At 37.0% G+C, this 72,089-nt stretch overlaps 1 protein-coding gene, 1 long non-coding RNA gene and 1 pseudogene across 2 annotated transcripts; 2 read left to right on the plus strand and 1 right to left on the minus strand.

Moving 5' to 3' along the window:
- Window positions 1-28,557: 28,557 nt before the first annotated feature.
- Window positions 28,558-34,030, plus strand: LOC109173963 (annotated as a pseudogene).
- A 9,954-nt stretch (window positions 34,031-43,984) lies between these two features.
- LOC109173948 (subtilisin-like protease SBT4.10) lies at window positions 43,985-48,583 on the plus strand. The gene is made up of 11 exons (XM_019323271.1): window positions 43,985-44,251; window positions 44,890-44,981; window positions 45,091-45,188; window positions 45,286-45,438; window positions 45,516-45,627; window positions 45,792-46,329; window positions 46,411-46,505; window positions 46,788-47,027; window positions 47,119-47,233; window positions 47,663-47,867; window positions 47,954-48,583. The coding sequence occupies exons 1-11, from the start codon at window positions 44,153-44,155 to the stop codon at window positions 48,499-48,501; spliced, it is 2,295 nt and encodes a 764-aa protein (XP_019178816.1). The 5' UTR covers window positions 43,985-44,152; the 3' UTR covers window positions 48,502-48,583.
- LOC109173949 lies at window positions 45,000-45,954 on the minus strand. Its single transcript, XR_002052986.1, has 3 exons — window positions 45,867-45,954; window positions 45,514-45,618; window positions 45,000-45,405 (listed from the first exon to the last, which is right to left on the minus strand). It is a non-coding gene; the product is annotated as an uncharacterized LOC109173949 (long non-coding RNA).
- Window positions 48,584-72,089: the final 23,506 nt, after the last annotated feature.

A 72,089-nucleotide genomic window follows, 5' to 3' on the forward strand; every position in this document is an offset into this window, starting at 1 on the left:
GCTATTTTATTTTTTAAATGTTGTGTTTTTTTTTTTTATATATATAATAAAGGATGTTGTGACATTAATTGTAACATTAATTATTTTTCAAACCATATAGCTTTATTATATAAAGGATATATATATATATATATATATATATATATATATATGTGGATCTCAACCACTCAAATATCTAAGATATTTAATTCATTTGGGGTAAGATATTTAATTCATATTTAATCAAGATTCATAATCCCTTATCGAATATGTTCAATCCAATTATTTGAGGAATTTATAATTTAAATAAAAATAATAATAAATATTGACTTGAATTTTATGAGGAAATTCATGATATTAATTAATAGATAAATGATTAAATATTTGTGGGTTTAGCTAGGTTGTCTACTTGCATTGTCTTTAGTTTACGTTTTGCAAATACTCTGCACTTTAAAAATGAGTTTTACTTCCAAATTATTAAATTTGTAATTTTTTCACTATTTTTTTTACATTCATCTAATACTTTCTCACTCTGAAATGTGATCCCGCTTTCACATCACAACATAATATAATAACTCAATAATAATAAAATAAATAAATAAAGTACAAAAAATACTTTCTCACTCTGAAATGTGATCCCGCTTTCACATCACAACATAATATAATAACTCAATAATAATAAAATAAATAAATAAAGTACAAAAAGGTTGTTGCATGCTGCCCCCCCCCCCCGCCCCCCCCCCCCCCCCACACACACATATATTGCAAGCAAGCAACTAATAATAATATATTTTTCACATAATATGCGACATCACTTTGCAAGCCCCATCCTTTTAGAGAATATACATTATTGTATGAGCTCTATTTTGTAGTTTTATTTTTCACACACATTTGTTTAATTATAATAAGGCTAAAGTATTGTTTTAATTACACTCCACGTTTATTTGACAATATATGTTATTGTATGGTTCTGAATTTTAGATTCATTTTCCACACACACTAGTTTCTGTTTAACAACATTAAAGTATCATTTTAATTATACTATAGTTTCATTTGACAATATACGTTATTAAATGAGCTCTGTTTTTTAGTTTCATTTCTCACACACACTAGTTTCATTTTAACATACAACATTAAAGTATCATTTTAATTTTACTACAATTTCATTTGACAATCATAGTTCACATAGCACTATAGACCATGATCCACGGTATAAAAATCACTTATTCATCCCTGCACATCCGATTCTCACATCGGATGGGCATGAGAAGAGAAACCTCAGGCTTCATTACTAAAGAAGCCTGAGGCTTCCCTTGAAACAATGATTTAAAAAAAAAAAAATATATATATATATATATATATATATAGCACTCAGGTGTGAATGCTTCGTCCAGGCGCGAAATAGGAATGGATTCTGTCCGTCCACGTGTCCAGATCTAATGGATGAGAAACACTGATTTTTTAAAAAAACGTGGTGGCATTTTTGTAAATAATTGAACATCGAAGTGCAAGTAAAATGTATTACAAGTGCATGTAAAATGTATTATCGGTGCAAGTAAAAATTTACACTGAGCATCAATACTTAGTTGCACCTATAGTTATAAGTAGTTGCACCTATAGTTCTAAGTAGTTGCACACATAGTTATAAGTAGTTGCACCTAGGTGTATGAATGTTTGCGAGTGGTTTTCAGGGGTATTACTACCCGCTGAACTCAGATCAATGAATGTTAACAAGGCAAATTTACATGCACTTATAGGTGAAAGTAGGTGCACCTATAGTTATAAGTAGTTGCACCTATAGTTATAAATAGTTGCACATATAGTTATAAGCACACCCAGGTGTATGAATGTTTGCGGAAAGTGAATGCTAACAAGACAAAATTACATGCACTTATAGGTGAAAGTAGGTGCACCTATAGTTATAAGTAGTTGCACCTATAGTTATAAATAGTTGCACATATAGTTATAAGCACACCCAGGTGCATGAATGTTTGCAGAAAGTGAATGCTAACATGGCAAAATTACATGCACTTATAGGTGAAAGTATGTGCACTTGTAAGTGATTTTACTTGCACTTCGATGTTCAATTATTTACGAAAATGCCACCGCGTTTTTTTTAAGTTATTAGGTCTGGACACGTGTCGCGCGCTGATTCGTTCGCATTTTCCTCCTGAGCACTTATTCGCACCTGAGTGCATCCCTCTATATATATATATATATATATATATATATATATATATATATATATATATATATATATATATAAAGTATTAAGGGCATTTTGAGCAAATGCCCAAAACGTCAAGGAGAAACACTGCAAAATGCAGTGTTTCTAAAATCAGCGGTTTAGAGTCAAATCTCTGATTATCAAATCGCTTCTCGAAGTCAAACCGCTAAAGATGATCTAATCCGTCAAAAATTGGCAGATAAGCTGTTACCTAAACAAGTGTATATTCTACTCATGTGTAATTATCTACAGATTACACATGCCAACGAATCAGACATGAGAATAAACTGCATTAAGAAAATCTTATACGGCAAGTTAGACCAATAGAATTCTTTATATCATAATGTGTATACTAAATCTAAGAGGAAAAATGAAAACGCTCTACTTCTCTTTTTTTTTTGAAAATTGAAAACGCTCTACTCAAACACTATAAAACCACAGAGAAAATTTCATATTGTTATTTAAAAATTAATTATACGTCATATTAATATTTAATAAAAGCTTTTATTAATCAAACTTTATCCATATAAAGTTGTAATTATTTAGAGAGAGAAAATTGTGTCCGAATCTTCACACATTAGTGACAATACACAAAAAGAATAGAAGGGAAGGCGAAAAAGCATCTTTCTCGTTTCTCCACACTGAAATGGAGCGTCATTGCTTCCGCTACGTCGTCGTATTATTTGCGATTGTGATCTCCGTTGATAATCTCCGCCACGCAGACGGCGGCAGAGAGCTCCGGCCTTCGGACCACGGCCTGGCGTACCAGGACTCCTCGAAGCCGGCCAAAAAGCAGGACGTGCGGGACATGCTCTCGTTCTTCGGGAGAACGCCGCCGCCGCCGCCGATGGAGCTGCCGGAGGGGAAGAACGTGACGGACTCGTGGTGGAGCGTCACGGCAGAAGCGTCGCCGTCGCGTGACGGTGAGAAGCATCATCTAGTGAAGGAGGTGCTGTTGGTGGCCAGCTTGGTGTGCGGCGTAACCGGCGCGGGTTTGCTCGCCGCCGCCGCGTTTCTCGTTGCTTCCCGTCGCCGGGATCGGAGAAGAGAGACGGAGATGTCGACGTTAGCACCTAACGTCGTCGTTCACAAATAAACGGGAGTTATTCACAGTCCATGTTTAGAGTACAGTGAAATTTTAGTTTATCCAAACAGTGCTTTATTTTCGTTCAACTTCAAATCAATCTTTGGATGTACTTCCTCTAGGCATCTAGTAAAAATTGTACGAATTTATGAGATTATAATTTGGAGAATAATGCATTGATTAAATTGTATACTTTTTGTATTATTGTCATTAATAAAAATATATAATGTATAAATAATTTTAAGGAATTTGTATGAATGGATGATCTGAGTTCACTTTTTTGGTGCCTAACAATTGATTGTTATACGATGGACCATGGTGCACATATCTATGAGGATAATAGTCTAAAAGCACTATCGTTTTTTTAAGTAAAAGAACTGATATATTTCAGAACAAAATGAAACTACAGTATATTACAAATGAAGTTGAATAATTTGTCCTATATTTATGTTTATATTATCAAATAAAATTGTACTCCTAATTGAATTGAAATGATACTTTAATTATATTCAAATAAATTACAGTATGTATAAAATGAAACTCAATAACATGTCTCACGTATTGAGTGTATATTGTCAAGTGAAACTGTAGTTGAATTGAAATGATACTTTAACGGTTAAGGTCTGTCATTCGGATCCTACTTGTTACACTCAGACAGTTAAATATTCAAAATGACGTGAAGCTATGGATCAAGAATTTAATGCCCTTATACAAAATCAGACATGGCACATTGTGCCATCTCAGCCAGGTATGAACATTATTGAGTGTAAGTGGGTTTTCGTACAAAGCAAAAAGCAGATGGCTCCATTGAGAGGCATAAAGCAAGACTTGTAGCAAAATGATTTAATCAGATACCATGTCAGGACTTCTTTGATACTCTTAGTCCAGTAGTCAAACCAACCACAGTCAAGTTACTTTTTTATCTGGCTTTATCATCTGGGTGGACTATTAAGCAATTGGATGTCCATAATGCTTTCTTAAATGGAAATCTCTCTGAATCTATGTATATGAAACAACCACCTGGCCTGGGGATATTGATGCTTACTACTCAAATCATGTATGCTTATTAAAAAGATCACTTTATGGATTAAAATAGACACCTCGAGCTTGGTTTAATCATTTGCACACCTTTCTACTATCTATTGGTTTTTAGGCATAAAAAACGGATGTGTCCTTATTTTACTACTCACAGGGATCTGATTGTGTATATCTGTTAGTTTATGTGGATGATTTACTTATGATGGGAAACAATACGAATCTAGTTGTTCAGCTAGTTTCGAAACTCTCTACTGTCTTTAAAATTAGAGATCTTGGTGAACCATATTTTTTTTCTTGAAATTGAGGCAGTCAAATGCAGTTATGAAATTTTACTTTCACAACAGAGATACATGCATGACATTCTAAAGCGTGCTGGAATGGCAGAATGCAAACCTTTGCCTACCCCTATTCCCGCGTCAAAAGATGTGCCCATTACTGCAGTTTTACATGATGATCCTACACAGTAGAGGAGTTTAGCTGGTGCATTACAGTATTTAACTATTACTCGTTCTGATCTTTCCTTTGCAGTCAATCAATCATGTCAACACATGCACGCGCCTACAGTTGTTCACTGGGAACAACTAAAGAGAGTTTTAAGGTGTGTTAAAGGAACTGTTACTTTTGGTCTACGAGTCAGATAGTCATCTTCAAGAGAAATTCATGCATTCTCTAATTCTGACTGGGCTGGCTGTTCGGAAGATAGAAAATCCACAAGTGGCTTTGCTGTTTTTCTTGGGTTTAATTTTGTGTCAAGGGTCTGCAAGAAGCAAAGAACTATTGCTAGATCTTCTACTGAGACTGAATATAAAGCTCTAGCAGATTTTTGTGTTGAGATAATTTGGATCATGTCTCTTCTACGAGAAATCCATGTCCCAGGTATTTTAGTTCCTAAATTATGGTGTGATAATCTTGGAGCTACGTATATGTGTGCCAACAATACTACAGAAATCACTTACAACATCGGAGATATAACGTCGGTTAAATGAAAAATCGACGTTAAATATTTTTCTAAATTTAAAAATTTTTTAAAAGACTTATAGCGTCGGTTTAATCATAAAATCGACGCTATAAGTCCATAAAATAAATAAAAAAATAATTTACAAAGTATACGACGTTGGTTTTTCATCTAACCGATGTCGTAACACATTAACTAAAAAAATAAAGAAATAAATATACTAAACGACGTCGATTATTCAAAATAACAGACGTCGTAACCTTTGTATTTAAAAAAAAAAATTAGATTAGATTGAAATTACAAACGCCGCTCACACTTCAAACAAAAAAATTAAACCTACCGCCGCTCCACCTCGTCTCCACGCCACACCTCCATCCTCGTCTCCACGTCACATCGCCGCTCCACCGCCGCGTCGTGTCGCCCCAACAGCCCTCGCCGGACGCTGTCGGACACCGCCGCACCACCGCACCGCCCCAGTTACGACAACAGTAGTAAGAAGCAGAAGGTAGAAGCCCTAGCCAGCAAAGGAGCGAAGAATTTGTTTGATCAATGGTGAGTAAGGAGGTCTCAGACCACATGGTGATGTCAAGCGAATTCGATCGCCTTCTCTTCTTTGAGCACGCTCGCAAGACTGCCGAAGCCGCATACGAGAAGAATCCCTTTGACGCCGATGTCTGTACTTTCTTTCTCTCCCTCTATATCATTATCCTATATATAAATCAATTTTCCTAAATTTTAATTTCTTTTTACACTGAAAGAATGAATGTATCATTTCGCTCATTAATTAGGTGCAGACAAGCTTGTTTTGGGTGTTGCTCACTAATTTTGCAATGTTAAAACATGTGCTCACCAGCACACACCCGTGTGCTCACCAGCACACACCCGTGTGCATACCAGCACACACTCGTGTGCAGTATTGTATTTCAAATCAATAAACACACTTGATGGAGACTTATAGAGCGTATATTGTAACCTGGAGGGTGTGGTTGAGTGCGGAAGAGACTTATCTTTAACTAAAGATCAAAGGTTCGATCCTTAGCTTTGGGAATAGAGCAGCCTTAAATCTCCAAATCAGCTGTCCCACCCAAAAGAGGTGCCTACAATTCAGGGAGGGGATTAGTCACTTTGTAAAAAAGCGTACGTGCCACAAAAGATCTTAATTCTTTTTATTATTATAAAGAAAGGGATACCCTACATATACACACTACTTACCTCAAGTAAGGTTCAAACCTTTCACCTCTCACTTAAAGGAGCAACCAAGTATCAGCGAACCACAAGGTCCTGGGTAAAAGATCTTAATTCTTAATTAGTACATTTCTCGACTTGAGTAGAAGCTTCTTATCCCATATATGCTTGTAACTGAATTATGTTCTAATTAAGCTTCTTCATTTATAATTGTCACTCAAACTTATATAGTTATATATTGTCTTGCATACTCTCATAGCATATATAATCTTAGAAAATTTACTCTACCATACAATTTCTTTTAATTTTTTTTTTTCAAAACAATTTCTTTTAAATTTTATATCATAGCATTTACACAATATTTTTTCTTACATCCTTCAATGGTAAGTTTGAATTCATTTAGATTTTATTAAATATTACCGTAATTATATTTAATAATTTATCATTTCTATAATTCTTACCTCAATAATATTAATATGAATTATACAATTATATAAGTATATATACACACACTATTATTTAAAAAAAATTAATATAACTAAGATTTTAATATTTAATATTAATATTGAGCATATATTTTTTACGCATCGCTCATATAAAATACTAGTTATATATAATTGTTATGGATTTTTTGTTTCATGTTTTGTTATGATTTTTTTTTTTTAAAACTATGTTTTGATTTCTAGCCCTCTGAATATATATATATATATATATATATATATATATATATATATATATATATATATATATATATATATATATATATGTGTGTGTGTGTGTGTGTATGTGTGTGTGTGTGTGTGTGTGTGTGTGTGTGTGTACACACACACACACACACACACACACACACACACACACATATATATATATATATATGGTTCCATTCACATACAAACACTCTTAAAATACAAACATGTGGACAAATATGTGTCATAAAATTTGAGTAGATTGATGGATTAGATTAAAGGGGATAAAAATAATTCAGGATCCTATTTAATGATTAAAAGGACAGTTAATACAATTTCAAATTAGGATAATTACGGTAAAAATTAGGAGTTAATATTTAACCAAAATTAAAGAAGACTAATTAGGGTAGGATTAAACAAAATAAAAGATGTCGCCTCCCACCAACGGCAATCCAATCTGCGGCAAACACCGCCCCCCCCCCCCCCCCCCCCCACAAACGACACTCAAGCATAGCAACGCGGCGAGAACTCATGGATGTAAGTGTAGAGTATATATCGCCTTCACTCCCAGGTAAACAAACCAAATTGATTATGATAGTTTAAGGACACAGTGTGTGTAATTTTGCATTTTCTCAATTTGAGAATATTAATAGGATTAAACGACTGATGAATTAGTCTGACAGATTCAGCGATGATATCAGTCAGATAGTTGAATCACCAATTAGTTTGCAGAAAGAGTAAATTAAGGCAAACAGCGAAAGAACAACACACAAGATGTTTACCCAGTTAGATACAGTGTGTATCTACATCTGGGGGACGATCACATAGGCGTTCAATCCACTAACAAATAATCCAATGTACAAAGGTAGAGAACAATAGTTTCACCCGAGTGCCCCACACAAGGTACGTACCCAGTCTACACTGATTTAGTGGATTGTTGAAGATGGAGAGCCGTACATACAGAAGTCTAATGAAGTCCCTTCACTTGGAGAGCTAACTCTGATGCAGTCCACTTCAATGACGCAGTCCAGTGTTGTTCCCACAACTGTGTGATCTTAGCGTCCTTTTCGTTTTAGCAACGATATGTCTTCTCAAGTTCTTCATCATAATCAACAAGAACAAATTGTCTTGAGAAGAGGCATGATAATCAAAGATGTGGTCTCTTAGTATATGTCGGAGTACTTATAGTTCCATAATAAGAACACTCTCCATAGATATCTCTGATTGTAGATGGTAGGACGATATAAGAAGAATGTAATCTTAAAGATCCGGTCTATACCTTTCCAAGACAGATACCCTGATCTTCTTTCCAAAACTAATTTCTTAAACCGCGTTCTGCAAAAAGGAAACATCTTCATAAAACAGATCTTCAGTGTCAGTACGTCTGGTGCTATATCTGATCAATCAGTCTTCTGTAACACAAACCGACACCAAGCTAACCCTATCTTAGATTGCCATAATAATAATGCCAATTATATGTTGGGGTTTTTTGAGCAATTAAAACACTAATAAACTCCCCATTTGGCTATTATTTGGCAAAAAAGCTCGACTAAGATAAAAGACAAACTAGATAGGACAAAGATAACAAATGCATAAAAGTCAAGGATCTGAATTACAAAACATAACAAAAAGACAGCATACAAACTATGCTGAACCAAAACAACATTCTTCATACGAGTGGTGCCATCACAATCAGACGCCCAGACAGGGCCAGAAGGTACAAAAATATCAAAATACTCCCCCTGAGTTCCACACTCCCCCTTTTTGCCAAAGATAGTCATAGCACGGTCAAACATTGGAGGGGTTCTCACTGTCAGACTTAGCATCATCAGTAGCATCAGATTCAGTCAAGCTCAAGCGGAGAAGGACGGTAGCCAATTCAGTACGGGCCGCAGTCAGCTGCTTCGCAATAATTCCATGAATAGTTTCAAGTTCAGATACCCGGGCCTTCAGACGAAGAGAGAGTTGAACATCCTGCGCATGTGGAGAGTCAGCATCCACATTGCCAGTATCAGATGAGGGAGGAGGATTCACCGGCGTAACATCCCGAATATGTTTTCCAGTCAGAAGGCGAGGATCAATAGTATACAGAAGAGTCGGACTGATAACCTCACTAGGCATTGGCACAAGGCCCTGCATTGTCAGAACCCCAAATATAAGGTTAGGAAAAGGTAACCTTACCTTCTGTTCTCGCGGATATATCAATGTGAGGATATGATAAAAGATCCATGACCCTAGGTCAATCGACATTTTAGTCCCAATCCGAAACAGAAGAGATGCCAATTGCTTGCTAACCGTATGAAAATGAGCAGATGGTAGCCAGTTGTGAAGAGCAATACGGTGCAGAATGACATATTTGGAGGTGAGTTTTGAGCTAGACAGAGTATCAATGTCACCCGTAGGCCATTCAGGGGTTTGTCCACCTGTTACAGTCCTTGCCACTAAATCCCAGCCCGTGATTTCTTCTTCATCAACACTCTTCAACCCATAATATTCATTTATCACATCTGGACATACCATTTTCCCCGAATGAAGATTTACATGCACCGCGTCCCTGTCAAGTTATCAATCTCCTCATTGAGATTACAATAGAACTCGTAAGTCAGTAGCTTCGAGTAGGGACAGATGGAGGTTACAGTCTTCAAGAGGCCCACTTCACTCAGCAAGGGCAAGATGTCGCAAACAGAGTTCAACTGGTTTTCATCGACAGACCTCTGAATAATAAGATATCTCCGGATAATCGTGGACCATTTCCCTTGAGCAGAAGAGGAGACAAATTGAGGTCTATAGATAGATGTGTCAGGATTCTCAGCAGTAGGTTGAACCTCAGGCGTAATACTTCGTCCTCGTGAGCGAGTAGTTGGCTTTCCCTTCCGGGTAGAGGTAGTAGGAACCACAGCAGGTGCCTTGTTCTTGACAGAGGACCGCAGGGTCTTGAACACTTGTTGCACAGGAGGATCAACTTCAGTTTTTACTGATTCAGCAGACTTTCTTCTCTTCTCAGGTTGAGCCACATCAAGATTGTCATCACCCGATTCAACAGCAACTTTTACAGGAACACTCTTGTGTTTAGATTTTCTAGTTTCCTTGGATGGGGAAGGCTCAGAAGGACTTGGAGATACTGAGTGACTTGTGTCTGATACTAGGGCAGATGAGGTTCCCAGAAGATTTGTAATCTCTCGAATCTTGAAGGTGGTTGAGTCCGGATGCGCTGTAGCTTCAACAGTAGGAGGTCTAGACACGGGGCTTTGGGCCCATACACTTCAGCAAGAATCTTCTCATCTTCACTACAGGACTCAGTAGGATGAATAACTTGATATGGTTCTGGAATGGAGGCAGAAGGTAAACTTGCAAAATGCCGGACGTGTTCCAGGCTCTCAGCCAAAGATGAAGAAGTATAGACAGGCACCCCATCTAATTGCTCAGATGCATGAGGACTTGAAATACTGGCAGCCTCAATCTCAGTGGGCAAATTGGAAGGATTATCAGATGGACAGATCTCAATAGGGGACACAACAATTTCAGCAGAAGGCAGAGAAGATTTCACAGTATCAGCAGAATACACAACCAAACTTATATTGTTCCCCAATTCAGAGGTTTTATTTTTCTCATCAGACACAACATCAACAACATCTTTTGTAGGTTCAGACTTTTCATAAAGGATACACGGAGGATCAACAGATATAGAAGTGTTCTCAGAAATTAACGCCTTCGTATTATCAGATTGAACAATAGGAATAACAGACTTAATAGCATCAGAATTTAAATCATCAGGCTTGTCAGGAGAGATTTCAATAGGAGATTTAGAGGTATTGGACCTGTTACGAAGAAACTCAATCCGGCGTGTGGCTTCTACCTGGGCAGCCTGTAGGTAGAGGGGTTGAGCTGCTGCTCGAAGACGTGAGACCTCGTCCGATTCAAGAGCCCTTTGAGCAAAGTATTGAAGGAATGCCCCGGCACGATTTCCATCTGCAGGCTCTGGAATAGATGCTGGGCTAACCTCATCACTCACTTCGGAGGCCAGCAACAAGAGCTCACTGGTGTCATCCTCGGACCAGTCTGCATAGAACTCCGGATAATCGGAAAGCACTGTGACCATGATTTCATCCCGTAGAATAGGATCAAGCTTCAACTTCTTCTTCATAGCTAACTGGAGCAGCGTTTTTACATGCTTAGTGGTTGTTTCTGGTGAATGGACCTTTCTCCCAAGCTTGATGATGATATTTCGTATAGCGTCCGCCATTGATATGCAATTTGGGTATGCAAGAAAGTAAACCCTAGGTAGAAGAGTAGAGAGAAAATAATCAATGAGTAGAGATTTTTTTTTTGAACTCTTCTTCCTTTCAAGCTTGACCCGATAATCATATATAATCCCAAGGGAGAAGAACCCTATTCAATGCGGCTTGTCAGATTACATGAAGAGCTGATGTGATTGACGCAACGGTATACCTCCTTTTTAGGAATGAAACGGAAGAGTTGAAGATTTGAAATTCGAAAAAGGCTAATTACTTTATGGTAACTTAGGTTAAGATATTCTCTTAACAAAACAGAAGGGAGTTTTAAAAGGAAGTCAAAGGCTGAAATTTGACCCGTAAATATAACACCATGTACTCTCCTTCTGTGTAACTTACTGCCTTATTAGTCAATCCTGCAGATTCCCAGAGCGGATCTGAGAATCTCAAATCGATTTGCATCCAGGGGCTTAGTCAGAATTTCAGCCAATTACTTATCTGTTTGAATGTATTCCAACTCTATCTCCTTGGACTCTACCAAGTCTATGATGTAGTGATGCCTTATATCAATATGCTTCGTTCTAGAATGTTGAATTGGATTCTTCGAGATATTGATTGCATTGACATTATCACAGTAGAGTGTCATAATTCTTTGAGTAAGCCCATAGTCCAGAAGCATCTGTTTCATCCAAACCAACTGAATGCAACATCCGCCAGCAGCTATATATTCTGCCTCTGCAGTACTTAAGGAAATTGAATTATGTTTCTTGCTCAGCCACGATACCAAGTTCTTACCAACAAAGAAGCACCCACCCGAAGTACTCTTTCTGTCATCAATATTTCCTGCCCAATCAGCATCACAGTATGCAACCAGACTAAGTTCACTGTCCTTGGAGTACCATGGCCCATATTGAATTGTTCCTTTTATATACTTCAGAATCTGTTTAGCAGCTATCAGGTGAGACTTTTTCGGATCAGATTGGTATCTTGCATAGATTCCAACACTGAACATAATATCTCGTCCACTAGCGGTTAAGTAAAGCAGACTTCCTATCAGACTCCGATATACTGTGTTATCAACTGATGCACCAGTGCCGTCTTTGGATACTTTTGTGGAGGTAGAAATAGGTGTCCTGGATGGTTTACATGATTCCAGATCAAACTTCTTGACCAAATTCTTAGCATACTTTTCTTGTGAGATAAAGTACCCTTCAGGACTCTGTTTCACTTGCAGCCCTAGAAAGTATGTCAATTGGCCAACCATGGACATTTCAAATTCTTCTTTCATGACCTTTACTAGATCATCAGTATACTTTTGTAAAGTAGAATCAAAGACAATGTCATCCACATAAATCTGAGCAATGGTAACATGACTTCCAGTGGTTTTTATGAACAGGGTTTTGTCAACACTTCCTCGCTTATACCCATGGTGTAGCAGATACTGTGTCAGTCGTTCGTACCATGCCCTTGGAGCTTGTTTGAGACCATAGAGGGCTTTTCTGAGCTTGTAGACATGAGATGGATGGTCTGGATCTTCAAATCATTTCGGTTGAGCGACATAGATATCTTCATGCAGATACCCATTCAAAAATGCTGTCTTAACATCTATCTGAAACAGTGTGAATCCCAGTATGCATGCGATTGCCAACAAAATTCTGATCGACCCTAACCTTGCCACAGGAGCAAATGTTTCATCATAGTCAATTCCCTCTATCTGAGTGTATCCTTGAGCAACTAACCGAGCTTTGTTCCTTGCAATATTTTCAGCTTCATCAGTTTTATTTTTGAAGATCCACTTTGTTCCGATTATGTTGACACGATCAGGTCTTGGAACCAGATCCTAGACATGATTCTGGTCAAATTGGTGCAGCTCCTCTTGCATAGCCTTGATCCACAGATCATCCTGTAAAGCTTCTTTTACACTTTTTGGTTCTATTTTTGAGGTATAGCAGGCTGATCCGTATATTTCTATCAGATTGTTTCTCATCTGGCTTCTGGTATTCATCCCATCTGTTGGATCACCAATAATGTTGTCTGAAGGATGATTTTTCTGAGTTCTGGTGGGCTTGTTCTTACCCACATTATCAACGAGGGACGTCTCCTATTCAGAACTTTCTTGATCTTCATCTGATGAATCTTGAGTTTTGGATCTGGTGTCCTCAGCTGTGTCTAACTCACTAAGACGAGGTTCCGTCTCTGGTTCAGTTACTGATGCTTCTACAGATTCGTCAGGATAGTCATCTATAACAACATTTACTGATTCCATTACAGATTGAGTTCTTTTGTTGTAGACTCGATAGGCTCGACTGTTTGGAGAGTACCCAAGGAAGATGCCCTCATCACTCTTAGGTTCAAACTTTCCCCTTTGTTCCCTATCGATCAGCACATAACACTATGTCCCAAACACATGAAAATACTTCAAGTTTGACTTCTTCTCCTTCCAGATCTCAGGTAGACTCTATTTACTGTATGGCATGCAGTGTGTACTGCTTCAGCCCAGAAACGTTGTGGTAGATGAGATGCATGTAGCATAACTCTAGCCATTTCCTGCAAGGTTCGATTCTTTATTTCCAGCACACCATTCTGTTGAGCTGTTCTGGGAGCTGAGAATTCATGGGCTATACCATTCTCGGAGCAGAAATCTGAATATAAAGAGTTTTCAAACACTTTACCATGATCACTTCTTAGTCTTTGAATTTTTATTATAGGCTTGTTCTTTACTTTTTGAACCCTTATGCACAAAGCATTGAAGGCTTCAGATTTTTCTCTTAGGAAATATACCCAGCTGAACCGAGAGAAGTCATCTACACACACAAATATGTATTTCTTTCCACCAATGCTTTCATTTTGTGTTGGTCCCATAAGGTCTATATGAACCAGTTCTAGGCATCTCTCGGTAGTAATAACTTTTACTGCTTTGTGAGGAGTTCTTATTTGTTTCCCAATGGCACATACACCACAAACCCCTTCTTGTTCTATTCTGATCTTAGGTATCCCTCGCACAGCATCCAATTTGATCATTTGATCCATGTCTCTGTAGTTTATGTGACCCAGTCGTCTATGCCAAAGTTTTGATTCATCTGATTTTGATCGGCGACAAGCATTTTTATTAGTCAGTACATAACAGTTGTCAGAGGATCGTGTTCCTTCCATTACCAGTTGATCTGCTTTATCCCTGACTCTGCAACAGTTACGATTGAAGCATACATTCCAGTTTTGATCACACAACTGACTGATGCTAATAAGATTTGCTTTCAGACCACTGACTAATAGAACTTCTTCTAGATGAGGTAAACCTGGTACATTTAGGGTACCTTTTCCAACTATTTTCCCTTTTTGTCCATCTCCATATGTAACTGATCCACTGCTAGGTTGAACAACCATAAGACACTTGACATTTCCTGTCATATGTCTGGAGCACCCACTGTCAAAATACCATCTTGCTTCGGTTATAGAGGCGGTCAGAACTATAGTGGGGTAGCATATTACTTCTGACTTCCTGACCAAAACTTGTCTTGTGAACGGTGTAATAGTCTTGTTCTGATATTTCTCCTTCCTTTGGTCTCTGTTAAAGAAATAACACTCAGGTCGAGTGTGACCTTTTGTTTGACAGTAGTGACAGATGGGTGTATATTGTCTGATTTTAGCAAATTTAGCTTTGAACTTTGAGTACTGAGATTGAAACGCCACTCTGCCAAAATCAGTTTATGCATGTGTCTTCCCTTTTTCCTTTATCTGGACTGACTGGGATGACTGTCCTATTTCATACCTGCGAGCTGGTGTATCAATTGACGTACCCTCTTTGACAAACACAGGAATAGTTTTCGAAGAATCTCCTCGTTTATAACCAAGACCCTTTTTGTCATTTGGATTTCGTCCATAATCCAGAATTTTGTCTAGAGTTGATGTGGTGTCCATCATCTTTATGTTCTTCTTCAGATCCTCCAACTCTTTTATCAGTTTTCCTTCTCGAGATCTTATCTGAGTTATAAGATCTTCTTTTGTGACAAGTTCTGTGTTTAATTTCTTCAGAAGATCATCCCGTTGCTTTAGTTCTTCATTCAGATTTTTATTAACTTTCACTAGTTGCTCCCAGCTTGCAACAAGTTTAGCAAATTCCATTTCAAGTTGGTATGCCTCTCTTCAAAATCATCTGTCGAAATATAAGACTCTTCATCAGATTCATTTTCTTCGGACTGGTTTTTTGTAGCTGAAAAGAAAGCCACAAAGTTTCCCACGTTGTCATCTGACTGACCATTAGATGCTTCTTCCTCATCATCACTTAGTGTAGTCACAGACATAGCTTTTTTTCTTTTGAGATAAGTTGCACATTCAGCCTGTATGTGTCCAAATCCTTCACACTCTCGACACTGCACTGACCGGTTGAGAGACCTACCTGTGTCAGTCGAACTGCTTCTGGGTTGTCTTGGTCGGCCAGTTTGAGACTGATTGTTCTGTGTGAAAGAGGGTGTGTCTGTTTTTTGATATGAGGAGTTACTACCTTTGTATTGTGTCTTGTTAGGTTGTCCTTGACTCCTTCTGGTAAAGCCTTTCAAGATCTTCTTAAAGTTCTTGGTTAGTAAGGCCAAGGCTTCATCATCTATGTTATCTGTGTCTGATTCTCGATCAGCTTCAGTAATAAAAGCCACTGACTTGTCTTTTCTGTTGACAGCAAGGTCATCATCAGCCAGCACTTCAAGTTCATATGTGTGTAAGCTTCCCATAAGTTCTCCCACACTCTTCTTTTCCCAGCCGGTGTGTTCCTGAATTGCAGTTACTTTCATTCGAAAGTGTTTTGGCAAAGATCGAAAGATCTTTTTGACTACTCTTTCATCAGTGAAAGGTTCGCCGAGTATTGAGGCTCTGTTCATCAGATTCTAAACACGACTGTGAAATACTGAGATTGTTTCCTCTTCGCTAATTCTAAGGGCTTCAAACTCAGACAGTACCATTTGAAGCTTTGATTGCTTCACATCACTTGTACCCTCAAACCTGGTTTCAAGAATTTCCCATACTCGTTTTGCTTCCTTTACCCCAGTGACTAAGGTAAACACAGATTCATGCAGAGATCCTACAATAGAGTTCAGTGCTTTATTGTTCAGGTCAGAGATCCTACAATAGAGTTCATTGCCGCAGTGGTTCCATCAGGGTTCTGAATAGTTGGATGGCTCCATCCAGAGAGAACAGTACGATAAACCCTGGTACCTTGTGCCTGGAGATAGATCTCCATACGAGCCTTCCAGAATGAATAGTTGTGACCATCCAATTCTGGTGGTTTCATGCTTGCATCCATCTTGAATAAAAACAACCAGCCAAAAACACACAAGCAGGCAGACTGCCAACCAACAACCAGAGACACTTCTAATAAAAAGAGAAGCAATGAAAATGCAAAAACTTCCCGTACGGATCAAGTCACTATGTAGACTTAAAAGCTCTGATACCACATGTAATTTTGCATTTTCTCAATTTAAGAATATTAATAGGATTAAACGACTGATGAATTAGTCTGACAGATTCAGTGATGATATCAGTCAGATAGTTGAATCACTAATTAGTTTGCAGAAAGAGTAAACTAAGGCAGACAACGAAAGAACAACACACAAGATGTTTACCCAATTCGATACAGTGTGTATCTACATCTGGGGGATGATTACATAGGCGTTCAATCCACTAACAAATAATACAATGTACAAAGGTAGAGAACAATAGTCTCACCCGAGTGCCCCACACAAGGTACGTACCCAGTCTACACTGATTTAGTGGATTGTTGAAGATGGAGAGCCGTGCATACAGAAGTCCAATGAAGTCCCTTCACTTGGAGAGCTAACTCTGATGCAGTCCACTTCAATGTCGCAGTCCAATGTTGTTCCCACAACTGTGTGATCTTAGCGTCCTTTTCTTTTAAGCAACGATATGTCTTCTCCAGTTCTTCATCATAATCAACAAGAACAAATTGTCTTATGAAGAGGCGTGATAATCAAAGATGTGGTCTCTTAGTATATGTCGGAGTGTTTCTTTCTTCTCAAAAGCGTAACCCTAATTCTTGATCGAATAAGAGTACTTATAGTTCCATAATAAGAACACTCTCCATAGATATCTCTGATTGTAGATGATAGGACGATATAAGAAGAATGTAATCTTAAAGATCCGGTCCATACCTTTCCAAGACAGATACACTGATCTTCTTTCCAAAACTGACTTCTTAAACAGCGTTTTGCAAAAAGGAAACATCTTCTTAAAACAGATCTTCAGTGTCAGTACGTCTGGTGCTGTATCTGATCAATCAGTCTTCTGTAACACAAACCGACACCAAGCTAACCCTATCTTAGATTGCTATAATAATAATGCCAATTATATGTTGGGGTTTTTTGAGCAATTAAAACACTAACAGTGTGTAATCAATTATTGAACTGTGCATCATGCGTATGATAAAGTATTAAATATGTGAATTGGATAATAACGAATTGGTGAGGATGTATGCGTATTAGAGAAGTTGGAAACCCTGATTATGAGGACGAGATTATGAACATGTTACGGGATGTAAAGGCTGCGATTATGCAATCCCGCACACAGTTATAGGGAACTGTGCGCACATTTCAGACCCAATACCAGATTAAGAACATGTTACGGTATGAAAAATTTGCGAGTACGTAGGCCACGCACACAGGTAAAGGGTCCGGTGCATGCATTCCAGACCCCAGTTAGAGTGAATTACCACACGTCCACCTTAAGGAAGTGAATAAACGACACAAAATATGAATCTGTGTGCAGGAACAGATTTGAGTTTTTTAAAGAAATGGGCGTAGACGATAACTGAGTATAAACCGCACGTATCTAGTAATGAATTGGATTGTTGTTGTGCTTGACATGAAGCGAACAAAATGTTGGTGGGCTAGATGAATAGCGGAAAAGGGAAGTTGCGCAGGACACGAGCTCACCGTGCACACACCTCGAAGTCGGAAATGTATCCCTTCATGATCGAATATGTGATGTGCACATAGACGCATTGGTTTGTGCACAGGCATACCTAAGCATGAAATAAAACCTCCAGAAATGGATAGTCCCGTTCACTACTGTGTGCCTTTTAATAATCATGTGTGTGCACTAATTGTATTGACGTGTTTTTAATACAGATACAAACTAGTCTTTGTCCCATTCGAGAAAAAATGGGGAGTCTTAATGCAAGAATACAATCTAGTTGATCACCGATGGTTTGCACAACTATACGAAGCCCGAGCTTCATGGATACCAGCATACTTCCACGACAAACCCATGGGAGGCTTATTGAAAACAACATCTGTTGTATAATTATTTAAGCTGTAACAATGCCAACGAGAAGTTTGAACATGATCGAAGGTGGTGTGCTATGATAGAACACCAGGAATTTGAAATGGATAGGAACCGAAATCTGTGCCGTGTTTACGGAAACACTACCTTAAAAGCGTTATTTGACTGATGGCGGTGCAGTCAAGATTTCGGGTACACTTTCGACAGGCAACACAGAACAACCACGCTAAGCTCGCACCAGCTTTAACGTAGATGAACCTGACTAATTGCTCAAACTCAAGGATCTCTAAAATGTAGAAAAGGAGGGAAGATGAGATTAATGTATTTTTGTTGCATTTCTACCCAAAGTGGGAGTATGTATTTATATAGTTAATCACCAACAAATCCCTTCATGTAGTCCACATGATTAGCGCCTCTTAAGGAGAAATGGGGGCATTCAACTTTGACTGATCCTAAAATGAAGGAAGAAACCTTCTGGCTTGAATGTTTCCCAACAATCCCCCACACATTCAGAAAGAAGGCTAGAATGGACAGTGTCCGAGCAATACACTAAAGTTGATCTTAATGTCAGTGTTTGTGAACTTGAACTGACACGTAGTGACACTGAGTAATTTTCTTTCCGAGAGTGATATGAATCTTGAACTCACCGGTTAGATAAATTTTGAACTCTGATGCACACACCAACTCTAGAAACCGGTTCTACGAAAGTCAAACTCTTTGACTTCTTATGAATACCCTTAGTATTCAAGTTTGTTGTGTCTATCTCAATATAAATTTCTATCCTGTCAGAGTCTATCTCAATATGGACTCTTAACTCTGGCAAGTCTAATTGCATTGTAGACTTTTAGCCACTCAGCTTTTTGGCTGGCTAGATTAAGCGCTATGAACTCTACTTCCATAGTTAATCTAGCAATGCATGACTGTTTCGTTGACTTCCACGATAGAGTTGTCCTACACAAGCGGAACACATATCCACTTGTTGAACTGACATCCTCGATGTCATTCACCCATTTTGCATCAGAAAACCCTTCTATCACTGCTGGGAACTCTACATGGTCTAGTCCCCAATCTATGGCACCTCTCAAGTACCGAAACACTCGTCTCAGTGCACTCAATTGACCACGTTTGTACTCAAGCATTATGCAGTGAATTCATTAGGTCTGTCTCAACAAAACCACCCTTCTCATAGGGATATGAATTCATTAAGAGTTGTAGCTCAACCTCACAAGTACACACATTGTAGGAATGACCAATTAGTGTACTACTTTGTGATTCTTTTCATGGCTTCATTTGACCACAGAAGTGGGATTAACCAAGAATTCATCACCTCTTGGGCTTTCAGCCATTCCAATAATTCAACTACTAATCTCATAATTAGTCCTTTTTATTAAAGTAAGTTGATCCTCTCGATCAAACTCACGACGAGTACTTTATTTACTCACAAATAATTCCTTTAAAATTTTCATGTTCAACATGAAATATTCTCTTTTACCATTATTGCTGGTACCACAGAGAGACTTTTCAGAAAGAAATATATCAGGAGTTAATTACCCCCACAATAGAATGCAACACTTACAAATATTTTTCTCAAAAGTATTTGATCTCTTACCCAGATTGATCTTTGGTGCCCAACATTAGCTCCTTTGAAGATTGGGTTTCACAAATTTGCTTTGTGAAGCATTATAGTAGCTCTGCACTTTACCTGATACATACTCAATTGAATATATTTTAACAAATTAAACTTGGTTATCTTGACCCATCATAATTACCCTTTAAACATCTATCATAATTACCCTTTAAATAGGAATTATAGGTATTTCAAGATGACTCAACCAAGAATTTAAATAATATATATAAATGCTCATTGTTTTTAAGCCATAGAGATAATGTTGTCTGTATGCTACTTCAAGTTGGACAACATAATCACAAATTTCACATAATTTTATTGAGATCAATTAGTCTCATATTCAAAGAATATATTCAAACTGATGTATATTAGAGAATGATTTATCTACAAAAATATCAACAAGGTAAACTCAAAATGTATAACTTTAATATTCAAAGTTATTTCAACTTCACCATTTTTCCTTCACTTGAGGAAATTCATAACTCATATATAGCATTAGTATAATGCAAATCAATACAAATTTCATATTTATTCTCAAACGAACAAATAGCCCCCAGTTATTTATAACATGGTAATTTAAATCAATACTATTATTACACCACTTAAGCAATATCTATTTGCAAGGCATATATTTTTAACATTATGTGAAAGCCAAACTCATTTCAATCAATGTAATTTTAATTCATACTTGCAATATATACAATATATCTTTAAGTAAATAACACATTGATGTTTTGCTCATTCACTTTTATTGACTACCAACCATAGATAAATTTAATGTATGATTTAATAGACACACCATACTTGAGTCTCACAATAAATTAACAATTATGTCTCAAGAGCTTTATTAATTATCAACACTAGCCATATGACCTCCACAATTCTTCTAGAGATCAATTTTTTTTTTTAATTTCTTATCTTCTCCATATTTACTTGATTATGCTTGCATATTTTCATACCAAAATATCTAATCCTGCTATTCACACTGATATAGTGATTACACATGCATGTAATCTTTGTATTTTATGCCACTTAAGATTAAGCATGTATATAAATAGTGTGACCATGCATGCAGTATTTGATATTCTTAAATGAATGAGTACATATGAATGCATGCATAACTCAAACGTAACACTTAGCTTTTGTGAGCAGCAGCTGAATGACGTTTCCATCATTGTTGCATTTTTTTCTTCTGAACTCCCATTTCTTGATTCTTTTGAAATTATGACGTGGATGCTCTTGTCGAATCAGCAAACGCTCTTGTCGAATCAGCAAACCCATGCTTAAATGGATAACAAATACTCGATCCTAGCAGTTTAGGATCATCCAGTTCGTCAAATGGTTCACCAACAATTCTATTGCTTGAGAGAAAATGAAACCGATGAGGATAAAGTTGAGGCTCTGTGGCGATATTGTTTCAGCAAAAATAACGCTTTTAATTGTTGTATAATTATTTAAGCTGTAACAATGCCAACGAGACGTTTGAACAGCATGCAGTATTTGATATTCTTAAATGAATGAGTACATATGAATGCATGCATAACTCAAACGTAACACTTAGCTTTTGTGAGCAGCAGGTGAATGACGTTTCCATCATTGTTGCATTTTTTTTCTTCTGAACTCCCACTTCTTGATTCTTTTGAAATTATGACGTGGATGCTCTTGTCAAATCAGCAAACGCTCTTGTCGAATCAGCAAACCCATGCTTAAATGGATAACAAATACTCGATCATAGCAGTTGAGGATCATCCAGTTCATATCACTCTCGGAAAGAAAATTACTCAGTGTCACTACGTGTCAGTTCAAGTTCGCAAACACTGACATTAAGATCAACTCATTTGTATTGCTCAGACATTATTTTCATTCCCTTGCATTTGTGGGGGATTGTTGGGAAAAAATGCAAGTCACTCATTAATTATGTGGTTTATGTTAAATCATGATTTAACATTTACCACAAATTAATGAGTGGTTAAGGTCCTTTAAATAATATGAGGACTAAATCGCTTGGCTTCTATTATTTAAACAGGGCTTTGCCTTGAGTTTAAATACACCAAGGAAAATATTTCATTTCTCTCTTCTTTTCGTGACTGCTTATTAAAGTCTGAGCAATAGTGATGTTCGGCTACGTTTAAACTGATGCGAGCTTAGCGTGGTTGTTCTGTGTTGCTTGTTGAAAGCATATCGGTTTATTTTGACTGCACCGTCACCGGGCAAATAACATTTTTAAGGTATTGGTATTATAACACATCATAGACTTTCTTTCAGTCATACACCCGTTATGTCCTTGTTTCTTAAAAGGTTTTCAGTCCGCGTGTTGACGATGCAGATATTTTCCAACAATTAAAACATTATTGGAATAGCTGAAAGCCCAAGAGGTGATGAATTCATGGTGGATCCCACTTCTGTTGTCAAACGAAGCCATGAAAAGAATCACAAAGTAGTACACTAATTGGTCATTCCTACAATGCGTGTACTTGTGAGGTAGAGCTACAACTCTTAATGAATTCATAACCCTATGAGAAGGGTGGTTTTGTTGAGACAGACCTAACGAATTCACCGCATAATGCTTGAGTACAAAAGTGCTCTTAATGATTTATATACTCAATTGGGAGGTCTATTTTGAGGTTGACCTATCGAGATCCCTAACTTGAGTGAAAAATGGTTAACCGCCTCAGTTGATATACACACAATCCAACTGATACTCACTTGAGTGCACTGAGACGAGTGTTTCGGTACTTGAGAGGTGCCATAGATTGGGAACTAGACTATGTAGAGTTCCCAGCAATGATAGAAGGGTTTTGTGATGCAAAATGGGTGAATGACTTCGAAAATGTCAGTTCAACAAGCGGATATGTGTTCCGCTTGTGTAGGACAACTGTATCGTGGAAGTCAACGAAACAATCATGCATTGCTAGATTAACTATGGAAGCAGAGTTCATAGCGCTTGATCTAGCCAGCCAAAAGGCTGAGCGGCTAAAAGTCTACAATGCGATTAGACTTGCCAGAGTTAAGAGTCCATATTGAGATAGACTCTGACAGGATAGAAGTCTCTATTGAGATAGACACAATAGACTTGAATACTAAGGGTATTCATAAGAAGTCAAAGAGTTTGACTTTCGTAGAACCTACTTCTAGAGTTGGTGTGTGCATTAGAGTTCAAAATTTATCTAACCGGTGAGTTCAAGATTCATATCACTCTCGGAAAGAAAATTACTCAGTGTCACTACGTGTCAGTTCAAGTTCACAAACACTGACATTAAGATCAACTTTAGTGTATTGCTTGGACACTGTCCATTCTAGCCTTCTTTCTGAATGTGTGGGGGATTGTTGGGAAACATTCAAGCCAGAAGGCTTCTTCCTTCATTTTAGGATCAGTGAAAGTTGACTGCCCCCATTTCTCCTTAAGAGGCGCTAATCATGTGGACTACATGAAGGGATTTGTTGGAGATTAACTATATAAATACATACTCCATCTTTGGGTAGAAATGCAACAAAAATACATTAATCTCATCTTCCCTCCTTTTCTACATTTTAGAGATCCTTGAGTCTGAGCAATTAGTCAGGTTTATCCATGTTACAGCTAGTGCAAGCTTAGCGTGGTTGTTCTGTGTTGTCTGTCGAAAGCGTACCGGAAATCTTGACTGCACCGTCATCGGCCAAATAACGCTTTTAAGGTAGTGTTTCCGTAAACACGGCACAGAGTTTTGTTCCTATCCATTTCAAATTCCTGGTGTTCTATCGTAGAACACCACCTTCATTTTTAAACTTCTCGTTGGCATTGTTACAGCTTAAATAATTATACAACAGATGTTGTTTTCAATAAGCCTCCCATGGGTTTGTCGTGGAAGTATGCTGGTATCCATGAAACTCGGGCTTCGTATAGTTGTGCAAACCATCGGTGATCAACTAGATTGTATTCTTGCATTAAGACTCCCCATTTTTTCTCGAATGGGACAAAGACTAGTTTGTATTTGTATTAAAAACACGTCAATACAATTAGTGCACACACATGATTATTAAAAGGCATACAGTAGTGAACGAGACTATACATTTCTGGCGGTTTTATTTCATGCTTAGATCTGCCTGTGCACACACCTATGCGTCTATGTGCACATCACATATTCAATCATGAACGGATACATTTCAGACTTCGAGGTGTGTGCACGGTGAGCTCGTGTCCTGTGCAACTTCCATTTCCGCTATTCATCTAGCCCACCAACATTTTGTTCGCTTTATGTCAAGCACAACAACAATCCAATTCATTACTAGATACGTAATGCGTGCGGTTTATACTCAGTTATCATCTACGCCCATTTCTTTAAAAAACTCAAATCTGTTCCCGCACACAGATTCATATTTTGTGTCGTTTATTCACTGCCCTAAGGTGGACGTGTGGTAATTCATTCTAACTGGGGTCTGGAATGCATGCACCGGACCCTTTTCCTGTGTGCGTGGCCTACGTACTCGCAACTTTTTCATACCATAACATGTTCTTAATCTGGTACTGGGGTCTGGAATGTGTGCACAGTTCCCTATAACTGTGTGCGGGATTGCATAATCGCAGCCTTTACATTCTGTAACATGTTCATAATCTGGTTCTCATAATCAGGGTTTCCAACTTCTCTAATACGCATACATCCTCACTAGGAATGGCAATTCTACCCGCACCCAATGGGTTTCCGCATCCCTGCCCCTACGGGTTTTAAAATACCTACACAATTTGGGTAATGGGTGCGGGTATGTGGGGAATTTTGTATACCCGCGCGGGTATGGGTGCGGGTGCAGGGGGAGGTATCCCCGCCCCGCACCCGCACCCGCACTTATGTAGTTGTTATTAGTATTTATTTATTATATAAGTTTATGTATATTTTATAATTAAAATGCATAATAAATTAAACTTCTTAATTTTTTGTTAATTAAAATTGAATAAGAACAACACAAATAATATAATGAGTAAACACTTAATTCAATTTATACTACCAACACAATTTTAGTTCCAATTAAGGATTAACTTCATTAGCTCTTATTAAATTTTAGAGTTATGTTCAAAGTTGTAAAAAAATCCATGTGCTAATTAGAATTATAGTATAAATTTTTTATTAGATTTAAGTGTAATATTAATAATTAGAATTGCGGGTTGGGTATTACCCGCACCCGCGAAATCCTTGCGGGGCGGGTATGGGGTCGGAATTTCATTACCCGCGCGGGTGCGGGTGCGGGGAGTGGGTTGGGAGTGCGGGTGCGGGGGCGGGGGATATATCTCCCGCACCCACCCCGCCCCATTGCCATCCCTAATCCTCACCAATTCGTTATTATTTTGTTGCAGATTGGATTGCCGCAGATTGGATTTCGTTTCTTTTCCATTAAATAAAACGATGTCGTTTTGATGCGCGGTGCATAATCAATTATGCACCGCGCATCAAAACGACGTCGTTTTATTTAATGAAAAGAAACGAAATCCTCGCCAAAAAATAACTCTATTCTTCAGTTTCATTTTGTATACACTTCAGTTTCAGTTCAACACAACTACAGTTTCATTTCGATATAACTACAGTTTCATTCAATATTTATACACTCAAATATGTGAAAATGTCATTTAATTTTATTTTATATACACTATAATTTACCAAGACTATGTGGTCTAATGGTACCCGGGTTGGACTTTCATTTGGAAGGTTGTGAGTTCGAGCCTGAGTGGAGGCATTAGCATTAAATTAAACAAAAACATTATAGTTTCATTAGAATACAACTGCATGATCATTTCAATATAATTGCAGCTTCATTGTACGGATAATACGTGAGACAGTGTCGGCACTCCGTTATACCTGCACAAACGACGCTATTTTGACGCGCGGTGCATAATCGATTATGCACCCCGGTCCACGAGACAGTGTCGGTTTAGACACACTGTAGTGTCACTCCGTTATAACTGCACAAACGGCGCTATTTTGATGCGCGGTGCATAATCGATTATGCACCCCGGTCCACGATATAATGACTGTCGCAGTAATAAATGAGCTTATTTTACACTTCTGCCATTAAACTATTTAGTCTCACATATTTTTAATAGTTGGACAATACGCCACATCAATTTTAAACTAGAGAATAGAATCAAAAGTGTACAAAAAAAACATTTTAAATATAAATTACTTTTAAATAAGTGAGATTTCATATTCTACATAAACAAATAGGTACACTCTCTACTAGTTACGTATAGTACTCTGAAATATAATATGTAGCTATATAGGCATGATGTAGGATAAGAACAATCATTCCAACAATTGTTTTTTTTTTTTTTTTTAAATATATACAATAAACAATTATTTTGTACAAAGTTGGTATTTGCTAGCTGCTTCCCATAACCTCTAGGCGCCAGCCAACCATTTGCCTCATTAAAGCTACCTATATAATTTTGCGTGGGCCCACCTTAGACTTCTTCATCTTCTAAACATTATGAGTTTTTTTTTTTTTTTTTTTTTTTTTTTTTTTTTTTTTTGAAACCTATAAACATTATATGAGTTATGACCACTTTTTCAGAAATAAAGCGTCTAATAAGACCTATAATTTTTCGTCGAAAAGTCATCTAAACCTTACATCATAATCAAGCACAAATTATACCGTGAACAATTACCTACCATGTGTATTGTAAACTCTTATTAAAGTTACTAATTTTCCTACGCACTTTGCACGAATGAGATAATGCTCAATGATTATTTTTAAATAAGTATTTTAAAGTATATCAATGCAATATTATATAAAAGATGTTCATGTATATGTAAATAAATGTTGAATTTGTTTATTTAAATCAGTAATTTAAAGTATATAAATGTAAGATATTATATGAGAGATTGATTATATATAACTGTCACAAAAGTAAATGTTTGTAACTTTGTAATAACGCTAGTCTAAGTACTTAGTCTAAAAGCGATAGCCCAAATAAATACTACTTTTGATTTAAATTTCTCTAATTCTCTTTTGGATAGCATTGTCATTGTCTATCTTCAGTACATGTCTTTTTTTTTTTTTTTTTTTTTTTTTTTTTTTTGTTATTGGTAGTGTGTCATGTGCAATTGGGTTATTGGTGGTAGCATAGAGGGATTCATCATGCAATGAGATTATGGTGTAGGAAGCTTTAGATTTGCTTTGTTGTGTATATGACTAGGATCTTAGTTGCGCTATGAACTCTTTATCTTACAAGCACATGTTGATATTTGGTAGTGGTAGTTTTCCCCTACATGTTTCATATGTTATGAGATGTGTGTCGTAGGTTATCATGTGAAAGTATTGAATAAAATATTAATATTAATATTATTTATTATATTTGTATAAAATACTTGGTAAATAAATAAATAAATAAATATAAATATAAATATAAATAAATAAATAAATAAATATATATATATATATATATATATATATATATATATATATATATATATATATATAACATATTTTGTATTATAACTTTGATATTTAATTACAAGATAATGTAAAACGTTGAACAGATAATAAGAGATAGACATACTAGAAACATGCAATATATCAGACATCGTAAAAGACCTAGAAGGGGTATCAAAAGTAGCATGACCAACACTGTGACAATCCAAAATTTAATTTTCTAATTTTCGTTTTAAGAAATTCCAAAATTGTCATTTTTCACTCTTCCAAATTTTTTTTTGTAATGAAAACGGTGTTTGAATTAACTATTTTGAGCTACGTTTTAAATAAATTCAACACCGGGACTTATTTTATTTCTAAAATCTTAAATTCTAGGGTACATTGTCTACCAAGTTTTTTATTCAAAAGTCAATCTGAGAGAAACCAGGAGAAATCTAAGAAGCCTAAACTAAGTGGTTGTCTAGAAAGCATTTTTGGAAATAATCTATTTCATCCCCAAACTATTTAAAATCATCTTTTTAGACTATGGTCCATGATGCAAGGTGAACCATAAGCTTTATCAAAACTTTGTCTGATCTTTTAGAAGCCAAGCTAAATTACTCATTTGCCCTCCACCAATCATTGAAGATTATCCTAGGGTTTTGAGCCATATAAATAGAATAGTAGCCTCATGTTCTTACCTGATCTCATTCCCTTGTCTTTCCCATTAGTGTCTGATAGAAGAAGAAAGATCTCACAGTAAGCTTCATCCTCCATCTTTCACTCCTTCACTTGCTTTTAGTTTTGTTCTTTGGCCTCCATTCTCTGAGATTCTTAGGCCTAGATTTTGTGGTTGCTTGGGGTGTTTAGGTGGTGAAAGATGTGGAGGATTTTGAGTGGAGAGCAGGCTGAGATCCACACAAGAAAAGGAAGAAGCACAAGGTATAACCCATGGACTCCCACTAGCTTTTATTGACTCTGTGAAGTCTATATAGTACTATAAATGCTTAGAAATGCTAGATTATTGTTGTGGTTGAGCTATTAAGTGATCTATTGTTGATCTATATGTGTTGTTGAGGATTTGGGAGTGTTGGATTGTCCAAAAACTTGTTGCATGTGAAGAAGAATCCCTCTGGTGCACACTGTCTGTGCACCAGACTAGCTCACGAAGCTAGCCAACGGCCTTAGGCAGGGACTGTTGGCAAGCCCCGTGGAGGAGCGGCCCTAGGGCACGGCTCACAACTAGAGCTGTGGTCCTAGGCCGCCGCTTGGCGGATCCAAGCGACGGGGCTTGAGAGCCCCGCCAGGCCAATACAGTGCAATGGCCGGGCCCTTTATGGCTCAGCTACGTGTCGTTCGGACCAGGACTCGCGGGCCCTTGAGGCTCGGACACTCGGGATCATTACGACGCACGAGTAGAATTTGACTTCGGTGAATTTGGAGTTGAAATGAATAAATTACAGTAGCTTTTGTGTTTGAGAATTGCAATTGTTGTGCACTGTGTAGTATTTACAGAGAAGGAAAAATGTGAAGTGTTTAGACTTAGCTATTTGAATAAAAAGCATGATCATTAATTACCAAGTTTGCTTGATTAGTATGTTTAAATAGCCATTGTGAGTTATTGAGAATTTCGTCAAAGATATGAGATATGTGGTTGTACAGTGCATGAAATTATTTGTCCAGTAAAGTGAAATGTTAGAGCATGATGTATATTTGAGTTTAAAGAGCATGACCAATATATGCTAAGTGTTTGCTAAGAAGTTTTGCTAAGTATTAAAGTGTTAAGCATGAAGTAGCATATTATTTGCTTGACTTATAGTAAAAAAGAATTGGAGATATTTCTTGTAGTAAGAGCATGTTTAGCATATCATGAACTAAGGTGCATTAGCGGTTCTAAGTGAGCCTAAGTATTCTTTCAAAAACCTATATCTATTTTGTAAGAAAAGAAAAGTGGTTGAGAAACTATGTGCATAAGTTTGCATAAGTAAAGTTGTTGCATGAGGATGAATTGCATGAGTTATATCTATATGTATCTAGTGTGAGTAATTCGAGGTTTTGGGGGCCCGTTAGGACTATGTCCTTTCGGAAGAAAAGAGAAAGTAAAGAAAGAAACGGACATTGCGATCCGATGTGAAGTAACGAGGTCGATATTCCAGAGTTACTAGGTAGGATACTACCCGCCGAGCTTGGAATCCCGGTTAGGGGGTGTGCACACTGACGAGTACGATACCTGATTCCACGGAGTTTGAGAAAAGTACCAAGATAGTGGTTCTGTGGGCGAGATGAGTATTAGGCCGGCTAGATGCCGAGCCCAGATAGGTCCGTTCACATTATGGTGAAGTTCCTACCTCGCCCACGAGTAAAAGTAAAGAGAGAGAGCGAGTCATTGTGCCTCTAAAGAAAGAAAGAAAGCGAGTCAACGTGACTCTAGAGAAAGAAGAGAAAAGCGAGTCATTGTGACTCTAAGAAACCTCCACAGAACAAGTGTTCCTTGTTACCAAAGAAAGAGTATATATGTATATCTATCTATACTTATACTAAAGCATCATGTTCATCTTATTGCATGATTATATGATTCGCATGTGTTGCATGAAAGTAGGATAAGAAGCATGGCATTATATTGTCTTTCTTTGAGTTATATGATAGCACGAGATTGCTTAATGACTTATATGATAGCACGAGATTTCTTAACGAGTTATATGATAGCATGAGATTGCTTATTGAGTTATATGATATCATGAGATTACATATTGAGATATATGATAGCATGAGATTGCTTATTGAGATATATGATAGCATGAGATTACTTATTGAGTTATATGATAGCATGAAATTACTTATTGAGTTATATGATAGCATGAGATTGCTTATTGAGATATATGATATCATGAGATTGCTTATTGAGTTATATAATAGCATGAGATTGTTTATTGAGATATATGATAGTATGAGATTGCTTATTGAGTTGTACGATAGAATGAGATTGCTTATTGAGTTATACGATAGAATGAGATTGCTTATTGAGTTATATGATAGCATGAGATTGCTTATTGAGACATATGATAATATGAGATTGCTTATTGAGTTATACGATAACATGAGATTGCTTATTGAGTTATATGATAGCATGAGATTGCTTATTGAGATATATGATGATATGAGATTGTTGTCGAGATATATGTCAGCATGAGATTGCTTGTTACAGCTTAAGTATTTTATTAACCATCAGTTTGAGTATGATTAGTGTATATCGCCATGATAAGATACGTATGTGAAAGCATGAGATTGTTGATGAGCTAAATGATTGAGAAAGTATGCATATTTGATAATTAGGCTGTAAGCATATAGAAATCCTGTTAAGCATGTTTGAAGGTTGCTTACACTAGTACAAAATAGAGCAAAGAAATATGATTTTAGGCTACCCTTCTTTAAACAAGGGTAGTGTATTGTTAAAAAAAAAAAAAAAAAAAAAAAAAAAAAAAGAGACAGTGGCATAATTGTAAATAAATGAATATGAAACCGCTACCCTTTTTTAAAAAAAGGGTAGTGGTTTTTTCTTCCAAAAAAAAGGGACGGTGGCATAATTGTAAATATGAATACTTTCCACTGCCCTTCCTCGTAGAAAGGGTAGCGGGGAAACAAAAAAATAATAATAATAATAAACGATCACAAAAAAAAAAAAAAAAAAAAAAAAAAAAAAAAAAAAAAAGATCTCGCTCAACTTAGACCTAGCTGCGCTCGCTCTCATATCTCACCTCTCAACGCATCTTCCTGCCTCCACCGTCACTCTCACCACCCCTCTGTCGTTGCTGCGCTCCTCACCATAGACCACACCTCCGTCGTCGCCCTCACCAGCGCCTCCCTCATCCTCCCACGACGCCGCTTACACCGCCTCTCTCACCACGACTCCCTCACCCTCGATCAAAAGCCGCCGCCGCCACCAAGATAAGTAATCCAACGCCTCTCTCATCAGCCACCCACGACCCCGCCACCACCCTCGCCATCGCCGCGGCTGCTTCTGTGACTTCCACCGTCGGCAGCTGGTCCACAGAACTGTATGTGCAGGTAAATTTTTTATTTTTTTTTGTTAAAATTATTTTTTATAATTATAATTGTAATATATATTATATTTGTTAATTTCTGTTTCGAATTTTTAGTTATTTGTTGTTATTTTTGTTGTTATACCCTAATATGTGTAAAAATATGAATTTAGTTGTTATTTTTGTTGGGATTATATAGTAATGTGTGCATATATGGTATAATATGAGTAGAAGTATGAATTTTGGTTATGAATTTTGATTTTATTATTTTATTTAGAATTTTGAAATTTTAATTATTTAATTTTGAATTTTAATAAATGTTGTGTGAAATAGGTATTTTGATAAATTGTTTATTTGATGAAATATGTATTTGATAAATTGTTTCTGATAAATATGTTGTTTGATGAATAAATATGGCATAATTCTATATTTGATGATAGGTATTTGTTTGATGCGATTAATTACTATGTGTCAGTCTTGCTCTTTTGGACTTCCTTTTACAAGTTTCTGATATTGTGTCTATATTCTGTTCACTGGACTGTTTAGCAAACAAAAAGCTCAAGTTAGTGAAATTTGTAGCTAATTTCCTAATATCAAAAAGTAAAACATCAAAAGAGGATCATGAACATGAGAACGCCATTGATGACTTGGAGACAATCACTCTCCAGTTGGACATTGTCAATCTGCAAATGCTTGATCCATTTCAAAGCTTCTCTCACCCCAATTGCTTCTGCCTCATGCGGTTTGAAGGTGCTGAACCATGGAAGATGTCTGGCTGCAATGAACTGCCCAGTAGAGTCCCGGATGATGAAGCCGAAACCCATTTTGTTGTTGTTGGGATCGAGAGCAGCGTCCACATTGAGCTTAAACATACCCACTGGAGGCCTAGACCAAACAGTATTTCCTGAGCTCCTGGCAGTATCAAGATTAGAGTTAGCCAAAGACCATTCACATAAATAATTCTTAGCAGATTGGCAGATAAAGGCAGCTGATAAATGGCTGAAATGGTTGAAATGCTTTTCTCACTTCAGATATACTATTTACACATAGTTATCTATTTCTGCATCTCTAGGTATTCTTAAAGGTTCAGCTCTATACGCATTTAAAGGATTGGCAGGCCGAATTGCTCCAATTGGAGTACATGTGGCACTACTGTTGATAATGTTCAGAGGAACTATTAGTGCCACGGGAAGCTTTAGAGGGTCAGTGAATGTTCCTCATCAAGGTCTGGACTTTGTTATAGGCGATGTGCTTGGGCCAACCGGGTTTTTGTCGATTCCCTCAGAAGCATTCAGTACTTAAGTTCATGTCAATAGGTTCTACATGGAATACTATGAGAGTGCGGAGAGGTATGCATAATAATGTTAAGATGGATTATAACAGTTTTCCCTTCCCCGTAATCTATCAAACATTTATGGCTAGTCAGTACTTTTTTGAATTGTGATATATAGGTTTCACAGTTTTGCTCTGATCTATCACTATACGACCTCCATGGGAAGGAGGTAATGAGGAAGACAATAAGTGTAAATGATCCGTTGAAGTGTGGTGGCATAACTATATACCAAACAGATTGGAGTTTCTCAGCCTAATAGATCATGAAGGATGATGAAGGGCCTTTTAATTTGGCTATGGCACCTCTAAAGATCAACGGAGACAAGAAGTTGTTCGGTACATTCTTGCCTATAGGCGTTGCTGATTCTCCTGATGTCAAGGGAATGTAAGCTTTGTTATTAAGACTATAAATCCATACACCAAAGGATTGGGCCACCGTGTGGTATCTTTATCAAATATGCTGATTTTTAAATCTTTTTATCCCTTCTATTTGTGAGAATCCAGATCAATGTTAGCGCGTGACTTGAAGTCAATTATCCTTTATGATAAAGAAGGGAAATTTGTTGGAGTCAGGCGGCCCAACTCTAAGCTTCCGATTGAGATTGATCGAACCAAAATTCTAATAGTAGATGCAATTGGTAGCACAGTCATTGACCTGAAGGTAAAATCCAAAGGGAATCCAGACTTTGCCATTTATCCAGAATAGTTCTTGAACAGTTCTTTTATCGATTTTTTTTTTCTCACTTATAAAGATGCTGAAATGTTACCAATATTGCATCTCAGAGCTACCCGGGGGTGCTAATTGTGTATGCTGGTTTTGGAGCTTTAATGCTTACGACGTACATCGGCTTCTTGTCACACAGTCAGGTGAGCTCCGTTGTTATTAAGTTGTCTCACCTGTACACTGTTGTTGAGTGTAATTTCAGAAGCTGTTTTTGGCTTTGTGCATTTTTATCTAGACAGAACTTTTTTATGATATAGAAAATTTAAATAGAACTATGTAATTTAAATTATATTTTAGTATGTTGATAATATTGTATTTTGATAGTTTGTTGATAATATTTTGTTGATGGTTAGTATTATGTTGATATGTAGTGTATGAATTCTGTATAGGATTTAAAAAAATAAAATTGAAAAATTTAAATATAATAATAATTTTTTTTTAATTTATAAAAAACAATCCGCTACCCTTCCTCTTAAAGAAGGGTAGCGGATTGTTTTAAAAAATATAATAAATTAATGGTATTCACTACCCTTCCTTTTAAAGAAGGGTAGCGGATTCTTAACTTTCCGCTACCCTTATTCAAGGGTAGCGGAAAGCTCAGGGTTTTCAGCGACCCTAATATCCGCTACCCTTGTACAAGGGTAGTGGATAGCCCTTTACAAGGGTAGCGGATGTGCAAATCTGTACTAGTGTTAAGTGATTGATAATACTTGATCTAAGTGTGTGAAACAAATGTTTTCCAAAAGTATATGCTATAGTATTTTACAGGGTTGAGTGGCGTTATACTTAGCTTCGTGCTAACGGGTTGTTTTTTACTTGTTGTTTGTTAACTCCTTTCAAGTGGGCCCAGTTCTTGAAAGCGATCGAGTTAGACTAGCTTAGCTTAGTGTGCTAGTTGTAGTCTAAACTCTTATCAGTTATGTTTATTACTGAGATTTGGTTGTAAACCTGTTCAGATGTTTTGATGGTGTTGGACACCGGGGTTTTGTTCCCCAAGTTTGTTTAAAGTTAGTTAAGATTGGCTTTGTTTAGATCTTTTCCTTGCCTGTGCAATCACCGTGTGTGGTGATTGTGGCGGTGACACCTCTTAAAGTTTGATTAGTAAGTTTATTAGGCTTGTTTAGTATCCCTTTCTAACTTAAGTATTGTTAATAAGGTTTAAGAAAAGTGGGGTGTTACAAACACGACTAATAGAAAGGCTTATACCATCACCGACACGTAAAGTGTCATTAGAGGTAGAAAGAGCCGCTATTGCTGGAATTGCATGATTTGTGGCTCAGTGTCCGGAACCTAAGTATGAGAATTTGACGAGGGTTTAGCACCCAAACCATTCTGAAACACCAAATTAGCCTGAGAACCCGGAGCCCCTGAATAGCGCCGAAAACAGTTGGTTCCCGTGTGATCGAAACTATTACAAAATTGACATTGATCATCAAAGCGCCAAAAACAACTGATTCCCAAGTGACCGAAACTATTACAAATTTAACACCGTTCATTAAGGTGTCAAAAACAATTAACTCTCGTGTAATCGAAACTATCACAAATTTGACACTGAACTTTAAAAATACGTCCGCCACGCTGCTGACGTCGGTGTTGACCCATCTCTTCCACTACTTGATGATCACGATTCGCGTCAAACTACGAATATGGAAGCCGATGTTTCTATCCTCTTCGCGTCAAACCTCTATTACGGAAAAGAAAGCTGATAGAAGCTGTTGAGTTTGTCTCATATATGGTTAGATAAGTTTTTTCTCCTAAGGGGCATAATTGTGAATGTGGAGATGGTGAGATAAGTTTTTTTCTCCTGAGGGGCATAATTGTGAATGTGGAGATGGTGAGATAAGTTTTTTTCTCCTAAGGGGCATAATTGTGAAGATGGAGATGGTGAGATAAGTCTTTTCTCCTAAGGGACATATTTGCTAAGGTGGAGATTTGTTGAGTTATCTTTTTCTCCTAAAGGACATATTTGCGAAGGTGGAGAAGTCTTTTCTCCTAAAGGGCATATATGTGAAGGTGGAGATGGTGAGATAAGTCTTTTCTCCTAAAGAGCATATTCGTCAAGGTGGAGATTTGTTGAGTTATCTTTTCTCCTAAAGAACATATTCGCCAAGGTGGAGATTGTTGAGTTTGTCTCATATATGGATTAGGAATAAGTGTTTGTCTCATACTAGGAGTAGGAGTGAAACGGGTAGACCTATTGTATAGGGAATGGATGCCTATAAATATATTGGTTGTATCCCTAAAGGGTTGTGTCACCACTATCACCATCACTATGAATAAGAGTATTGTTTCGCTCCCGTGGATGTAGGCACTTTGCCGAACCACGTAAATCTTGTCCTCTTTACCTTTTCTGCCATTATTATTGTTTCTTGTTCTTGTTAATCTCGACAAAGTGGTATCAGAGCGGGACGTGCTTATATTGCTGCACGCTATGGTGGGATCCTCAAGGGGTGAGGATTATGGTGGCATCCATTCCCTATACAATAGGTCTACCCGTTTCACTCCTACTCCTAGTATGAGACAAACACTTATTCCTAATCCATATATGAGACAAACTCAACAATCTCCACCTTGGCGAATATGTTCTTTAGGAGAAAAAGATAACTCAACAGAAGCCATGTGGCTGTTTTTTTTTCTTCACACATTCCTATGGCCTATTTGACCACCGCCATGTGACTATTTTTTTTTTCTTCACATTTCTTCGATGGCCTATTTGACCACCGCCTCTATTAATTTGATTTATGTATGTGTGTGTGTTTAACTGCTTGTTCATAAAGATCTTTGTAAACATGATTAAACGAACATTAAATGAGCTTGTTCATGAACATTATTAAATGAACACAAAGGAGCTTATTCAAGAGCTTTTAACAAACGAGCCTACAACTGTTCAGACTATGTTCGTTTATGAACCAAGTTCTAAAAATTGTTCATTTATGTTCGTTTACCTTAATAAACGGACATAAATGAATGCTTACCGAATACAAACACGAGTAGTTTACAGAAAACTTTGTTCGTTAACACCCCTAATAATATTACACGATGCTATAAGAGGATCTCATCCCCAGGATGTTAGTACAAACAAAATTTCTCATATAGCGTCTTGGGTACTTTGTCTATTGAGAGATAAGTATTAGAAATTCGTATACCGTACTAAGTTTACGTAGGAGTAGTATGGAAGGGGCAAATTATGCCCCGGACCCGTGTCCACAATGCATTGTGGACACGGGTCCAAAATGATGTCGTTTTTAGGGAAAACGCATCATTCTAGTTAGAAAAATTGATTTTGTCTCACCGTTAACGGCGTTATTCGTTTGTGTCATTATGAATGTACAGTTATGGAATTATGAATGTACAGTTATGAAATTATGAATGTAAGTTATAAAATTATGAACACAGAGCTCTGACATTATGAACTTACAATTATGAACATATAGTGATAAAATTATGAACATAAAGCTCTAAAATTATGAACATGGAACTTCAAAAATTATGATTTTACAGTTATTGAATTATGAATGTACAGTTATGCAATTATGAATGTACAGTTATGCAATTATGAACACAGAGCTCTGACATTATAAACTTACAATATGAACATATAGTGATAAAATTATGAACATAGAGCTCTAAAATTGTGAACATAGAGCTTCGAAAATTATGAAGTTACAGTTATTGAATTATGAATGTACAGTTACGGAATTATGAATGTACAGTTATGGAAGTATGAATGTACAGTTATTGAATTATGAACGTAGAGCTTTGACATTATGAACTTACAATTATGAACATATAGTAATAAAATTATGAACATATACTCCTATAACGAAGCGGTCTGAAATTTAAAAAAAAAAAAAAAAAGAAAAAAAAAAGTGAAAGATAACAGTGCCACTAACGGCACTGTTACCCCTGTCCAGCATGCATGCTGGACACGGGTCCATAGCATAACGATTGCTAACGACAAATTGGTCCACACAGTGTTGTGTGGACTATAATAAAAAGTACATTTTTAATATACTAAATGTACATTATTTGTGTACTAAAGTGAAGGAAAATGTTGTTTTCTAGTGTTTGGTTCATGGAATTCATTTTCCAATTCCTCAAATTTGAGGAAAACAAAATCCTTGGTTGGACCAAGGATTTTGTTTTCCATGGAAGATGGGAAGAAAAAGTGAATAGATTGCCTATTTTACCCTTGCTTTCTTTTTTAATTATATTACTTTTATTAATTTGTAGGGGCATATAAGTCTTTATACTCATTATTCCTTACAATTCTAAATCTAACCAAACAATAGAATTAGTATTCCCATTAATTCTTTTTCCACCAACCAAACAATGAAATTCATCTTCCTAGTAATTGTTTTTCCATGGAATTCCAATTCCACTTCCCTTAAAATATTTTCCGCGAACCAAACGAGCCCTAAATGTACATTATATAAAACAATGTACTTTCAGTACTCAAGTAATGTATATTATCTTAATACAATGTACATTTTTAATATACTAAATGTACATTATTTTTGTACATTTAGTACATACTTTTACAATATACAAAATATGATCCACACAATAATGATTGCTAATTGACGGCAAATTATTATATTATTCGTGTACTAAATGTACATTATATAAAATAATGTACTTTCAGTACTCAAATAATGTACGTTCTCTTAATACAATGTACATTTTTAATATACTAAATGTACATTATTTTTGTACTGAATGTACATTATTTTACAATATACAAAATATGGTCCATACAATAATGATTGCTGACTGACGGCAAATTATACCGTGCACAAGGGCGTACAATGCATTGTGCGCCCTGACCTAAAACGAAGTCATTTTGTACCTTTTTTTCTTTTAAATTCGCGTTCCCGTGTCTGCTGTTAACTTCTTAAAAAAAAACTCCATGTTTCGAATGTACATAATTGTATAACAGAATATACATACTCTTTTTGAAAGGATAATACACATAATCTAACATAATACATAATACACATAAACTATTAACATAATACATATTAACTCTTAAAATATATCTCCTGTATTGAATATACATAATTGTATAACAGAATGTACATAATTGTATAATAGAATGTACATACTTGTATAACAGAATACACATACACTCTGTCACGTCAACTCCCCACACAACTTAACAAAACGACATTGTTTTGGGCGTTGTGCGCCCTGGTGCACGATATAATGATTGCTGACTGACGTCAAGTTATTGAGTGCACTATGGTCCACATAGCTATGTGGACCATAAATATCAGATACATTTTTAATTGGAATAAGGGTCAAATAAGCCATCGAAGTACACACAAAAATACAATTAGGTCATTGAACTAAAAAAAGTGTAATTGGGTCCTTGAACAACACAAAATATTGCAATTGAGCAAAAAATGACTTGTTTACTTGTTAGCGGGCTGATGTGAAGGTTACCATATTAAAATAATAATTATTTTATTTTATTTTAATAATTTAAAATAACAAAAAAAAAATTAAAGAAGTGGTTTTCCGCTTCGTCTCCGGCATGGAGATAAAGAAGGTTCTTCGTCCCCGGTCAGAGACGAAGAAGGTTCTTCGTCTCCCGGCTGCCGGAGACGAAGATTGGTTCTTTGTCTCCGGCAGCCTGGAGATGAAGCGGCAAATCTGTTTTTTGTTTTTTTGTTTTTTATTTTTTTTTTATTTTTTTTTGTTATTTTAAATTATTAAAATAAAATAAAAATTATTATTTTAATATGATAACTTCCACATCAGCAAGCTAACAAGTAAACATGTCATTTTTAGCTCAATTGCAACATTTTGCGTTGCTTAGGGACTCATTTGCAAAAAAAAAAAAAAAAAAAAAAAAAAAAAAAAAAAAAAAAAAAATTGAGTTCAATGACCTAATTGCATTTCGTGTGTAGTTCGATGGCCTATTTGGCCATATTTCTTTTTAATATACTAAAAATACATTATTTGTGTATTGAAGATACATTATTTGATAGTATATACAAAATAATATACTTTCAATACTCAAGTAATATACTTTCAATACTCAAATAATGTACTTTTAATATATTAAAAATCTACTTTTATTTATGGCCCATGTAATAATGATTGCTGACTGACTTACCAACGGCAATTTATATCAATTACTCCGTATTATTTTCTCCTATATTAATTTGATTTTATGGAGGAACTGGTCAATTAAAAACCATCATCACCAAATAGCCAATAAGCCAAAACCAAAAACCTATTTATTATAAGGGAGGAAAATTATATTGTGAACCATTGGCTACATTGCAATATGGATAATATATAAATGCTTATTTTTAGTATATATTTTTGAGATTCATTTTTAATACATTGCTGAAAGTTATAGAATTTCCGACCACTTGAACGTGATCTTAAATCAAGTCGAAAGCCTTGTTCCGATCACTTTTGGTATCCGAAAAAACCTTTGTTGCTATTTCCGACCACTTTTTACTTTTGACTTGATTTAAGATCACTTTCAAGTGGTCAGAAATTCCATAATTTCAAGCAGTGATATACTAAAAGTTCATTTATTAGGTACTATACCAAATAATAAACTTTTAATACATAAAAAATAAATATTCAATGTATTAAAAATGAATTTTCAGTATACAAAAAATGAATTTTAAGTTAGTGATTCACTTTTCAAGATGAATCATGGTCCATGATATAATGATTGTATAATAAGGCCGGGACTGTAAATAATGTAGCTTTCTTCAGGATTCCATATTAAAATATAGGACGTACTAGGTCAAATAAACATTTTAATATTTTTAAAATGTAATTTCACACTAGAATAAAAAAAATAATATATACTTGAACAACAACAACAACAACAACAACAATAATAATAATTATTATTGGACCTTTTCACCGGTTGTACTAGGTTGCTGGCCAGCTTACTACATGACATCCAAATAAGCCTCCAAAGTATTTGATAAATGATAGAGTCATTCTAGTTGAAAGTTTGCTTATGTGGCATTTTCAAATAATAACAATAACAACAATAATAATTTGAATTAAAGATCAAGGAGCAACCATGGGAGTTGTAGCAAGGTCATCCATGTAGGTGGGTTATAACAATACTAATTAAATTCCTAATATTATACTACATTAAAATAACTAATTAAAATAACTAGGTATTTAGCTATGAATTAAATAGTTACAGTTCGAATACCTACCAATTTTAATATTTTAGCCACGGAAATCCTTTGATAAATTAAGGGGGTGTTTGGTTCGTAAATGGAAATCGGAATGAGAATGGAATTTAATATTTGGTAATGGTAATGGATTTTGGTGAAAGTATTTTGCATGTTTGGTAGTAGGGTGAAATTGGAATGATTAACAATATTGTTGTTTGGTTATGCATGATCCTATAATGGGAATAAATGTTTAAAAATACAAGAACAAAAAATCAACACAATTATTCTAATATAAAGACATCCAAATAAAGCACCAAACAAAAAGAATAAAAATAAAAATCTAAAAGCATTAATCCAAACTTAAAAATCAAATTACCAATTATGAGGGGGAATAATGGAATGAAACCCTTATATTTTATTATGGAATGTGTTTTGTAATTAAGGGGTAATCAAATTCCATAGTAGTGCTCTAAAAATCTGTCAACCAAACAATAACAATGACTCTGATTCGATAGCTAAGCTCATGAACCAAACACACCCTAAATATATCTATGAATTTCAGTTATATTAGTATTATTGACTAAATTATTTTGACAAAAATATCATCAAAATAGGAACTTGTTTTTGTTCCCTTGTAACATGAATGCATTGCAAGAATGTTTTTTAATAATAATAAAAAAAAAGTTTTTCTTATCAAGAAGGATTTAAGATCTCGAGTTCAACAAAGATTGTGAATAAAGAAGTTCATTGGCTTATTTAAAAAGAGAGGTTCAACAAAGCATCGGGCAGAATTGGTAATCACTAATCAGCATCAAGTAAGGGACACCTTTAAAAGCTTGAGAGAATTCCTTTATATTGTAATTTATTGCAAGTCTCAAGCAATTATTTCATTCTTCTTCATAATCTTTTATTGGGTTGAACACTCTATATAAGTGATACACAAGATAGAGAAATCATGTGAAATTTAATTATATTTATCATTAGGTTAGGATTACAATTGTATGTGAGTTTCTACAATTGTGTAATTAAATTTTGCATCTTAAATTTGTCATAGTAAATTTGGCTATCATGTTAAGGTGTTTGCCCCACAAAGTAGGAAATTTTTTGTACTTGCGTTAAATAATGTGTTTTCTTAATTTCTATGATTTAGTTTTTGTGTCTTGTTTGTCCCTATTTTTGTTTCTCACTATTTGTGCCGGTATTGGAACTTATGTTGGAACAAACACAAAAATCTTGAGCGTAATTCTTTATTTGAGTGTATTTTCATGGTTTAAAACATGTCTAAAATTTTACAAGTAAATTACTAATAGAGACGGACGGACAATCATGTCATTATATATTTTATTGGTCTAAATTATGTCAAAAATCTTATCAATCACTCATTACTCCTGCTCTAGAGACTAGTGGAGGATCATGCCGTTATATATTATTGAGTATCATGCATGACCCTTGGCGTATGATTATTTTTTAATTAGGGTAAAATTAAATTACTAGTAAATCTCTTTTAAAGATTATTTAAGAGGTATTGTTCCACTTATCGTGTTGAACTCGATCAAAACTTTAAAAACTCATCAATATTTTATTGGACCATGCTACAAAGTTAATTAAAATTAAAATTTTAAAAATAATGATAAAAAATTATTGTCTAGCATTTTGTCAGTTGTCACAACATTGTGAGTTGCAATTTTAGGGGTGCGTATAATTTTTCTATTTTGCTCTTGATTACTCTCTCATATACACATATTTAACAACAGTAAACTTTTAGTTTTTCAATGTAAGTATTTTTATAATAAAATTATTGAATAACTCAATTCTTTCTTACCAAAATGTTAGTATAGTTATTTGTGGGATCAAATTTGATTGATTGATGACATTTGCGCTGACAATATCCTAGTGAAACTTTACATTTGTAGCTTATAAGGATGTCACATTGTATCAATGCCACACAATAAACAATTGTCTGCCTGTTTTTTTTTTTGGCTTATAGTTCTAATTGGCCAAGACCTGGCTGCTAACCTCCAAGAAGGTCTCTTTAATTAACAGAGAATTAAACTTTGCATTTGTACATAAAGAAATAGAATAAATTCCATCGGCTTCTCCGGCATTGATTGTCAATATTCTTTGTGTTTTACTATATGGAGTGTTCACTTGATGTAATTGAACTGGCTTGGAATTGGAATATAAAAGTTGATATATAGTCTATTCATGTCACTTCATTTTAAGTGGAGTAAGTTCATTTATAAATAGTTAACACATACACCTTTGCGTGTGAATGAGATGACGCACGTTTTCTTCAATTTAACCTACACGAACAAGATTAGTTTTAGTTTCGGTATCTAGTTTTAGTTGATTGGTCGAGAAAACCTGTGGTCAGACAAAAAAATATTGAAAAGTATAAAAATATTAGTTAAATATTGCACATTGTGTGATTGAATAAATGTTACTGAGAAAAAAATAGTAAGTTATAAAGAAAAAAAAAAAGATAATAGACTTAATTAATAATATATCATGAACAAAGAAGAAATGTTAAATTGAAATTTCTTATTATAACGGTATAAAATAAATAAATAAACGCAATGCACAAGTTATTATATTTAACGGTGTCAAAAGTTTAAATGGGAAAAGAAAAAAGAAATTTTTTAAAATTAGATAGAACTTGTGCGTGTAAATATAATTAAAGTATAACACAAGCAAACATTGCATATAACTTATTACACAACACATTTTCTTTTAATGTTAAAATCTTACAATAATTGACTTTCTTATAATTTTATATTTTAAATTATAACAATAAGTAATGTTAGATAGTGTAAAAAGTTCAGCCAAAAGAGTGGTTCTCCTATCTCTTTTTATGTCTAGTATATTATTTATTGATTGAATTAATTTTTTTAATTAATTTTTTAATAATTTATAGTTTTAAATTTAATTTTTTTTTGTATATAATAAAACTTTTAATGTAATTTTTAAATACATAAAACTTATTCACTAACATTAAATCAAATATTACAAACAATTAAATGGCTACTAACATCAATCAAACCTTGTAATCGTTTTATGGCTCACATTTAGAGACAAAAGAGAATAGTTGGCTTTAAAAAATGAGGTGCAGTGGCCTAAGTGTAATTGTTGAAACCGTGGGGGTCTAAGTGAAATTATAAAATTAAATCTCATCTATAAAAAGCCTCAAGTTTGAACACCATATATCTTCACTTCTCAATGGCTTTCTGCATTGGCAGCAACATTATGGAGGCTAAACACTTTCTCTTCTTCTTGTTTACAACATTTTCACTAGCCACAGCGACCACCAACTCAAAGGTATATGTATTATGGGTTTTCTCTAAAGTATCAATCAGTATCAGTATCGAGTTATACATGCTTCAGTAATGTAAACATACCTGATATAGTTATACCGAGTACTATTAAGATTAATGGTTGTATCGAGTACAATTTGACACCATAGGATTTCTTATGTATTGTACTTAGAAAACAACCTAGCAGGGTATTAGCAAGAGAAACTCGATTTTCTTAGTAACCACAAGATTACAAGTTCGACTCCCAACAAGAGCAGCCTATTGGCCTTCTTAGTTTGAGTCGATCAACTATGAACAATCTAAGTTGGTTTAAATTTAAATTATAGCATCGTGAATGAAGAAACAACGGAAGATGAGGCCTGGGTGAAGTCCGCCTTGTGACTTTAACTAGCAAAAGACCACAAGGAAGTAAACGAGTCTAGGTTGTCTATAGTTGACAGACTCAAACCAAGAAGGTTAATAGACAACTCCCACGAAGAATCAAACATGAAACATTGTGGTTATCAAACCAACTATCTGACCAATTTGACTGAAGTTGCCACTTAATCAAATTCCAATCACTACAATATGACAGATACATGCATGTAATTGTTTGTGTTCTTTTTTATGACTATGATGTCTGACAGGTTATTAATCTTGCAGCATTACATTGTTTACTTGGGGCATCACTCACACCACAGCTCAGAGTCTGCAATCACAGCTAACCATGAAATTCTTGCTTCAGTTAAAGGAAGGCATGGACATTGAACCCTCTTTTTTTTTTTTTCTCAACTGAAGATACCAATATACATGTGTTTTGATGAGCTAAGTGAAGAAAAGTTTGTTGAATTCAACTGGTTTCAGCTATGAAGAGGCAAAAGACGCGGTGCGCCACCATTATACAAAAAGCTTTAGAGGTTTTTCTGCTATGCTAACACCACACCAGGCTCAAAAGCTTGCAGGTATTCAACAAATGCATAAATTGAGCACAGACAAATGCCTTAGTTCACTGAGATTCAGGAAAAGAAAATTTTGTTTTTGCTTTTGTTTTTGCTGCAGAAAGGGATTCGGTTGTGTCTGTGTTTGAAAGTAGAACTAGAAGGACTCACACGACTCGTTCATGGAGATTTCTCGGGGTAGGCTATGGTGAAGAGCACAATCAAGTGCAAATGAATATTTCTACAGACATAATCGTTGGCATCATTGACTCAGGTAAAGATTCGGTTATAGTTGTCTGATAAGGTAATTCTTAGTACTTCAGTGAAACCAAAGTTTGTGTTCACTTACAGGAATTTGGCCTGAATCGAAGAGCTTCAACGATTATGGATTAGGTCCCGTTCCTAAAAGATTCACAGGAGAATGTATAACGGGCCAGAATTTCACATCCTCCAACTGCAATAGGTAGCTTGTTGAGCATATAACCATTAATGTGCAATCCAACTATTAGCTTAAGCTTTTAGTTGAGATGGAGCACATGCTTCAATTTAGCTGAAAACAGTAAAAGAAAGAAACAGAAAAAATGCAAAAACAATGGATAATGATGTTATTATAACTCGAATTTGCAGAAAAATAGTCGGAGCTAGGTTCTATTCAGCAGGATATGAGGCAGAGAATGGACCTCTGGAATCATTCAACCTTACCTTTTTCCGATCAGCTCGAGATAACGATGGCCATGGTACCCACATCGCATCCACGATCGCTGGAGCCATGGTTTCCAACGCCAGCTTCTTCGGGATAGGAGAAGGCACTGCAAGAGGAGGAGCCCCGGGGGCGAGACTGGCAATATACAAGGCGTGCTGGTTCGACCTGTGCAGCGATGCAGATATTCTTGCTGCCATGGACGACGCAATTCATGATGGTGTAGATATCTTCTCGCTTTCCTTTGGAGCCGATCCACCCCAGCCCATCTACTTCGAAGACGTTGTATCTATTGGCACTTTCCACGCATTCCAGAAAGGCGTTTTCGTTTCTGCATCCGCTGGGAACTCCTTCTTACCAAGTACTGCAGCAAATGTTGCCCCGTGGATACTCACTGTCGCTGCAAGCACAATAGACCGCGATTTACAGACCTTCCTCCAGCTCGGGAATTCAACACTAATCAAGGTAGTTATGATGAAAGAATTATTTATTATCCGGAATATATACACACACAAACACAAACACACATATATCTTGTTTGTATAGGGTATCAGCGCAAATCCTTCAACCTTGGAGAGGTATTACAGTTTAATAGCCGGGAGTGCAGCTGCAGCCCCTGGAATCCCACCTGAAAATGCGAGGTATATCCCATATTTTCACTACTAGAAATTATTGAATTTCCGACCACCTGAAAGTGATCTTAAATCAAGTCGAAAGCAAAAAGTGGTCGGAAATAGCAACAAAGGTTCTTCCGGATACCAAAAGTGGCCGGAACAAGACTTTCGACTTGATTTAAAATCACTTTCAGGTGGTCGGAAATTCCATAATTTCCAGTAGCGTATAAACCTTAACCTTATACTCCATAAGTTTTCTTGATTCTTAAAATTCTCGAACAATTAATTGTCTTTTTTTTCCTTTTTCAGCTTTTGCAAGGCGAGTACCCTTGACCCTAAGCTAATAACCGGAAAGATTGTAGTCTGCAAACTTGAAGTGATTTCTGATAGCCGAAGAGCAAAAGGTTCAATCGTAAAACAAGGTGGTGGTGTAGGATTCATACTAATCGATCCATTCATCAACGATGTTGCTTTTGAGTTCGAAATTCCAGGCGTTGTGATCAACCAAGAAGAAGCAAACGAGCTTCAATCATACATGACAAAAGAAAAGTGAGTTCCAGGTTTCTTTAACATCGAAAGAAAATCAGCATTTCTGAATTCTAAAAGCTAAAAACACAACGAAATTCTTTGCTTGTTGCAGGAATCCCGTGGCTAAAATATTCAAAACAAGGACAGTTCTTTTTACTAAGCCAGCACCAAAAATAGCGTCGTTCTCATCAATGGGACCAAATTCCATCACACCAGATATAATTAAAGTCTGTTTCAATCTTTTTTTATCAATCTTTACATTTCCTGATAAACTATCCTCATGTTCATCCACTACTGGAAATTATGGATTTTCCGACCACCTGGGAAAGTGATCTTAAATCAAGTCGAAAGCCTTGTTCCGACCACTTTTGGTATCCGAAAAAACCTTTGTTGCTATTTCTGATAACTTTTTTCTTTCGACTTGATTTAAGATCACTTTCAGGTGGTCGAAAATTCCATAATTTCCAGCATTGATCGAATAAAAACATTAAAAAGGAGATCTCTATTTTCACTGGATACTATATCCTAGTTTAACCAATAATATAACATTCAGCAAATAAAGGCAGTGAAAGAAGATAGATTTGTATTCTCAAAGATTAGCATATGATTGTCTACCTGACAACGCTTTTTTTTTTCTTTTTTTTTTTTTTTTGCAGCCTGACATAGCGGCACCTGGAGTGAACATCTTGGCTGCATGGTCTCCTGTGGCTACAGATATCTCAGGCGGGAAATCATTAGATTATAACATAATCTCCGGGACTTCCATGGCTTGTCCACACGCTTCAGCAATCGCAGCTATCATAAAGTCGTATCATCCCTCATGGAGCCCAGCAGCGATAAAGTCTGCAATCATGACAACAGGTTAAAATTTTAACCACAGATGTTATGATTATGAACATGTTTGGTAATGTTTCTGTTAATTATTCGATACTGTTCTTGTGAAACAGCTACAAGTCTAGATAACACACAATCCCAGATCATCAGAAACCCAAAGGGCACTCTAGCCTCGCCTTTCGACTATGGATCGGGGCAAATAAACCCAGTTGCAGCTATTGACCCAGGGTTAGTTTATGATTTCGATCAAAACGACATTATTGCATTCCTCTGCAGCATTGGTGGAAGCCCCGCTCAACTTAAAAATGTCACCGGAGAAGTAGTTCATTGCAACAGCACTCTGGCAGCACCCTATGATTTGAACTACCCATCCATTGGAGTCTCGAAGATGAATGGAGCAATAACGGTGCAAAGAAGAGTAACTTACTATGGTAATGGCCCAACTGTCTATAACGCACAAGTAAACTACCCAGATGGTGTAAACGTTTCAGTAACTCCTAAGGTGCTCAGTTTTGCGAGGACTGGTGAGATAAAAGCATTCACGGTAACTTTCACACCATACAGAACTAGTAATGGGAAGTTTGTGTTTGGGGCTTTGGTATGGAGTAATGGAATCCACAAGGTAAAAAGTCCCATTGGCCTTAATGTACTTTCTCTGTAAGAGAGACACTAATATAATGCTGTAATGTACTTGAGTTTCAGATCAATGAATTTAAACAATGCCAGATGGAGCCTTTTCATAACCAATTGATCTAATACCCTTTTTTTTTTGAATGCAAATTAAACAACATAGAGAATTCTATATTCTTGATCTCCCTTGAGGAGATGAACACGCCACTTAGACACCAAACAATTATCAAATCTCAACACCACAACCACAAATGTCTATAAAAGAAAAAATCACATGTATTATCATATTACTTGTTTCTCTAAAATGGCATTCTGAAAAGCTACCATCGGGGTGACCCTAACCAAGTTAGTCAACCTATTGATTTGGTAATCACAAAGTTATAAATTGACTCTTGGGAGCAGCCTACTGGCCTTCTTGGTTTGAGCCAATCAGCTATGGACAACCTAAGCTAGTTTACCTGTGATCCTTTTTCTGCTAGGATCACAAGGCAGGATTTACCCAATGCACACATTGTGGCTGCGGTTTCCCTCGTCTCCCACAATAAAAAATAAAATAAAAATAAAATAAAATAAAATAAAGCTCTGGAATTTTAGTAACCACTCTATCAAGCTTCAGATCAAACCATAAGAAGCATTTAGTGACTGTTAGAATTATAAACAATTAGCCATGTTAGGTTCAGATCCTTAATGTGTTAGTAAATGATTTTCAGTGTTTTTTTGCTTTTTTCCCATTAAGATCATTAAGCTCAACTTCCTTCTTAGGCTGGAATGGAAAGGGTCCATCCGAAATTCTGAAATTAAGATGGAAATGGAACATTGAAGATGAAATGGACTTCAAATTTCTTGTTCCATCCGTTTTTAAGCAGTAAGGGTCAAAAAAGATTCAAATTTTAATAAGGGGAAACAAGAAAACAATGATTCTTGCAAACCCAGAAATAATTACTCCACAAAGATAAAACAAGATTTCTCATCTCTCTTCATCAACACAAACATGGCAAGATGTATACAAAAAGATGATGCATAATAATCACTTACCGTAGTGCAATGCGAGCTTAGCCGACAGGTAGTCAGGTACTCATCAAATAGATTCTACTTTTGTGGTGGGAAAGACTCCTTTTCCCTTTTCAACCCAACAATCAACCTTCAGAATTTCATCAACCGTTAATGTTACTCTGTGTGTGTGCGTGTTTTTTTTTTTTTTTTTTTTTTTTTTTAATTATTATAACTTTAAGATATATTATTGTCTAATTGATTGATAAAGTTTTGAGAGAGTTGTTAATTATTGTAAATTAGGTTTGATTAGTTTATGTTTTGTATACTAGTTTTTTACGTGCATTGCGCGATTGGGATAATGCCTAATATTTTTTTTAAATAAGTACTTTAAAGTATATCAACGGAAGGTGGTGATGGGGTAGTAGAGGGTGATGAGGAGGAGGAGGAAGAGACTTGGAGGATTGTTGGGCGGTTTTTGACACAGAAGATGGTAAAATTGGACTTTATGAGGCAAGTTCTGGCATCTGTGTGGCAGCCGGTACGTGGAGTACAGGTAACGGAGATTCAAAGGGGTTTATTCTTGTTTGTGTTTTTCCATAAGACGGATGTGGAATATGTGCTGAATGGAGGACCCTGGGCCTTTGAGAATAATGCTTTGGTGTGTCGGGAGGTGTTAGATGGGGTGAATCCTGTGGATGTAGAGCTGGATATGATTGACATGTGGGTACAGTTGCATGACATGCCAAAGGGATACACGTCGCATGCAATTCTGGAGCAGGCAGGAAATTTTTTGGGCTCTTTTGTTAAACATGATGCCCGGTTTGAGGGGGCGCCATGGCTAACGTTTCATCGTATTAGGGTGTCAATTTCGGTTGATAGGCCGCTTAGGAGGAGGATGAGGTTGATGAAGAGAGATGGGACTACAACATGGGTAAATTTTAGATATGAACGGCTGCATAAGTTTTGCTATTTTTGTGGCTGTATGGGTCACTTGCATACTTTCTGCATACACGCTAGGGAGGCTGGAATTCCGGTCGAAAGGTACATGTACGGTCCGGATTTGCGAGCTGGTGGATCCCGGAGCGCTCCTAGAGCGGTTGGGGATAACTGGCTTGTTCCGGTAGGCGGGAAACCACGACCACTGGGAGTCAAGCCACGTGTGGTGGATGGGGGACAGGGAAGCGGGGGTGTCACACCCACAAGTATGTCTGAGGATGAGGTGGTGGTGGCTACGGCAAAGCGTCGTAGGCATGGAACGGAGGGGGGAGAGGATAGTGGAAACGATGAGGTACCAATCGCAGCTGTTTCAAAAAACTTGTCCATGGCGGGAGCTGGTGTCCAGCCCCGCACATCATCATGAGTACTCTGAGCTGGAACTGTCGTGGCTTGGGCAATCCACCCACAGTTCGACAGATTGTGGGCCTTGCGTCCAATAAGAAGCCTAATTTTGTGTTCTTGATGGAGACCAAGGTACCACGGATACATGCAGAACGGATCCGGGTTACGCTTGGTTATGAAGGTTTGTTTTATGTTGATAACGATGGTTTGAGTGGAGGAATTGCGCTTTTATGGAAAAAGAATAATACGGTGAGGCTATTAAGCTACTCACAGAGTCACATTGATGTGGAGGTAAGCTTGTTTAATAAGATATGGCGCATGATATGCATTTATGGTATCCCCGAACGTGGCAGGCGGGAGGAGACATGGGATTTACTTGGTACTCTCAAGACTAGATTCTTGTTGCCCTGGGTGGTGATAGGGGATTTTAATAATCTACTATACCAGCATGAGAAGAAGGGGGGAAATCCGTATCCTAATAGTCTGTTAAGGGGTTTCGGAGATGCTGTGGATGACTGTGGTTTGGTGCAAATGCCAATGAGGGGCCATCAGTATACGTGGCAGAAGGGAAAGGGGACGCCGAATTGGATAGAGGAAAGATTGGACAAGGCATTAATAACGAATGATTGGGGTCTGCTTAATGAGAATGCATGGCTGGAGAATATTCGAACCCGGGCCTCGGATCATTCGATCATATTCCTCAGTATTAATGCGTTTTGCATGCCAAGGAGAAGGGGGCCGCGGAAGTTCAGATTTGAAATGGCTTGGCTATTAGATGAGGGGTGCAAAGAAGTAGTAGAAACGGCCTGGCAAGAAGGGAGAACGGAGGGATTGCTGCATTGCCAGCAGTTGTGTGGAGAAAAGTTGATGCAGTGGGGTGGAGATCAATTTCATAAGTTCGGAAAACGAATTAACCACCTGCAGCGGAGGCAAGATGCCATACGGAATAGACGAGATATGGTAGCGTTAGCTGAGTACCAACAGACTGAGAATACCATGAGACGAGTAGAGGCCCAGGAAGATGTGTTTTGGAGGCAGCGGGCCAAGCAGCACTGGCTACGCGGGGCTGACGCAAATACTAAATCTTATCACAGGTATGCCTCTGCACGTAGGAAAAAGAATTTTATTTCTAGTATTAAATGTGATGCTGGTAACTGGGTGGAGGGGGATGATATGCATGCTGCTATACAGAATTACTTTGAAAATATTTTTGCCTCTAATGGATTGAGTTGTGATGATCCACTGTTTGGAGTCCTAACCCCACGAGTAACATTAGAGCAAAATATGATGCTAGACCGCCCTTTTGACACTAATGAGGTTAAAGAGGCTCTTTTTTTAATGTATCCGGATAAGGCACCGGGTCCGGATGGTTTAAACCTGGGTTTCTACCAGCAGTTTTGGGAGATAGTGGGAGGAGATGTATCTGGCTTTATAATGAATGCTTTGAATTCCTGTGTATTCCCTAAGGGATTGAATGATACTAACATTGTCTTGATACCGAAGAAGGAGATGCCTGAGACAGTTGCAGATCTAAGGCCGATAGCATTGAGTAATGTCATTTACAGAATTATGGCCAAAATAATAGCAAATAGAATGAAAACACTGATGGGAGGATTGATATCAGAATCCCAGAGTGCTTTTATCCCGGGAAGGCTAATCACTGACAACATCCTGGTGGCAGCAGAGGTGGGGCATTATCTGAATAGAAAGCAATGTGGTATAGTGGGATGGAGTGCATTGAAGTTAGATATGTCAAAGGCCTATGATAGAATGGAGTGGAGCTTTCTAGAAAGGATGCTGACTGTTATGGGTTTTAGTGAGAAGTGGATAAAGCTCATTATGATGTGTGTAACGACTGTTAATTATACTGTAATGGTTAATGGTATAGCAGGGGGCACGTAAAACCAACCAGGGGACTCAGGCAGGGAGACCCGCTCTCTCCGTATTTATTTATTATTTGTACAGAGGCTCTCTCGATGATATTACAGTATGAACAGTTGGCAGGTTCAATACATGGATGCAGAGTTGCAAGGGAGGCGCCGCCTGTATCACACCTATTTTTTGCGGATGATAGTCTCCTATTTTTTAAAGCAAATATTCAGGAGGCAGGAGTTATAAGGCAGTGCCTTGCAAGGTATGAAAAATTGTCAGGCCAGGTGGTGAATTATAATAAATCTAATATATGTTTTAGCAGAAATACCCAGGAGGCTGACAGGGCACATGTAGCGAATTGTCTGGGGGTGGTGCAGGCACCCAATTTTGGAAAATATTTGGGCCTACCATCTTTTGTAGGGAGAAATAAGAGAGCTGTTTTTTCGTATGTGGAGGAAAAAATCAGGCAAGGAATTGGTTCGTGGAGTAAAAAGTTACTCTCTCAGGCTGGTAAGGAAGTATTATTGAAAAGTGTAGCGCAATCTATGCCTACCTTTTCGATGAGTGTTTTTTTGTTACCTGAGACAGTTTGTCAGTCAATTGAGCGAACTATGAATAAATATTGGTGGGACAGTGGAAGAGAAAGGGGAATACATTGGAAGGCATGGGACAGGTTGTGCATACCAAAAAAGTATGGTGGTATGGGTTTTAAAGAGCTGAGGGCTTTTAACCTAGCAATGTTGGGTAAACAGGCATGGCGATTTTTAACAGACCCAGAAACACTCGTAGCTAAAATCTATAAGGTAAGGTATTACCCCACAACCAGTTTTACAGATGCAACTATTGGTAATTGCCCAAGTTACTGTTGGAGAAGTATAATGGCAGCCCATGCAATGGTAGTCTCAGGGGTGCGAAGGAGGATTGGGAATGGACAGACAATTTTAATATGGGGGCACCCGTGGTTACGGGATAATCCTAGCCCATTGATTCAAACAGAAATGCCACAGCAATTGAGAGAGGCACGAGTTGCAGGACTAATTGATTTACAGACTCATACCTGGGATCCGCATATTTTGTCTGATTTATTTAATCCTGAAGATGTAGAGCGAATAAATATGATCCCTGTTAGTCCTGAGTATGAGGACTCATGGTATTGGATGAGTGACCCAAAGGGGATATATACAGTAAAAAATGCCTATAGGCATATTGTGGGTGATTATGAGAATAATCTAGCGAATTTTGATAAGTGGGTTGCAATGTGGAAAATAAAAGTCCCCCCTAAATGGAAAACTTTTTTGTGGAGAGCCATATGTGACATTTTGCCAACAACCCTTAACTTGATATTTAAAAGGGCGGAGGTGGACCCAACTTGCCCTATGTGTGGTTTAGATTATGAAGATGTGTTGCATGCTTTAGTGCTCTGTGAATATTCTAGACTTGTTTGGAATATAACACAATTGCCTATTATTAATATTGTTGCAGACTCGTTTACATCATGGCTAAAAGGGGCTATGGCGGCCCTGACGGAGGAACATACCCGGTTAATGATAGCAGTATTATATTATATTTGGAGAACCCGGAATTCAGCTGTCTGAAAGGGATCAATGATGCGGCCTACCCAATTGGTCAGAGCAGCCACCGTAGCACTGCAGGCGTACGACGCTGCCCATGTCCGCCGAACTGAGCCGGCACTGGCGACGGACCACTTGAACGGTCCAGGGGAGGGTGGTCTGCGATGCTATGTGGACGCGGGTTTCCGGCACGACACAGGCTAGGCTACTTACGGCATGATTATTATAGCACCAGATGGCTCGTTTGTGGCAGCAAGGAATGGCAAGTTACCAATTTGTTTTTCACCACTTATAGCGGAGGCCCAGGCATACAAGGAGGCTTTGTCCTGGCTACTTGAGCAGGACAACATATCAGTAAGTTTACTCACGGATTGCATGGAATTGGCTGCGATAATCAGGCACCATCACACGCCGATCCATTCGTACGTTGGGGTCACAGTTGACCAGTGCAGAACGTTTATGTCGTTGTTTAATCGTATTACTTTGGATTACATCTCTAGGCAGTTTAATTTACATGCACATACTTTAGCTACGTTAGCATTTACTCAGGATCAAGCTATGTACTAGGATGCTATCCCACCTGACGCTATTTCGGCTTTGATTCATTAATACAATCGCATGATTGACCTTCAAAAAAAAGTATATCAATGCAAGATTATATTGGAATTGTTCATGCATATATTTATTATAAATTTATAATTGTCAATAAAATAATTGTATATGTATGGTTGAAACCAAATACGGGACATAAGGGAAAGCAAATAAAAATTAGGGCATAAAATATTAAATATATACAAATATTGAAGAGCTAACTGCTGATTGCCAAACAATGACATTGCGAGATAGTTTCCCACTTCAATTTGTTGTGTGATTTGAATACTCTTTTTGTCAATAAATCGCCCAAGTAGTTAATATGATTGGCTTAATTATATTTTTTTTTTATTTTTTTAAAACAATTATTATTATTATTAAATATATTTATACCCTTAAGTCATTTTACATGTTAATCTAAGTAGCTAATTTTTTCAAATATCTTTTTACCAACCGTTGACATAATTCGCTTGTCAAATTTACTAATATAATCCGCTAACGCTAACCGCTAACTGCTGATTGTTAAACAAGAACATTGCGAGATAGTTCTCACTTCAATTTGTTGTGTGATTGAATTGTAACACCCCCCAAACACAAGCTATTTAAAAAGCCTTATCACATGCAGATTAAACAACAAAACTAGCACAGCAGAAGAAGATAAAATGAAAACTGGATAAAAGAAATCCAAACGGGGTGTTATGTCACGTCTACCAAACACGGTAAACGCTACGGCGATCAATCTGCAAGTGTATACATCTATCCCAAAAACATCAGTCTAAAACTACATTGGCGCACAGGCCACAAAACAAGGATAAGGGTACTAAGCTACCGGCCACTAGACATCGCACTCGTCTTGACATCACCTGAAAGATACAAAGATAAACATTGGGACGACTCCCAGTCAGCGATAATTGCTGGTAACCCACCAATACATGTGAAATATCATACATAGATAGATATAAGTTGTAAAACCATTTTCGAAACGGAATACATAAGTATATAAGTCAAAAGCCAAGATTAACAGTCAACACAAGACTCATCACTCACTAGGATAACACGGGAACACATCCCAAACCACAAAGGTTAACCACAACGCAAAGGATAAAGACAAGACCGATGGCAACACATGCCTCCGTGACTACACTCGTCACGAGAGAAGAACACACAACACCGGCTATACAAGCCGTCGCAACATCACCCATCACGAGTTGTTATGCCTTCCTTATGCCCTGTTCCAACCTTATGGCTACCCCCAACCTTATATCTTCTTCCAACCATTACCTCCAAGACCCCTGTACTTCTTAGTCCAACCTTATTCCCCCGGGACCGTCGTCCCCCACCAACGACCACCAACGAGACAACCAATTCATAGTACATAAGGTACCGTACATGGTAACACATGCTCTGATAACACAAATTATCCCCCAAAAACGTGAACCTTACACAAAGGCCACAACTCCATAATCACGTCACGGTCACCACGAGGACCGCAGCAATACCTTGGTGACTAGTGTCCCATACCACTAATCGTGCAATCCAGGTAAAGCCACACATGCACCACAACTCAACAAGAGTCAAACAACGGATCACAACGAAGGTATGAAACATACTCAGCCAAGGACGGGTCACAGCCCAACAACATCAACGATGAATAACACAAGTTATCATCAACCAAACGGAAGGAACAAACCACACACATGCTAGCATTAAGACAAAAAACTAGCATGCTTATCAACGGGGAAACTCAAGATAGTTCCGAGGAACACACAAGACACCTCTTGGTCCAACGAAACACAATGTTGAACACTTAGCACGATTCAAGACACCAAAGTCCTACATGGATACCTACCATATAGTTTTAGACATACGAAACATCAAGAAGACACTCAAATAGTTCCACAAAAGAACATCGGGAAGTCAAAAGACCAAATAGCGAGTCAAACGAATCACGGGGAACAAATCCCGATCCATCTCCACTGTGTTCCCCGCGGGTGGACCCACGGGTAGGCCCCTACTCGTGGTTCCGCCCGCGGGTACACTACCCACAAGCCTATGTACCTCCGGGTGGGCGGCGGGTAGGGCTCTCCCCGCCGTTCCGCCCGCGGGTACATACTCCTGTGCAAAATGATCCCTTCGGGGATTTTCTTCTCCAAACACAAATTCAAGTCCAAAACATGTCAAATCTCACCCAATACAACCAAATGACTTGAATCATGGAAAATGCCAAGCAATGGCACAAAGGAACCCTAAACACAAGCTCTAGATATGCAATATCACAAGACAAATGCATAAACCCTCACATTTCATAGCAAAGCACAAGTAGAATCCAAGAAATCACATATAGGTAAGAAAAATAGGTTTTGTAGAGCATGGGTTACCTCTTGTAGATCAATAGACTTCACTTTACACCACAACAAGCTCCCCACAAGGCTTACTTTCCAAACCCACTTCAAGATTAAACCAAAAGATCATAAAGATCCTACCTTTAAGAAAAAGACAACTAAGATGGAACCAAAAACACAAGATGAACTTAGATCTTACCCTCCTAGATGCCCAAATAGGTGAAAGGTTGAATCTTGGAAGCAAATCTTGGAATCTTGACAAGGGTCTCAACTTGGCTTGGAGAATAAGCTACACTTCTTTTCTAGAGAGAAGGTAGAGCTAATTTCTAAGAATTGTAAGGAATGAAATAAAGAAGTCTTCTAGGTTAGGTTACAATACTAACTCTTGGTGAAAAGTCAAGAATACCCTTACTAACCTTTAGAAAGTGTAAGGAACAAGGGAACTCCCCTCAAAGCTCGAGGTACAACACAACTTTAAGGTTGACTAGTCAAATACTAGTCCTTGAGTATTAAAACTCAGAATTTTAGGAATTAATTCTTCAAATAAAATAGGATTAATTATTCCATTAATCCATGGATTGAATGTGAATTTTTGGGGTGTCACATCCTCTCCCCCTTCAAAGAAGCTTCGTCCTCGAAGCTTGGGTACGACGAATTAGAAACAAACGGTGGTAAGAAACAACATTGTGACAAGAGGTTCAAGAATAAGCTCTTTTGGTCAAAACTCAAAAGGTTTCACAAGAACTCCAAACAAGAAGGAAGGCTTATATCAAATCAAGAATTGGCAAGGGTTTAACAAAGGGTTGGATTGGGCATTACGAACTCTAGATTTAACACCAACACCGACTTCTAGACCACCACCAAGAACTAGACCGCTAACTCTAAACACCAACTACTAAGCTAGCTAGCAACAAGGTAACAAGCAAGACAAGCAAACACACAAGGCAAGCAACAAACTACTACCAAACTAACAACGGCTAGGGAGAAACAACCACCAAGAAAAAGGCGAACAAGGTAGCCACAGCTTCACTCTAGAAGGACTCGCTCTCCGACTCCTCGGACTCTTCTTCGTCTTATCCTCTACGGCTCGAACTGGCCTCAAGCTGGTCCAACCTCTGGTTAACAGCGACAGACGGCGTCTTCATAAAAGTAAAGCCACTAAACCAACTACCCAAACCACAAGCTAACAACCACGACAAACAAGAGAAAACAACTAAGCACAACCGAAAAGCGACAACAACAGAGTGGCAACAGCAAACGAAGGAAGAAATGAGCTACCACACAAAACGGTCGGCTTGCGAAACGGGTGACAAAGTTTAAGAGATGAGTTGCAAACGAGGTTTTAAGCAATAAAGGTGTTTGCCAATAACCAGAGTTAGAGGAAACAAGGGTTCGAATTAAGGTAGTAAGAATGATAGGCTTGGACACAACGAATTTCGACACCAAAACCATCGGTTAACAAAACGAGAGGCAAGACTTAGAGGTAGGTTGAGGGTTCACAGAGGTAAGACAATAAAGAAAGATAAGGTGATAGATAAAAGATTTACCAGAAAGGAAAGCTAACTTCACACCGAGCCTAACTCCTGCTCAAGACTAGCCAACGATCTACTCAAAACGAGACGACTCAGCTAAGAAACAAGCCACAAACAGAAACTGACACCACAAGAACCCTAAACTAGATCACTCGGGATCACAGAACCAGGGTTGCATCTTCAACTAATCTCTGCTGGCTTCTTCAACCAAAGGAAACAAGGTACCCCTACTACTTAACTTGAGCTCGGCAACTGCGTGAACTTCATCCGACACTTCCGACAAAAGCTGCAACTGCTTGATCCAAAACACGAGTTGGATGTCCTTCTCTCCGGCTCTTGGGCAAACTTGATGCAGGCTACCGACTTAACACTTGCATTAGCACACCACCCACAACTCGCGGCAAAGAAACACTTGAAAACTTCAAAGCTTCAGCTCGGATGAAAGGTTCAAACAGGAACGATAACAAAGGAGAAAGGTAACTCAGGGAAAAGAAGGCTCACAAGAAGAGATTCGGTTCAACGGAAAAGATTAGAGTGAAGGGTTTTAAGGTTCAGGAACTCAAGGACCACCACGACGATTGTAAGGAATGAAATGAAGAAGTCTTCTAGGTTAGGTTACAATACTAACTCTTGGTGAAAAGTCAAGAATACCCTTACTAACCTTTAGAAAGTGTAAGGAACAAGGAAACTCCCCTCAAAGCTCGAGGTACAACACAACTTTAAGGTTGACTAGTCAAATATTAGTCCTTGAGTATTAAAAATCAGGATTTTAGGAATTAATTCTTCAAATAAAATAGGATTAATTATTCCATTAATCCATGGATTGAATGTGAATTTTTGGGGTGTCACATGAATACTCTCTTTGTCTATAAATCTCTCAAATAGTTAATATGATTGGCTTTATTAAATATATTTTTTTTAATTTTTTCATGGTATTAATAAAATACTTGGTAAATAAATATATAGCATTATTTTATATTATAACTTTGATATTTAATTAAAAAATAGTGCACAAAAAAGATAATAGACAATGTAGTGAATATAATCAATTGATGAATTTGAACATAGAGAATTTTTACATTGGAGAAATATAAAGACAATATAACTAATAAAATTATTTTTCTTAATTAATTTATTGATAATGAATAATTTTTTTAAATAAAGACATTGTAGGGACAATGTAGTGAATATAATCAATTGATGAATTTGAATGTAAAGAATTTTTATATTCGAGAAAAATAAATACAATATAACTAATGAAATTATTTCTCTTATTTAATTTATTGATAATGAATAATTTTTTTTTAATAAAGACATTGTAGACACATAATTCAAAATTAACGAAATGCATATGTATTATTTTGTGTTGTAGCTACTAAATTATTATTATTATTTTATTTAATAAGAGTAAAATAGAGTACTAATTATGCCAACTTTGATTGGGATGTGGTTCGAACCTAAGACCTTTCTAATTGAAATAAATGAGTAATGATATGGTATATACGAGGTACAATACGTGTACGGGCGAAGGCAAAGGCTCGGGTTCCTAATGACGAGTCGGGAAGCTCTGGTCTTGCCTCGTGCCAAAAGTCCCTTTCAAGCTGCATTTAATGCGCTTTATATAGGGGGCGCCTCAGCATGGCTGGCACGTGGCGGGCATGCATCAGGTACTGGCGGGGCCGAATGTCTAACCGACATGCGGCGACCAAAGCCTGACCCTTTCTGGGCTCATGGACCATCAGCCGGATCGGGCCCGACTGACAAGGACTAGTCGGTCGGCTCAAGTAGCGACCTGGCCCAGGGAAGGGACACGGTCGGGATGAGCGCCCTAGGTCAGTCGGTCGGGCCGGCGTGCGGGGCTAGGTATGCGCGTTTTAGAGAGGGTCGGGTGTACGGGTGGCTACCGGTTGTAATGCTCGGGGCCCGGGGGTATATCTCTATCACATAGCCCCCCTGGCTCGTGGGTCGGACGATGTTTAAGAGGAGGAGCCCGGGCCACGCTTGGGGGGGGGGGTTCCCGAGGCTAGGTTCGTATGCATTGCGGTGCACCCTGCTCCTGCGATCGCGGACCATCCGCAAGTGGCGGAAAACACGCGTCACCTCGGTAGCGTTATCGAGATCTAGGCCCGAAACCTGGGCACTGGAACGTTTTCCCGCTAAACTAACCCCTATAAATAGAGGCGAGTTTGGGGTCCCACTATGCTCTCAATTTCCCTAGACGACAACCGGACCTTCCCGAGCGACCGCACGCGATTTTCCAAAGCATCTCCAAAGTACTGCTAATCGGTACGTGATCTTCCTTTTACGCTTTCTTTAAATCTTTAAGATAGCTTTAGGTTCCTAGACTCCGGTTAATCGTGACTCGGGCGCTTAAATGGGGCACAATCGTTGAAAACAACATCCCCCTTCATCTTTTAGGGGCGAGATCATGACGAGCTCCGATAGCCAAAACCGCTCAATCCGGGGCTACGGGAGCGGCAGCGACGACGAGTCGGAAAGGACGGCAACCGAGGGGTCCTCGTCCGGGCAATCGAACACGGCGCAAAGCTGCAGCGCCCGCACCCACAAGTCTGGTAGTAACAACGACCGCACGCCCGAACGGTCAGGAAGCTGCAACGCGCCGAGCGAGGGCGTCTGCATAACTGAACGCGACGACGAGGTCGACCAGGCATTTCCAAGGTCGGACAAACGCGGCGACCATCTCGGCGGCAGTGGGACACATAAGGGGGCGGCTGACGCGGATACGGCCGGGACCCCTCGGTATACGGGAGCCAAGGTCGCGGGCTTCCGCCTCACGCTATGGTAGTCGCCCTCGACCCTTCGTTATCCCCCGTGTCGGCGACCTGCTTGGCCGACGACCTACTGAACAAGAAGCGGATCTCCTTGTCGGTCGTGTCCTGTTCAGCACACACAGGTCTCGGGGAACCATCATAGAGCGCACCCAAGGGCTGTGGCTCGGGATGCATTTGGATTCCCTGAAGACCCCTCTAACCTATCCTTTCAGCCCATTCCTCCTTGCCTTCCTTGGGTATTACGGCGTGCTACCGGGTCAGATATCCCCTAACGCACATCGGATCATAGCGTGTTTCCCGTAGATCTGCGCTCGGCACGGTTTCGTCAGCTCAATGGAGCTGTTTAACTTCCTGCACTCGGTCCATCCGCTAGCGGCCAGGTACGGAGGGGGATTCTTGGTAGCCCAGTCTCGGAGTCACCATTGCAACATCCTGCATCTGCCAGATAACAACCGGGGTTGGAAAAACCGGATCGTCTCCATCGAGTACCCCTGGCAGCTCCAGGTCAAAAGGGCTTGGTCGCTCCACTTTACTTCGTGCAAGCAACCTGAACCGACCGAAGCCTTGCAGTCGGCAGCCGCGAAGATCTCGTCAGAGTTTTATGAGTTCCGAATCTTTCGGTCAGCCACCGAGTACGAGAACGCTCGTTTGGAGCCACCTCAATATGACTTACTGGAGAAGTACACTCCTCAGCGTGCCGAAGTGACTGTCGCTGTGCAACCGGCTACACCTGTCCCTGGCGGAGAAGGTCTGCCGCGCAACACCTACTTTCCCCGGTTACGCATGCGAAGGGCTCTCTTTCCTTTTCCTCACCTTCTAACTGGTCGTCTTTCTGCTTTCTACAGGTATGAAGCCTGATCGAGGTTTCCAGACTGCGCCCTCCACGGTCAAGGCCCCGCGGCCGAAAGTGGCTCTGGGCGGGAAGAAGGTGGTGACGTCCGATCCGGCCCCAGCCGCGGTGTCTGTTCCCTCGGTCCCGACAGCCCTGCCACTAGAGACGACCGCCCGTGTAGATGAGGCGGCGCCGACCCTTAGCACCGGGTCGGACCTTCAGATCGTCAAAGCCACCAGCAAATGAGGCAAGGAGAAGGTCGGCGAGTCTGAGGGCGTCGCCAAGCCGGTCCGTCGGCAAAGTCCCCCTAGCTTGACCCCCCTGATGAACTCCTTGACGGACGGCGATCTCCCGGGCAATCCGCTCGCAAAGATAAGCACCATCTTCCTGGTGAAAGACGACATGGCCGGGTGGACTCCGGAGCAGGTCTCCGAACGAGGAGCCCAAAACTTGGTGCAGGTAAGTGCTTATCGGTCTTTAATACTGTTTTACCACCGACGCCCGGCTAACTCCGGTTTCTTGCAACTGACCTGGGTGCTGACCTCGCTTTACTACCAGTCCAAGGGAGGAGCGGAGACTGACTCCTTGAAGAAGGAGGTGAAGGAGCTGCACAAGAAGCTCAAATCCGCAAGGATGGCAAGGCGATCGCCGAGACCATCGCCAAGAAGGCCTTCGGGGAGACCACTGAAGCCAAGAAGGAGGCCGAGGACCTTCGAGCGCAGCTGTAAGACCCAGCCGGTTTGACCGCCTTTCTTTGTCAAGACCCCACGTCTGCCGAACAATTCTTTAAGGCCTTCGTGAAGCACAAAGTAGCCGAGGACATGATGTGGGTGTTCGGGAACTCGGCATACGCGTCCGGGCAGAGGGACACACATTGGGAGATAAGGTCGGTCCTATCCGAAGTCTTCGAGGGTGACGACCTCCGGACAATCTTATCGAATCTCCCGGAGAGCGTCGCCGATCCCGGGCCGATGCCCTACGCCGAGGCCAAGGCGACCGAGCTGTCTACTGCTGCTGTCGAGAAAAACGACAAGGTCGAGAAGGGGCGCACCGGTTAAGTTGTCGTTTGTTGGGGTTTTTGCTTGGGAGCCCGGTTCCAAATGTACCAGGCACTAACTTTCAACTTTAATAACATTCCACTTTTGTCCAAGTTATTGCGTTCGGTTTCGATTGTTAATGCAATTTTTACTTAGGCTCGGTCGTCTAACCGCACGGTTGTTTAGGTGTATGTAATCGCTTGGTTACTCGCTTGTTCCGGTGTTTGATTCGTTCGCCTGTGGTGTGATTGTGGTGCGGTTGTTGTGGCACCATGGGCCTAGCCCCCTAGTCCGAGCATTGCGGTGGCGAAGCAAAGACCAAGGGTCGGGCTAGTCTGGCCATTTTGTGCAGCCGTCTCAACTTTTGAGCGCACGGTGCAAGTTTTAGCATCCGGTGTTTTGAGCACACGGTGCGAGTTTTGGCGTTCGGCAACGGTGCCAAAATGATATGGTATATACGGCGTACAATACGTGTACGGGCGAAGGCAAAGGCTCGGGTTCCTAATGAAGAGTCGGGAAGCTCCGGTCTTGCCTCGTGCCAAAAGTCCCTTTCAAGCTGCATTTAATGCGCTTTATATACGGGATGGGAGAAGGCATCTCCGGGCTCTCGGCATGGCTGGCACGTGGCGGGCATACATCGGGTACTGGCGGGGCCGAATGTCTAACCGCCACGCGGCGACCAAAGCCTGACCCTTTCTGGGCTCATGGACCATCAGTCAGATCGGGCCTGACCGACAAGGACCTATCGGTCGGCTCAAGTAGCGACCTGCGCCAGGGAAGGGACACGGTCGGGATGAGCGCCCTCGGTCGGTCGGTCGGGCCGGCGTGTGAGGCTAGGTATGCGCGTTTTAGAGAGGGTCGCGTGTACGGGTGGCTACCGGTTGGAATGCTCGGGGCCCGGGGGTATATCCCTATCAGGTAAGTTAACGGTGAACTAACAGAAATTAACGGAAAGATAATATTTAACGAAAAAGTTAACGGATAATCATATTCATTCAAGATAAATTAGAAAATCTTAAGGAAAAATTAAAATCTGATCAATTTGAGCCATTCATTTGATTAAAAAATTTGACCGCCATTTTTTCTTACCCATTATAGGCCTAACTCTCTTGGGCTCTTATTAGTATATATATAAATATAAATATATGTGTATATATATATATATATATATATATATATATATATAGTAGATAATTTATTGATTATGAATAAATTTTTTTTGAATAAAGACATTGTAGACACATAATTCTAAATTAAAGAAATGCATATGTATTATTTTGTGTTGTAGCTACTAAATTATTATTATTTTATTTAATAAGAGTAAAATAGAGTACTAATTATGTGATGAGGTGTTTAAATGAAGCACGGAGTTTCAACGAGATCTCGTACAAACATGTTTACAGGGAGCAGAACAAAATTGCAGACCAGTTGGCATCTGATGCCGTCTTGCATCGGCACATGTTTCAGATTTTGGAGTCCCCGTCGCTAGCCATCTCGGAGATGATCCAATTAGATAGAATATTGAACAAAATATTAATATTTATTATATTTGTATAAAATACTTGGTAAATAAATATACATAACATATTTTGTATTATAACTTTGATATTTAATTAATTACAAGATAAATAGATAATGTAAAAAAGACCAGGACTATGTGGTCCAATGGTACCCGGGTTAGACTTCCATTTGGAAGGTTGTGCGTTCGAGCCTTAGTGAAGGTGTTTATTAGATCTTTGTGTTTTAGTAGGTTGAGAAAGTTTTTTAAAAAATAAAAATAATATAACTAATGAAATTATATCTCTTTTTAAAATTTTTATAATAAATAATTTTTTTAAATAAAGGAATTATAGACATCTAATTTTAAATTAATTAAATGCATATTATTATTTTTTTGTTGTAGCTACTACTTTATTTAATTTAATAAGAGTAATAAAGGGCGTACATGCTTTTCATCAACAATAATGAAATCATTGATTTTTTTTTTTAATTTACATTCGTTGTTGAGACAAATTATTTTGAGAGTTTGTCAATGACAATTGTTGTAATTCCTGTCAGTAGAGGATGATAATAAATAATTCAAAATATATAGTTACAATAGATATTGTTATAATGATATAGTAAAAATTAACTTACAAATTTCTTTAGAAGTTTTCATGCATTGATAAAATTCGGATGTTTAAACTTGTTCATTTGGAGCCAGTGAGATGTCAACATTGTCAATTCGTTAGAAAATGATCTTACCATTTTAGAGTCCATGTGTAATTGTATTTATGTTCAACAACTTTGTAGTTAGGTCACGCAGACCTGACAATGATGTAAGAACAATTGTGCCCGATAAAAAAAATAATAATATAATATTTGTAAAGTAATGTACAATTGTACCATTATAAAAATACATATAAAAATATTAATACCATAACGATCTAAATCATATTAATAATGCAAAAGTATAATTGAAATATTAAGTTTTGTTTTGAGCTAAATAATCAAAAGAAGATTAATTAAACGACGAAAAAAAAAAAAAAAAACTTAACCTAATTTTTTTTTAAATGCATAAAAATTAAATAATTTTTAAATTTCTTGATATATAATCTTTGATTCTTAACTTTGAATGTTTTGTATTTAGTCAAACTAATTATTTAAACAAAGTTTATGTTAACTTTTATATTATATATTTTTTAAAATATATTTTAACATATTCGTAGTATATGTTTAACAATTATGTCAACTCTAATTGGGATGAAGTTTGAACCTAAGACCTTTCTTATAGAAATTAATGAGTAAGTTAAAAATAATAAATAGTTAACGGAATATTCCGTTACTAAAGTCTATACTAACGGAATTTAGGTTATTTAAGGGAAGAAAATAATATAATTGAGGGTAAATAAGGAAAATCATTATTAAATACTAAAATCAAAATAATATGAACCATTCATTTTAAGAAACAATAGTACCGACATTTTTTTTGTTCCAGTTAAGGGCCTAACATTATTAAAATTATATATATATATATATATATATATATATATATATATATATATATATATATATATATATATATTTATTTATTTATTTATTTATTTATTTATATTTATATATAGTAGATAATTTATTGATAATGAATAAATTTTTTTTGAATAAAGACATTGTATACACATAATTCTAAATTAAAGAAATGCATATGTAGTATTTTTTGTTGTAGCTACTAAATTATTATTATTATTATTATTTTAATTTAATAAGAGTAAAATAGAGTACTAATTATGCCAACTTTGATTGGGATGAGGTTCGAACCTAAGACATTTCTTATTGAAATCAATGAGTAAGTTAACGGTGAACTAACAGAAATTAACGGAAAAAATAATATTTAACGAAAAAGTTAACGGATAGTCATATTCATTAAGGATAAATTAGAAAATCTTAAGGAAAAATTAAAATCTGATCAATCTGAGTCATTCATTTGATTAAAAAATTTGACCGCCATTTTTTCTACCCATTATAGGCCTAACCCTCTTGGACTCTTATTAGTATTATACTAGTTTTTTACGCGCATTGCGCGATTGAGATAATGCCCAATGTTTTTTTTTTTTTTTTTAAATAAGTACTTTAAAGTATATCAAGGCAAGATTATATTGGAATTGTTCATGCATAGATAATTGAATGTTAAATTTGCGTATTTAAATAGGTAATTCTAAGTTTACAAATGCAAGATAATATAGTCAAGATTGATTATAATTGTCAATAAAATAATTGTATAGATATGCTTGAAACCAAATACGGGACATAAGGGAGAGCAAATAAAAATTAGGGCATAAAATATTAAATATATACTAATATTGGAGAGTTAACTGCTGATTGTCAAACAAGGACATTGCGAGATAGTTTTTCACTTCAATTTGTTGTGTGATTTGAATACTTTTTTTTGTCAATAAATCCACCAAGTAGTTAATATGATTGTCTTAATTATATATTTTTATTTTTTTTTATTTTTTTAAAAAAATTATTATTATTATTATTATTATTATTATTATTATTATTGTTATTATTATTATTATTATTATTATTATTATTATTATTATTATTATTATTATTATTATTATTATTAAATATATGTATACCCTTAGGTCATTTTACATGTTAATATAAACAGTTAATTTTTTCAAATATCTTTTTACCAACCGTTGATATAATTCGCTGGTCAAATTCGCTAATATAATCCGCTAATGCTAACCGTTAACTGTTGATTGTCAAACAAGGACATTGCGAGATAGTTCTCACTTCAATTTGTTGTATGATTTGAATACTCTCTTTGTCAACAAATTCCTCAAGTAATTAGTATGATTGACTTTATTAATTATATTTTTTAAATTTTTTCACGGTATTAATAAAATACTCGGTAAATAAATATATATCATTATTTTGTATTATAACTTTGATATTAAATTAAAAAATAGTGCACAAAAAAGATAATAGACAATGTAGTGAATATAATCAATTGATGAATTTGAATGTAAAGAATTTTTACATTTGAGAAATATAAAGACAATATAACTAATAAAATTATTTCTCTTAATTAATTTATTGATAATGAATAATTTTTTTAATAAAGACATTATAGGGACAATGTAGCGAATATAATCAATTGATGAATTTCAAATTTTGAATGTAAAGAATTTGTATATTGGAGAAAAATAAAGACAATAAAACTAATGAAATTATTTCTCTTATTTAATTTATTGATAATGAATAATTTTTTTTTGAATAACGGCATTGTAGATACATAATTCTAAATAGAGTACTAATTAATTATGCTAACTTTGATTGGGATGAGGTTCGAACCTAAGACCTTTCTTATTGAAATCAATGAGTAAGTTAACGGTGAACTAACAGAAACTAACGGAAAAAATAATATTTAACGGTTAACGGATAATCATATTCATTAAGGATAAATTAGGAAATCTCAAAGAAAAATTAAAATCTGATCAATCTGAGCCATTCATTTGATTAAAAAAATTGACGACCATTTTTTCTACCCATTATAGGCCTAACTCTCTTGGGCTCTTATTAGTATAGTAGATATAGTAGATTATATAGATTTTTTAAGAAAAATGGTTTTGATATTTGGATGTTTATTGTTTTTAGAGAAAATAATCATATTCATATAGACTCATGAACTTTTTAAAAATCTAGCATTTTATTTGTGCGATGAATGGTTTAAATTATGCTCAAAAGTCACAATTATTTTGTTATTAAACAATACTAATTTGCTTGTTCATTTAAGTCGTCACAATATATTGTCACAAATTATGCTGTGGAAGTGCATTGTGGACACGAGTTCAAAACGATGTGTTTTTAGCGAAAATGCAGTATTTCAGTTAAAAAAAAATTGATTTTGTCTGGCCTTTAATGGCGTTAACGACGTTATTCGTTTGTAGAATTATAAATGTACAGTTATGGAATTATGAATGTACAGTTATGGAATTATGGAATTATGGAATTATGAACACAGAGCTCTGACATGATGAACTTACAATTATGAACATATAGTGATAAAATTATGAGCATTGAGCTCTAAAATTGTGAACATAGAGCTTCGAAAGTTATGGATTTACAGTTATTGAATTATGAATGTACAGTTACGAAATTATGAATGTACAGTTATAGAAGTATGAATGTACAGTTATGGATTATGAACACAGAGCTTTGACATTATGAACTTACAATTATGAATATATAGTGATAAAATTATGAACATATGCTCCTATAACGAAGCGGTCTGAAATTAAAAAAGAAAAAAAAAAACTAGAAGATAACAGTGCCACTAACGGCACCGTTACCGTATCCACAATGCATGCTAGACACGGGTCCATAGCATAACGATTGATATATTGTTATAATACTAATTTTATTGAGCAATACTAATTCATTTGTTTGTTACAATATCTTATAACCTTTCAAATTCTAATTTCCAAAAAAAAAAAAAAAAACAAAAAAAACAAAAAAAACAAAAACAAAACGGTAACCTTTTGTTTGGGCGGGAAATTTTTTCTTAAAAAAAAAAAAAAGTTACTGACTCTATTACATTGTAGTATCTGTTCATATATACTTTCTCAACCTGTTGAAGCATAAAGAGTCAACACCTCCTCCACTGATGCTCGATCTCATGACCTCCCATATGAGAGAGTCACTACATGTCAAAACTTGTGGTTTTTATATACTAGAAGAAGTTAAGTAGACACCTTAACTTGTAAAAGTTGCAATTAAACATATAAATATGTTACGTAGTATTTTAGTGCATTGGAGCTTAAGAACCGATTATTAACCTATAATAGCCAATCATTAGGGTTCTGGCGAGTAAAATTGACGATTGGCAAACGGTTGCCGATGTAGAGAATGTATGAAAACTGAATGTTGATGAATAAGCACAGGTGAAATACAATACACAAGAGAAGTAGCAAGAAGTTACAACAAATCCTAAATTACATGTGTGACAACTCAAAAATATTTTTCCTAAATTCTATTTTATAAAATTCTAAAATAGTTATTTTCACTCTTTCAAAATTTTTCTAAAAACGGTGTATGAATTAAATATTTTAATCATGTTTTTAAATAAATTCAACACCGAGAGTTATCCTATTTTGAAAATCCTAAGTTTTGGGTACATTTATGTACCAAATTTTGACCCAAAAAGTCAATCTGAGTGAAACCTGAGAAACATAAACCAAGTGTTTTAGCTAGAAACTATTTTTAGAAAATCTATTTTTGACCCCAAGTTATCTAAAATCATTTTTAAGACCATGTTCCATGATACAAGGTGAACCCTAAAATATTATTTTACAATTTTACCCTCAAACCCTAACTACATAAAGGAGAAAATTTCAATTTTGGTACATGACTATAGGGACATTGTTAATTTCGGCACCTGACTTTCAAAAGTGTCAATTTAGTACCTTGACTATGTAATTTTTGTCAATTTTGGACACTCCGGCCGAATTGACGGTCAAATTTGGCCAGAAAAATTTAATCAAACATTTAGTATATAATCTGAGGGGCAAAATCGTCTTTTGATCCTTTCTAGACTAAATGTTGGATTAAATTTTTCCGGCCAAATTTGACCGTCAATTTGGCCAAAGTGACCAAAATTGACAAAAATTACATAGTCAAGGTACTAAATTGACACTTTTAAAAGTCAAGTGTTGAAATTAACAATGCCCCTATAGTCATGTGATCAAAATTGAAATTTTCTCCTACATAAAGCTACTATTCTAGACAACATTTGTTCATTCTTCATTTTCTACTTAACTTTGGCAGCCAACATCCATCTCATTCTCTCGTGTCTCTCTCCCTCTCCATCATCTTCTTCATTTTTGAGATTCTCCTAGCAAAGCTTAGGGTTCAAGGTTTGGCAAGTCTCTTCTCCATTTCCTTCTTCTACCATTTTCTCCCTTCATTCTTCCTAAGGTTTGAAAATGTGTTTGTGTATGTGTGTTGTTGTTGGTGTTCTTGGAGTTCTAGAGGGTGAAGAGAAGGCCTAGCTTGAGGTCATAGAAGTGAAGCTCTTGAGGTTGAAGCTAAGAAATTTGAGGTATAACCCATGGATTCCTAAATCTATTATTTTGCCCCAAGTTATGTGGTATAGTTGTTCATATGTGTATAGATATATATTGGGTATTTAGAATGATGAAATATATGTTATTTGTTGTTGTTATGCTATGTGATTTTGGGGGATTTGAATATTGTTCTGCTTATTAGAGGAAGACGGTAGACAGAGGCCCTTTGCTGCTAGCCACGGACCTTAGTAACGGAACTACACGAATTCCATTAATAAGGTTCGTTGTAGCTCACTGGTTTAAGTACTAATGAGTATTATGTTACGGTTGGGATTGATTCCCTTAGCCAACATCTCTCTTTTGGTTTTAATTGATGGTTGTTCTGCTGTTGTAAAATTGTTTAAAGTGGGATTTAAACCTTAATCCCATAGTTAATAATTAGAGTTCTTTCCAATTGAGCACCTTCAACCTTTAGAAAATTATCTTGGATTATATAAAATATTGTTTGGGCTTGAGGGGTTGTTTATGTTTAAAAATATATCTATATAGAAAACCATAATTATTTTGGGAAAGGGTTTAAACAATTAAAACCTATGACTCACCGAGGAGTCTCTATTTCAAAATTATATAGATATTTGAAGCTTATCCTATTATTTTTCTAAAACTACATAGTTATTAACACTTTATATTTTGGGAAATACTGTGTATCTCTAGAAAGGTTTAACTTAAGAACTTTTGATCTATAAAATGTATAAACCATGGACTCCCAAACTAAGTTTTGCTCTGCTAAATGCTAGAAATGTGAAATAGATGTTTAGAAATGCTAGATAATATTTGTTGATGATCTATTTGTGTGTTGTTGATGATCTATGATTGATTTATTGAAATTTGGAGGTGTATTTTGTTGATCTGAGTTGTTACCAGGATGCTAGGTGCAAGATGAGGATAGCAAGGAAACAAGGTTGTAAGCATAAGGAAGATAAAGAAATAAAAGAAAACAAACAAGCAAGTATGTAAAGTAGACAGGGTTGAATGGTGTAGTGTAGATTATGATGCACTTAAATCATTTAACATAGGTATAGAGGATGCATATGCTAAGTCTAGGGAATGACTTATGTCCTTTAATAACATAGACTACTAGGATTTGCCTAGACCTTTCCTCGAAC

The sequence above is a fragment of the Ipomoea nil genome, unplaced genomic scaffold (assembly GCF_001879475.1).
Source record: "Ipomoea nil cultivar Tokyo-kokei standard unplaced genomic scaffold, Asagao_1.1 scaffold0510, whole genome shotgun sequence".
Lineage (NCBI taxonomy): Eukaryota > Viridiplantae > Streptophyta > Magnoliopsida > Solanales > Convolvulaceae > Ipomoea > Ipomoea nil.

Bases quoted from the DNA above. Each gene is read 5' to 3' on its own strand.
- LOC109173948 (XM_019323271.1), top strand. From the start codon at position 44,153: ATGGCTTTCTGCATTGGCAGCAACATTATGGAGGCTAAACACTTTCTC. The intron at 46,330-46,410 runs GTAGTTATGATG...TTGTTTGTATAG, and splicing joins GGAATTCAACACTAATCAAG to GGTATCAGCGCAAATCCTTC. The intron at 47,868-47,953 runs GTTAAAATTTTA...CTTGTGAAACAG, and splicing joins GTCTGCAATCATGACAACAG to CTACAAGTCTAGATAACACA.